General features: G+C 45.0%; 5 protein-coding genes and 1 long non-coding RNA gene across 8 annotated transcripts; 2 read left to right on the forward strand and 4 right to left on the reverse strand.

Annotated features, from left to right (window-relative positions):
• Nucleotides 1-22,366: 22,366 nt before the first annotated feature.
• On the reverse strand, nt 22,367-29,745 carry LOC135557892 (syntaxin-binding protein 6-like). Of its 2 annotated transcripts, none has more exons than XM_064991585.1 (7): nt 29,594-29,745; nt 28,795-28,954; nt 26,557-26,687; nt 25,857-26,181; nt 25,461-25,559; nt 24,651-24,820; nt 22,367-24,140 (listed from the first exon to the last, which is right to left on the reverse strand). In XM_064991585.1, exons 2-7 carry the CDS (start codon nt 28,946-28,948, stop codon nt 24,117-24,119), a joined length of 903 nt encoding a protein of 300 aa, XP_064847657.1. In that variant the 5' UTR covers nt 28,949-28,954; nt 29,594-29,745; the 3' UTR covers nt 22,367-24,116. The 2 variants fall into 2 exon arrangements, with proteins under 2 accessions (XP_064847657.1, XP_064847655.1); XM_064991583.1 differs by having other exon boundaries at nt 24,651-24,823; nt 29,594-29,743.
• A 2,445-nt stretch (nt 29,746-32,190) lies between these two features.
• Nucleotides 32,191-44,619, reverse strand: LOC135557889 (phospholipase DDHD1-like). 2 transcript variants are annotated; one of them, XM_064991580.1, is made up of 13 exons: nt 43,438-44,619; nt 43,063-43,245; nt 42,199-42,327; nt 41,496-41,643; nt 40,784-40,893; nt 39,687-39,793; nt 39,304-39,563; nt 39,063-39,141; nt 38,803-38,952; nt 38,474-38,538; nt 38,109-38,290; nt 36,011-36,259; nt 32,191-34,097 (listed from the first exon to the last, which is right to left on the reverse strand). In XM_064991580.1, exons 1-13 carry the CDS (start codon nt 44,228-44,230, stop codon nt 33,913-33,915), a joined length of 2,640 nt encoding a protein of 879 aa, XP_064847652.1. In that variant the 5' UTR covers nt 44,231-44,619; the 3' UTR covers nt 32,191-33,912. The 2 variants fall into 2 exon arrangements, with proteins under 2 accessions (XP_064847652.1, XP_064847651.1); XM_064991579.1 differs by having other exon boundaries at nt 43,042-43,245.
• Nucleotides 44,598-48,620, forward strand: LOC135557891 (cell growth regulator with RING finger domain protein 1-like). The gene is made up of 6 exons (XM_064991582.1): nt 44,598-44,824; nt 45,511-45,650; nt 46,641-46,821; nt 47,137-47,284; nt 47,525-47,632; nt 47,924-48,620. Exons 1-6 carry the CDS (start codon nt 44,601-44,603, stop codon nt 48,254-48,256), a joined length of 1,134 nt encoding a protein of 377 aa, XP_064847654.1. The 5' UTR covers nt 44,598-44,600; the 3' UTR covers nt 48,257-48,620.
• Nucleotides 48,621-48,713: 93 nt separating this feature from the next.
• On the reverse strand, nt 48,714-52,836 carry LOC135557890 (26S proteasome regulatory subunit 10B-like). Its single transcript, XM_064991581.1, has 14 exons — nt 52,702-52,836; nt 52,174-52,253; nt 52,025-52,064; nt 51,862-51,914; nt 51,677-51,744; nt 51,402-51,516; nt 51,205-51,292; nt 50,847-50,908; nt 50,624-50,747; nt 50,335-50,396; nt 49,896-50,016; nt 49,494-49,574; nt 49,320-49,391; nt 48,714-49,205 (listed from the first exon to the last, which is right to left on the reverse strand). The coding sequence occupies exons 1-14, from the start codon at nt 52,784-52,786 to the stop codon at nt 49,087-49,089; spliced, it is 1,170 nt and encodes a 389-aa protein (XP_064847653.1). The 5' UTR covers nt 52,787-52,836; the 3' UTR covers nt 48,714-49,086.
• An 11,423-nt stretch (nt 52,837-64,259) lies between these two features.
• LOC135557893 (prostaglandin E2 receptor EP2 subtype-like) lies at nt 64,260-67,085 on the reverse strand. The gene is made up of 2 exons (XM_064991586.1): nt 66,114-67,085; nt 64,260-65,863 (listed from the first exon to the last, which is right to left on the reverse strand). Exons 1-2 carry the CDS (start codon nt 66,900-66,902, stop codon nt 65,570-65,572), a joined length of 1,083 nt encoding a protein of 360 aa, XP_064847658.1. The 5' UTR covers nt 66,903-67,085; the 3' UTR covers nt 64,260-65,569.
• LOC135557894 (uncharacterized) lies at nt 67,001-69,777 on the forward strand. Its single transcript, XR_010458279.1, has 2 exons — nt 67,001-67,199; nt 67,493-69,777. It is a non-coding gene; the product is annotated as an uncharacterized LOC135557894 (long non-coding RNA).
• The last annotated feature ends 1,029 nt before the right edge of the window (nt 69,778-70,806 follow it).

Genomic DNA, 70,806 nt, shown 5'->3' on the forward strand with positions numbered 1-70,806 from the left:
GAAAGAGGGAAGGGGAGGGAAAGAGGGAGGGGAGGGAAAGAGGGAGGGAAGGGGAGGGAAAGAGGGAGGGAAGGGGAGAGGGAAAGAGGGAGGGAAGGGGAGGGAAAGAGGGAGGGTATGTTTAATGCCCCAGCCAGCCGGTGATCCATCACTGCCAATGAGTCTCGGTAGAGGCAGGGCATGGCCGGCCCAGCGACCCACTCAGCCCGTCACCGGTCCCCTGTCCCTGCTCTGACGGATGGCCGCTGGGGCATCAGCGTATCAAGGGCCCTAGATCGTCACAGGGCAGCTGGTATATCTTTCGGCCCCCTCTCTATCAGAGACCACTAGGGTCCTTAGAGGGAGGATGCTTTCCCGTGTCTCTGAGATCTGTTCATACTGTTCTGGCCTGAGTCAGGAGTTAGAATGAACGTCACAAGCTCACAATGTGACAGACTACTGGTTTGAAACCTGGGTCTCCTGCATGCTGTAATACTGTGTTAGCCCAAGGAGCTAAAGCCTAGGCATTAGCTTTGGGAGCTAACACAGGTTTTCAGGCCTCAGGCAAGGTTACACATCATCACATGAGTGTGGATCAGAACCACCTCCATTACACTAAGGCAAAATGTTTTACAAAGAGAAACAACACGCAACATACATAAATATGCTGTGTCAGCGCTAGCAACGCGCCACCATAGTGATAAGATTCGCTGACGGCTCTTAATGGTTTCCTGTCACAGATAGGATCTATTTTGACAAGGTTTCACAAGATTTAACTTAAAGTTGGACAAACAACAAAAGCACAAAACCCAAAACATTTTTCATAAGACAAAGTGCTGTTTATTATCGTCTGTTTTGCTCTGGGAAAACTTTGCTGGGCCAGCACTGTCCTCCTCGTCTTGGCACTGGACATATCACACGGTGTGACATGTTCCCCGGTTGTCATGCTGACACAGGAGTTTGGAGGTCAGTCGAGGCGGCCATTGCGTCACACCATGACAATATCTGCTGTGACAACCCACGGTGCATTCTGCTGACACCTGGAAGTGCACACCGTTGTTACCCAGGATGCACAGGGGGAGGAGAAGGGCTGTTGTCAAAAAGGAGATGGCTTAGAGGGGGGTACTTTGGGTAGTGGGAGTACTGTACGCTTGAGGTGCAGTGCATTATGGTTATCGTGCAGCGGTTGTGTCTCAGATTTTGTAGCATAGTCATTTAGTTTTGTGAATTGCACTGAGGTTGTGATTCATAATAAAGTGGTTTCCTTCTGCAGCAATGGAGGAGGAAAACCCATCCTCTCATCTGTCATTACTGTGGATAGTAGACACTAATTTAGCCCGCCTCCCCTTCCCTCACTCTTCCTTCCCCATCTATCTCCTCTCCTCTACCCCATCTATCTCCTCTACCCTCACTCTTCCTTCTGCATCTATCTCCTCTCCTCTACCCTCACTCTTCCTACCCCATCTATCTCCTCTCCCCTTCCCTCACTCTTCCTTCCCCATCTCTCTCCTCTCCCCTTTCCCATCTATCTCCTCTCCTCCACCCCATCTATCTCCTCTCCCCTTCCCTACCCCATCTATCTCTTCTCCTCTACCCCATCTGTCTCCTCTCCTCCTCCCTACCCCATCTATCTCCTCTCCCCTACCCCATCTCTCCTCTCCTCTTCCCTACGGCATCTATCTCCTCTTCCCTACCCCATCTATCTCCCCTCCTCTTCCTTACCCCATCTATCTCCTCTCCTCTACCCCATCTATCTCCTGTCCTCTACCCCACCCCATCTATCTCCTCTTCCCAACCCCATCTATCTCCTCTCCTCTCCTCTACCCCATCTACCTCCTCTCCCCTTCCCCCAATCTCCTCTCCCCTTCCCTAACCCATCTATCTATCTCCTCTCCTCTTCCCTACCCCATCTAGCTCCTCTCCCCTACCCCATCCATCCATCTCCTCTCCTCCATCTATCCATCTCCTCTCCCCTTCCCTATCCCATCTATCTCCTCTCCCCCTCCCTATCCCATCTATCTACTCTCCCCTTCCCTATCCCATCTATCTACTCTCCCCCTCCCTATCTCATCTATCTACTCTCCCCCTCCCTATCCCATCTATCTCCTCTCCCCTTCCCTATCCCATCTATCTACTCTCCCCTTCCCTATCCCATCTATCTCCTCTCCCCTTCCCTATCCCATCTATCTACTCTCCCCTTCCCTATCCCATCTATCTACTCTCCCCCTCCCTATCTCATCTATCTACTCTCCCCCTCCCTATCCCATCTATCTACTCTCCCCTTCCCTATCCCATCTATCTCCTCTCCCCTTCCCTATCTCATCTATCTACTCTCCCCTTCCCTATCCCATCTATCTACTCTCCCCTTCCCTATCCCATCTATCTACTCTCCCCTCCCTATCTCATCTATCTACTCTCCCCCTCCCTATCCCATCTATCTACTCTCCCCTTCCCTATCCCATCTATCTCCTCTCCCCTTCCCTATCTCATCTATCTACTCTCCCCTTCCCTATCCCATCTATCTACTCTCCCCTTCCCTATCCCATCTATCTACTCTCCCCTTCCCTATCCCATCTATCTACTCTCCCCTCCCTATCCCATCTATCTACTCTCCCCTTCCCTATCCCATCTATCTCCTCTCCCCTTCCCTATCCCATCTATCTCCTCTCCCCTTCCCTATCTCATCTATCTACTCTCCCCTTCCCTATCCCATCTATCTACTCTCCCCTTCCCTATCCCATCTATCTACTCTCCCCCTCCCTATCCCATCTATCTACTCTCCCCTTCCCTATCCCATCTATCTCCTCTCCCCTTCCCTATCCCATCTATCTCCTCTCCCCTTCCCTATCTCATCTATCTACTCTCCCCTTCCCTATCCCATCTATCTACTCTCCCCCTCCCTATCCCATCTATCTACTCTCCCCTTCCCTATCCCATCTATCTACTCTCCCCTTCCCTATCCCATCTATCTACTCTCCCCCTCCCTATCCCATCTATCTACTCTCCCCTTCCCTATCCCATCTATCTACTCTCCCCTTCCCTATCCCATCTATCTACTCTCCCCTTCCCTATCCCATCTATCTACTCTCCCCTCCCTATCCCATCTATCTACTCTCCCCTTCCCTATCCCATCTATCTACTCTCCCCCTCCCTATCCCATCTATCTACTCTCCCTTCCCTATCCCATCTATCTACTCTCCCTTCCCATCCATCTATCTACTCTCCCCCTCCCTATCCCATCTATCTACTCTCCCCTTCCCTATCCCATCTATCTACTCTCCCCTTCCCTATCCCATCTATCTCCTCTCCCCTTCCCTATCTCATCTATCTACTCTCCCCTTCCCTATACCATCTATCTCTCTCCCCTTCCCTATCCCATCTATCTACTCTCCCCTTCCCTATCCCATCTATCTCCTCTCCCCTTCCCTATCTCATCTATCTACTCTCCCCTTCCCTATCCCATCTATCTACTCTCCCCTTCCCTATCTCATCTATCTACTCTCCCCCTCCCTATCCCATCTATCTACTCTCCCCTCCCTATCCCATCTATCTACTCTCCCCCTCCCTATCCCATCTATCTACTCTCCCCTTCCCTATCCCATCTATCTACTCTCCCCTTCCCTATCTCATCTATCTACTCTCCCCTTCCCTATCCCATCTATCTACTCTCCCCTTCCCTATCTCATCTATCTACTCTCCCCCTCCATATCCCATCTATCTACTCTCCCCTTCCCTATCCCATCTATCTCCTCTCCCCATCCCTATCCCATCTATCTACTCTCCCCCTCCATATCCCATCTATCTACTCTCCCCTTCCCTATCCCATCTATCTCCTCTCCCCCTCCATATCCCATCTATCTCCTCTCCCCTTCCCTATCTCATCTATCTACTCTCCCCTTCCCTATCCCATCTATCTACTCTCCCCTTCCCTATCCCATCTATCTACTCTCCCCTTCCCTATCCCATCTATCTACTCTCCCCTTCCCTATCTCATCTATCTACTCTCCCCTTCCCTATCCCATCTATCTACTCTCCCCTTCCCTATCCCATCTATCTCCTCTCCCCTTCCCTATCCCATCTATCTCCTCTCCCCCTCCCTATCCCATCTATCTACTCTCCCACTCCCTATCCCATCTATCTACTCTCCCCTTCCCTATCCCATCTATCTCCTCTCCCTTCCCTATCCCATCTATCTACTCTCCCCTTCCCTATCCCATCTATCTCCTCTCCCCTTCCCTATCCCATCTATCTCCTCTCCCCCTCCCTATCCGATCTATCTACTCTCCCACTCCCTATCCCATCTATCTACTCTCCCCCTCCCTATCCCATCTATCTCCTCTCCCCTTCCCTATCCCATCTATCTCCTCTCCCCTTCCCTATCTCATCTATCTCCTCTCCCCTTCCCTATCCCATCTATCTACTCTCCCCTTCCCTATCCCATCTATCTACTCTCCCCTTCCCTATCCCATCTATCTCCTCTCCCCTTCCCTATCCCATCTATCTACTCTCCCCCTCCCTATCCCATCTATCTCCTCTCCCCTTCCCTATCCCATCTATCTCCTCTCCCCCTCCCTATCCTATCTATCTACTCTCCCCCTCCCTATCTCATCTATCTACTCTCCCCCTCCCTATCCCATCTATCTACTCCCCCCTTCCCCATCCCATCTATCTACTCTCCCATTCCCCATCCCATCTATCTACTCCCCCCTTCCCCATCCCATCTATCTACTCTCCCATTCCCCATCCCATCTATCTACTCTCCCACTCCCTATCCCATCTATCTACTCTCCCCTTCCCTATCCCATCTATCTCCTCTCCCCTTCCCTATCCCATCTATCTACTCTCCCCTTCCCTATCCCATCTATCTCCTCTCCCCTTCCCTATCCCATCTATCTCCTCTCCCCCTCCCTATCCGATCTATCTACTCTCCCACTCCCTATCCCATCTATCTACTCTCCCCCTCCCTATCCCATCTATCTACTCTCCCCTTCCCTATCCCATCTATCTCCTCTCCCCCTCCCTATCCCATCTATCTACTCTCCCCTTCCCTATCCCATCTATCTCCTCTCCCCTCCCTATCCCATCTATCTACTCTCCCCTTCCCTATCCCATCTATCTACTCTCCCCTTCCCTATCCCATCTATCTACTCTCCCCCTCCCTATCCCATCTATCTCCTCTCCCCTTCCCTATCTCATCTATCTCCTCTCCCCTTCCCTATCCCATCTATCTCCTCTCCCCTTCCCTATCCCATCTATCTACTCTCCCCCTCCCATCTATCTACTCTCCCCCTCCCTATCTCATCTAGCTACTCTCCCCCTCCCTATCCCATCTATCTACTCTCCCCCTCCCTATCTCATCTATCTACTCTCCCCTTCCCTATCCCATCTATCTACTCTCCCCCTCCCTATCTCATCTATCTACTCTCCCCTTCCCTATCCCATCTATCTACTCTCCCCTTCCCTATCCCATCTATCTCCTCTCCCCCTCCCTATCCCATCTATCTCCTCTCCCCCTCCCTATCCCATCTATCTCCTCTCCCCTTCCCTATCCCATCTATCTCCTCTCCCCCTCCCTATCCCATCTATCTACTCTCCCCTTCCCTATCCCATCTATCTACTCTCCCCTTCCCTATCTCATCTATCTCCTCTCCCCTTCCCTATCCCATCTATCTACTCTCCCCTTCCCTATCCCATCTATCTACTCTCCCCTTCCCTATCCCATCTATCTCCTCTCCCCTTCCCTATCCCATCTATCTCCTCTCCCCTTCCCTATCCCATCTATCTACTCTCCCCTTCCCTATCCCATCTATCTACTCTCCCCTTCCCTATCCCATCTATCTACTCTCCCCTTCCCTATCTCATCTATCTACTCTCCCCTTCCCTATCCCATCTATCTCCTCTCCCCTTCCCTATCTCATCTATCTCCTCTCCCCTTCCCTATCCCATCTATCTACTCTCCCCTTCCCTATCTCATCTATCTACTCTCCCCTTCCCTATCCCATCTATCTCCTCTCCCCTTCCCTATCCCATCTATCTACTCTCCCCTTCCCTATCCCATCTATCTCCTTTCCCCCTCCCTATCCCATCTATCTACTCTCCCCTTCCCTATCCCATCTATCTACTCTCCCCTTCCCTATCTCATCTATCTACTCTCCCCTTCCCTATCCCATCTAACTCCTCTCCCCCTCCCTATCCCATCTATCTCCTCTCCCCCTCCATATCCCATCTATCTACTCTCCCCTTCCCTATCCCATCTATCTACTCTCCCATCTATCTTCTCTCCCCTTCCCCATCTCTCCTCTCCCTCTTAACTCCTCTCTTTTCACTTTTCCTCTCCCTCCATCTACAACCCCTTCTGTTTCCCTTTCCCCCTGGGATGAAGAAGACATGGAGGGGACAGCATGGTGATTCTCCCAGTACCAGCTGCTATGGAGGGGACAGCATGGTGATTCTCCCTGTACCAGCTGCTATGGAGGGAACAGCATGGTGAATCTCCCAGTACCAGCTGCTATGGAGGGGACAACATGGTGATTCTCCCAGTACCAGCTGCTATGGAGGGGACAGCATGGTGATTCTCCCTGTACCAGCTGCTATGGAGGGAACAGCATGGTGATTCTCCCAGTACCAGCTGCTATGGAGGGAACAGCATGGTGAATCTCCCAGTACCAGCTGCTATGGAGGGAACAGCATGGTGAATCTCACAGTACCAGCTGCTATGGAGGGAACAGCATGGTGAATCTCACAGTACCAGCTGCTATGGAGGGGACAGCATGGTGAATCTCCCAGTACCAGCTGCTATGGAGGGAACAGCATGGTGAATCTCCCAGTACCAGCTGCTATGGAGGGGACAGCATGGTGATTCTCCCAGTACCAGCTGCTATGGAGGGAACAGCATGGTGAATCTCACAGTACCAGCTGCTATGGAGGGGACAGCATGGTGAATCTCCCAGTACCAGAAGAAGACATGGAGGGGACAGCATGGTGAATCTCCCAGTACCAGCTGCTATGGAGGGGACAACATGGTGAATCTCCCAGTACCAGCTGCTATGGAGGGGACAGCATGGTGAATCTCCCAGTACCAGAAGAAGACATGGAGGGGACAGCATGGTGAATCTCCCAGTACCAGCTGCTATGGAGGGGACAGCATGGTGAATTTCCCAGTACCAGCTGCTATGGAGGGGACAGCATGGTGAATCTCCCAGTACCAGCTGCTATGGAGGGGACAGAATGGTGAATCTCCCAGTACCAGCTTCTATGGAGGGGACAGCATGGTGAATCTCCCAGTACCAGCTGCTATCAAATCAAATTTTATTTGTCACATACACATGGTTAGCAGATGTTAATGCGAGTGTAGCGAAATGCTTGTGCTTCTAGTTCCGACAATGCAGTAATAACCAACAAGTAATCTAACTAACAATTCCAAAACTACTGTCTTATACACACAAGTGTAAGGGGATAAAGAATATGTACATAAAGATATATGAATGAGTGATGGTACAGAGCAGCATAGGCAAGATACAGTAGATGGTATCGAGTACAGTATATACATATGAGATGAGTATGTAAACAAAGTGGCATAGTTAAAGTGGCTAGTGATACATGTATTACATAAAGATGCAGTAGATGATATAGAGTACAGTATATACGTATACATATGAGATGAATAATGTAGGGTATGTAAACATTATATTAGGTAGCATTGTTTAAAGTGGCTAGTGATATATTTTACATCATTTCCCATCAATTCCCATTATTAAAGTGGCTGGAGTTGAGTCAGTGTGTTGGCAGCAGCCACTCAATGTTAGTGGTTGCTGTTTAACAGTCTGATGGCCTTGAGATAGAAGCTGTTTTTCAGTCTCTCGGTCCCAGCTTTGATGCACCTGTACTGACCTCGCCTTCTGGATGATAGCGGGGTGAACAGGCAGTGGCTCGGGTGGTTGTTGTCCTTGATGATCTTTATGGCCTTCCTGTAACATCGGGTGGTGTAGGTGTCCTGGAGGGCAGGTAGTTTGCCCCCGGTGATGCGTTGTGCAGACCTCACTACCCTCTGGAGAGCCTTACGGTTGTGGGCGGAGCAGTTGCCGTACCAGGCGGCGATACAGCCCGCCAGGATGCTCTCGATTGTGCATCTGTAGAAGTTTGTGAATGCTTTTGGTGACAAGCCGAATTTCTTCAGCCTCCTGAGGATGAAGAGGCGCTGCTGCGCCTTCTTCACAATGCTGTCTGTGTGGGTGGACCAATTCAGTTTGTCTGTGATGTGTATGCCGAGGAACTTAAAACTTACTACCCTCTCCACTACTGTTCCATCGATGTGGATAGGGGGGTGTTCCCTCTGCTGTTTCCTGAAGTCCACAATCATCTCCTTAGTTTTGTTGACGTTGAGTGTGAGGTTATTTTCCTGACACCACACTCCGAGGGCCCTCACCTCCTCCCTGTAGGCCATCTCGGCGTTGTTGGTAATCAAGCCTACCACTGTTGTGTCGTCCGCAAACTTGATGATTGAGTTGGAGGCGTGCGTGGCCACGCAGTCGTGGGTGAACAGGGAGTACAGGAGAGGGCTCAGAACGCACCCTTGTGGAGCCCCAGTGTTGAGGATCAGCGGGGTGGAGATGTTGTTGCCTACCCTCACCACCTGGGGGCGGCCTGTCAGGAAGTCCAGTACCCAGTTGCACAGGGTGGGGTCGAGACCAAGGGTCTCGAGCTTGATGACGAGCTTGGAGGGTACTATGGTGTTAAATGCCGAGCTGTAGTCGATGAACAGCATTCTCACATAGGTATTCCTCTTGTCCAGATGGGTTAGGGCAGTGTGCAGTGTGGTTGAGATTGCATCGTCTGTGGACCTATTTGGGCGGTAAGCCAATTGGAGTGGGTCTAGGGTGTCAGGTAGGGTGGAGGTGAAATGGTACCTGACTAGTCTCTCAATGCACTTCTGGGATGCCGTCTGGGCCTGCAGCCTTGCGAGGGTTAACACGTTTGAATGTTTTACACACCTCAGCTGCAGTGAAGGAGAGTCTGCATGTTTTCGTTGCAGGCTGTGTCAGTGGCACTGTATTGTACTCAAAGCGGGCAAAAAAGTTATTTAGTCTGCCTGTGAGCAAGACATCCTGGTCCGTGACTGGGCTGGTTTTCTTTTTGTAATCCGTGATTGACTGTAGACCCTGCCACATACCTCTTGTGTCTGGGCCGTTGAATTGAGATTCTACTTTTTCTCTATACTATAGCTACAATGAATGCAGCCTCAGGATGTATGGATTCCAGTTTGCAAAGAGTCAAATAAAGTACGTTCAGAGCCATCGATGTGTCTGCTTGGGGGGGGGATGTATACGGCTGTGATTATAATCGAAGAGAATTCTCTTGGTAGATAATGTGGTCGACATTTGATTGTGAGGAATTCTAAATCAGGTGAACAGAAGGATTTCCTGTATGTTTCTGTATGTTTCTGTGATCACACCACGTCTCGTTAGCCATAAGGCTAAGGTTTGTTTCTGTCGGCGCGATGCGTGGAGAAACCCGTTGGCTGCACCGCTTCAGATAGCGTCTCTCCAGTGAGCCATGTTTCCGTGAAGCACAGGACGTTACAGTCTCTGATGTCCCTCTGGAATGCTACCCTTGCTCGGATTTCATCAACCTTGTTGTCAAGAGACTGGACATTGGCGAGAAGAATGCTAGGGAGTGGTGCACGATGTGCCCGTCTCCGGAGTCTGACCAGAAGACCGCCTCGTTTCCCTCTTTTACGAAGTCGTTTTTTTTGGGGTCGCCGGCTGGGATCCATTCCGTTGTCCTGGGTGAAAGGCAGAACACAGGATCCGCTTCGCGAAAGTCATATTCTTGGTCGTACTGATGGTGAATTGACGCTGCTCTTATATTCAGTAGTTCTTCTCGACTGTATGTAATGAAACCTAAGATGACCTGGGGTACTAATGTAAGAAATAACACGTAAAAAAAAAACTGCATAGGTTCCTAGGAACGCGAAGCGAGGCGGCCATCTCTGTCGGCGCCGGAAGTAGAGGGGACAGCATGGTGAATCTCCCAGTACCAGCTGCTATGGAGGGGACAGCATGGTGAATCTCCCAGTACCAGCTGCTATGGAGGGGACAGCAAGGTGATTCTCCCAGTACCAGCTGCTATGGAGGGGACAGCATGGTGAATCTCCCAGTACCAGTTGCTATGGAGGGGACAGCATGGTGAATCTCCCAGTACCAGCTGCTATGGAGGGGACAGCATGGTGAATCTCCCAGTACCAGCTGATACAGAGGGGACAGCATGGTGACTCTCCCAGTACCAGCTGCTATGGAGGGTGGATGTTGGAGCCAAGTGGAGGGGCCTCATTGATGCAGGCAGCAGCACATACCAGCCACTACCCGGACAGTAAATAGAGTCACACTCACCCACTCTGAGCTATGCAGACGGTGCACCAAAGGGCTTCAATAACCCACTCAAATGAGGAATTGAGAGATGATGTCAAGCGGAGTATCTCGGCAGTAAAACACACATACGTGCACACACACACACACACACCTCTACGTGGAATCACAACCACACACTTCCCAAAGGCATCATCACGTTTAGGCTTTTCCTCTTTTGTCATCCGCCACCATTTCCACATCACATGGTCGTTCATAGTTGGGAAATGACAACGGCAGAGAAAAGAACAAAGAAATTGAATAAAAACATTTATACTCTACTACTCTTTCCCCTATTAGAACGCTTTGTCCCCATTTCTTATTTTCCTTCTCCTGTTAGACCATTAGGCGTATTTGGGGTTGATGTTATTCAAAGTAGAGTGCATTATTCCGGCTTCCTGGCCTATTTAATCTTGCCCGGGCTGTGCTGCATGTGTGGATTATAGGATTATTTGCAGCTGCTTATTCCTGCCATTGTTTTGCAGGTGAAGTAGGCCAGAGGTTTGGAACACACAGCTGCAGTAACACAAGCAACAGTAACACTAGCAGCAGTAACACTAGCAGCAGTAACACTAGCAGCAGTAACACTAGCAGCAGTAACACTAGCAGCAGTAACACTAGTGCAGTAACACCTGTGCAGTAACACCTAGCTGCAGTAACACTAGCAGCAGTAACACTAGCAGCAGTAACACTAGCAGCAGTAACACTAGCTGCAGTAACAATGGCTGCAGTGACACTAGCTGCAGTGACACTAGCAGCAGTAACACTAGCAGCAGTAACACTAGCAGCAGTAACAATAGCTGCAGTAACAATAGCTGCAGTAACACTAGCAACAGTAACACTAGCTGCAGTAACACTAGCAACAGTAACACACAGCTGCAGTAACACTAGTGCAGTAACACTAGCTGCAGTAACACTAGGGCAGTAACACAAGCTGCAGTAACACTAGCTGCAGTAACACTAGGGCAGTAACACTAGCTGCAGTAACACTAGCTGCAGTAACACCTAGCTGCAGTGACACTAGCTGCAGTGACACTAGCTGCAGTGACACTAGCAGCAGTAACACTAGCAGCAGTAACACTAGCTGCAGTAAAACTAGCTGCAGTGACACTAGCAGCAGTAACACTAGCTGCAGTAACACTACTGTTTGAGGACAGAGTGACACACTAGCTGCAGTAACACTAGCTGCAGTAACACTAGCTGCAGTAACACTAGCTGCAGTAACACTACTGTTTGAGGACAGAGTGACACACTAGCTGCAGTAACACTAGCTGCAGTAACACTAGCAGCAGTAACACTAGCTGCAGTGACACTAGCTGCAGTAACACTACTGTTTGAGGACAGAGTGACACACTAGCTGCAGTAACACTAGCAGCAGTAACACTAGCAGCAGTAACACTAGCAGCAGTAACACTAGCTGCAGTAACACTAGCTGCAGTAACACTACTGTTTGAGGACAGAGTGACACACTAGCAGCAGTGACACTAGCTGCAGTAACACTAGCTGCAGTAACACTAGTTGCAGTAAAACTAGCTGCAGTAACACTAGCTGCAGTAACACTAGCTGCAGTAACACTAGCTGCAGTAACACTAGCTGTAGTAACACTACTGTTTGAGGACAGAGTGACACACGAGCAGCAGTAACACTAGCTGCAGTAAAATTAGCAGCAGTAACACTAGCTGCAGTAACACTAGCTGCAGTAACACTAGCTGCAGTAACACTAGCTGCAGTAACACTAGCTGCAGTAACACTACTGTTTGAGGACAGAGTGACACACTAGCTGCAGTAACACTAGCAGCAGTAACACTAGCAGCAGTAACACTAGCTGCAGTAACACTAGCTGCAGTAACACTACTGTTTGAGGACAGAGTGACACACTAGCAGCAGTGACACTAGCTGCACTAACACTAGCTGCAGTAACACTAGTTGCAGTAAAACTAGCTGCAGTAACACTACTGTTTGAGGACAGAGTGACACACGAGCAGCAGTAACACTAGCTGCAGTAACACTAGCTGCAGTAAAATTAGCAGCAGTAACACTAGCTGCAGTAACACTAGCTGCAGTAACACTAGCTGCAGTAACACTAGCTGCAGTAACACTAGCTGCAGTAACACTAGCTGCAGTATCACTAGTTGCAGTAACACTACTGTTTGGGGACAGAGTGACACACTAGCTGCAGTAACACTAGCTGCAGTAACACTACTGTTTGAGGACAGAGTGACACACGAGCAGCAGTAAGACTAGCTGCAGTAACACTAGCTGCAGTAACACTAGCAGCAGTAACACTACTGTTTGGGGACAGAGTGACACACTAGCAGCAGTGACACTAGCTGCAGTAACACTAGCTGCAGTAACACTAGCTGCAGTAACACTAGCTGCAGTAACACTACTGTTTGAGGACAGAGGGACACAAGTTACAGCCCATAATATGTCCGTGGATGCTACTTCAGAAAATAGAGAGAGCTTTGAACAGGGGTGTCAAACTCATTCCATGGAGGGCCTAGTGTCTGCTGGTTTTCCTTTCAATCAATACCTAGACAACCAGCTCTCCCGTCTCTCCCCTGACCTCTCTCCCGTCTCTCCCCTGACCTCTCTCCCATCTCTCCCCTGACCTCTCTCCCGATCTGTCTCTCTCTCTCTCCTCTCCCCTTAGCTTTGCCCTCACCTCACCGCTCCCGTCTCTCCCCTGACCTCTCTCCCGTCTCTCCCCTGACCTCTCTCCCGTCTCTCCTCTGACCTCTCTCCCGTCTCTCCCCTGACCTCTCTCCCCTGACCTCTCTCCCGATCTGTCTCTCTCTCTCTCCTCTCCCCTTAGCTTTGCCCTCACCTCACCGCTCCCGTCTCTCCCGTCTCTCCCCTGACCTCTCTCCCGTCTCTCCCGTCTCTCCCCTGACCTCTCTCCCGTCTCTCCCGTCTCTCCCCTGACCTCTCTCCCGTCTCTCCCGTCTCTCCCCTGACCTCTCTCCCGTCTCTCCCCTGACCTCTCTCCCGTCTCTCCCCTGACCTCTCTCCCGTCTCTCCCCTGACCTCTCTCCCGATCTGTCTCTCTCTCTCTCCTCTCCCCTTAGCTTTGCCCTCACCTCACCGCTCCCGTCTCTCTCCCCTCCCGTCTCTCCCCCCCTCGCCGCTCCCCACCCGCAGGGTCAGTAGTACCTCCCCCCATCCGGTGTTAACACAATACCTCTGTGCGACGGCAGAAAAACTACACATCCCAAGTTTGTATTGTCTTACCGCCAAGGCGCAGTATTGCACCCTGGCCCTGGTACCAAACGCGCTTCAGTGAAATGTAAGCTATAGCCTGTGTACTCATTCTTCAGCAGAAACGTTTCTGATTCCACAGACATACTGGTGGTGTGTTGAAGGGAAAGAAAATGTCCCCACCTGTCCGACGTCCACTTTGGTACATTCGGCTGATTCCGGACTTCCTATACAGCTTCCTCATTCTGAACACAATAATGTTGGACATAGACCAAGACAGTCAAAGACCCTCTCAGTGGTATAGTTCTCTTTGGGATTGAAATAGGCCACTCTGATACTAGCTATACACGTGTCAAGAACTGCAATGCTGCTGTGTTTTTTATGCTCAACAGTTTCCTGTGTGTATCAAGAATGGGTGGTGGACCAAAGGACATCCAGCCAACTTCACAAAACTCTGGGAAGCATTTGAGTCAACATGGTCCAGCATCTCTGTGGAACGCTTTCAACACCTTGTAGAGTCCATGACCCTACGAATTGAGGCTGTTCTGAGGGACAAAAGGGTGCCCCTCAATAATAGGAATGTGTTATTCATGTTTGATACACTCAGTGTATATGACTACTGAATACATTCACACTGTATACCAAGACAATGAGCTATATACAGTGGAACGCATAAGATACACACTATACATTCTCTAAAGAAAGATACGATTATATGTGCACCCACTTAAACAAGCTCTCTCACCCGCACACCAATATACTCGGAGGACATGTAAGGACAAAGCCATTGTGCAATGAACAGAAAGGTTTAGTCTGGAGTGTTTTTGGTTCTTAGGCCAGGTATTCTTTGGATGGAACCAATTTGTAAGTCGCTCTGGATAAGAGCGTCTGCTAAATGACTTAAATGTAAATGTAATGTAAATGTCTGACAGAGGTATTTCACCTCACAGCATCTGTCAGATTTATCCTCTGTAATCTGAACACCTCACAGCTGGTCCCTCCCCAGATTCTGTGTTAAATACTCTACATCAAAGCTTTCTTAGTGTCCAACAAGCTTTCTCCACCCTTAAACTTATTCTGAATACCTCAAAAACAAAGGTCATGTTTTTTGGTAAGAAGAATGTCCCTCTTCCCACAGGTGTGATTACTACCTCTGAGGGTTTAGAGCTTGAGGTAGTCACCTCATACAAGTACTTGGGAGTATGGCTAGACGGTACACAGTCCTTCTCTCAGCACATATGAAAGGGGTGGTAGCCTAGTGGTTAGAGCGTTGGACTAGTAACCGGACTAGTAACCGGAAGGTTGCGAGTTCAAACCCCCGAGCTGACAAGGTACAAATCTGTCGTTCTGCCCCTGAACAGGCAGTTAACCCACTGTTCCCAGGCCGTCATTGAAAATAAGAATTTGTTCTTAACTAACTTGCCTGGTTAAATAAAGGTTAAAAAAAATTATAAAAGCTGCAGGCTAAAGTTAAATCAAGACTTTCCTCTCTCACCTCGGAAGTCCCTGTATATAGTCTCACTATTGTTATTTTACTGCTGCTCTTTAACTACTTGTTACTTGTATTTCTTACTGTTATTTGTATTTTTTAAACTGCATTGTTGGTTAGGGGCTTGTAAGCATTTCACTGTATTCGGCACATGCCTCACTCCCCCCTATCTGAGACATCTACTGCAGCCCTCATCCTCCACATACAACACCCGTTCTGCCAGTGACATTCTGCTAAAGGTCCCCAAAGCACACCCATCCCTGGGTCGCTCCTCTTTTCAGTTCGCTCTAGCTAGCGACTGGAACGAGTTGCAACAAACACTCAAACTGGACAGTTTTTCTTAATCTCTTCATTCAAAGACTCAATCATGGACACTCTTACTGACAGTTGTGGCTGCTTCACATAATGTATTGTTGTCTCTACCTTCGTGCCCTTTGTGCTGTTGTCTGTGCCCAATAATGTTTGTACCATGTTTTGTGCTGCTACCATGTTGTGTTGCTACCATGCTGTGTTGTCATGTGTTGCTGCCTTGGTATGTTGTTGTCTTAGGTCTCTCTTTATGTAGTGTTGTCTCTCTTGTCGTGACTTTTGTCCTAAATTTATAATATATATATAATATATTTTTTAAATAATCCCACACCCCGTCCACACAAGAGGCCTTTTCCCATTTTGGTAGGGAGTCATTGTAAATAAAAAAATGTTCTTAACCTTTATTTAACTAGGCAAGTCAGTTAAATAAATAAAAGTAATCCAATCACAGGGCACATAACCAGGAAATGACTCAAATAACCAATAACGCTGAACAATAGGAAAGACAGATGGATCGCAGAGAGAGACAGAGCATGGTCCCACTCTGATGGATACAGTACTGCATTTTATGTTTATACATGCACAGTGCATGTATCAAAATCTAAGAACCTGTATTGGCATGTTAAAGGTACACAGTACTGTCCAATGTGTGGATTAATCATGAATCAGCCAATCAGATTACAGTTTAAAGCCCACACAGCGGCTACAGTCCAGGCAGGCCAGTCAGAGCAGGGAGGGTTGAGTGTGGTGAGTTCGGATGGTGTCTGCATGGACCATGAAGCCCCCTTTATTCTGCCCATGGTTGGGAGGGGGGGTCACACACAGGGGCGGTGGGGGCAGGGCAGAGAGGCCATGTAGTGGTGATAGATACGAGGCAAAGGGGTGTTGAGGGGTTTGTCATTTCAGAGCGTGATATACGACATCAATGAGCGTGCGATGAGCCTTGATGCTGGCACTTTCAAGCTCTCCACCCCCATCCTTTCCCTCTATCTTTAATCATATTGCCCCCCCCCCCCTTCTCTCTCTCTCAAATAAAAACGCAGCTCTGTTTGGAGCCAGTGCAGAGGCTCAGGGGATTTTTTTGGTTCAGCAATGGAGCGGGGAAAAGACGAGCATGAAAACACCAGCTTAATTCTGTGATGTTACCAAACATCTGCTCAAAGCGGAGCGCCAAGCCGTACTCCTGGCCAAGCCGTACTCCTGGCCAAGCCTCACTCCTGGCCAAGCCTCACTCCTGGCCAAGCCTCACTCCTGGCCAAGCCTCACTCCTGGCCAAGCCTCACTCCTGGCCAAGCCGTACTCCTGGCCAAGCCTCACTCCTGGCCAAGCCTCACTCCTGGCCAAGCCTCACTCCTGGCCACCCAGCATTAGGGGAGATGAGAGTTGGATCGTGTTCATTGCGGCACACTGTAGAATTTTCCCCCCCCATGGAAAGTGAAAACTATCGTTTCCTATTGGACCAGTTTAGGTAGTCCCTCCTGGTTTCAGTCCGTTTTCCCCCAATTTGGTGCCTAATGAATATGACTCCGCTTGGAAGAACCAGGCTGTTTTTGGTTTGTAGTTTCCCTGTCATTCCCTTCTCTTACAGAGCCAGGAACAGAGGTGCCATGGTTACAGTTATTATTATTTATTTATTTTGGGGGGGGGGGGGTTCTCTGTAGTACTACTTCTACTAGCCACCTAGGAATATTATGAAGTCGGTTTTAGCTGGCCCAGATTGGGAACCTATCTCCCAAACTCATAACTAGCTACCAAATCTACCATTGAGGGTCTTTCATTCAATCGAAAGGCATTTGAGTGTTTTGGGAGTTATTACAAAAGTCCATATTGTCACAGTGACCATGTTTCATGGCCAGACATCACATCACAACACCACAAAGTACTACCGGTGTAGATTCATTAGGAAATACTTGGCAATATTAACATGTAAAATGTGTTGTCACGAACACAACAAATGAGGGACATTCCTGACTACCTTGGCATTCCTGGTTACCTTGGCAGAGACAGTGGATGACCTCAAGACCATGTCTGAGCCTGTCAATTCCTGTACCGTGTCCTGCCCATGACCCTTACGTGCACACACAGAGGGATAGATATGTGCATTGACACATGCAACCACAAACAAGCACACAGACAAGGTCGTGCACAAGAGCGCACTTCACAAATCAAGGTCTGGTAGATTAAGGATGTTCTCTTTAAAGCGGCTTAACACTGGATGTTATTCACCTGAACTGTCCTGGTGCCTAACAGCTGGATATGGAGGACAGAAGCTGGGATGTTTTCACCTAGAGAGAGGAAGAAGGCCAGATTTACTAGAACAAACTGTGAGAGAGAGCAAGAAACAGATGTAGAGAAAGATTGAGGAACAAAGTTTGAGAGCGATATCAGGAGACCAGGAAGATGAGATGAGTAACCCAGACAGTTACCTGCAGGCTGCCAGAGGGAGGAGGTGTGTGACATCTGTCTGCCTGGCTGGGTTGGTGGCTGCCTGGGAAATGGAGAAGGCCCTACAGACCCACTATTTTATTTTACCTTTATATAACTAGGTTGGGGTCAGTTAAGTCAGTTAAGAACAAATTCTTATGTTCAACGACAGACTAGGAACAGTGGGTTAACTGCCTGTTCATGGGCAGAATGACAGATTTGTACCTTGTCAGCTCGTGGGTTTGAACTTGCAACCTTCTGGTTAATAGTCCAACGCTCTAACCACTAGGCTACCGTGCCACCCCGTTTATGAGAGGACAGTAGCAGCCAGGGCTACTTCTGCCATAAGAGAAAACACAAACGCTGTACTGCATTCTTTAACAGCCACACTGCCAATACAGGAGGTGGGCCAGCTGTAAGGTTTTATCTTACTGTACTCTGACTGACTCACCACGAGTCCTCTGTGACGGTCATCTTACTGTACTCTGACTGACTCACCACGAGTCCTCTGCGACGGTCATCTTACTGGACTCTGACTGACTCACCACGAGTCCTCTGCGACGGTCATCTTACTGGACTCTGACTGACTCAACACGAGTCCTCTGCGACGGTCATCTTACTGGACTCTGACTCACCACGAGTCCTCTGCGACGGTCATCTTACTGTACTCTGACTCACCACGAGTCCTCTGCGACGGTCATCTTACTGGACTCTGACTGACTCAACACGAGTCCTCTGCGACGGTCATCTTACTGGAATCTGACTGACTCAACACGAGTCCTCTGTGACGGTCATCTTACTGGACTCTGACTGACTCAACACGAGTCCTCTGCGACGGTCATCTTACTGTACTCTGACTCACCACGAGTCCTCTGCGACGGTCATCTTACTGTACTCTGACTCACCACGAGTCCTCTGCGACGGTCATCTTACTGTACTCTGACTCACCACGAGTCCTCTGCGACGGTCATCTTACTGTACTCTGACTCACCACGAGTCCTCTGCGACGGTCATCTTACTGTACTCTGACTCACCACGAGTCCTCTGTGACGGTCATCTTACTGTACTCTGACTCACCACGAGTCCTCTGTGACGGTCATCTTACTGTACTCTGACTCACCACGAGTCCTCTGTGACGGTCATCTTACTGTACTCTGACTCACCACGAGTCCTCTGTGACGGTCATCTTACTGTACTCTGACTGACTCACCACGAGTCCTCTGTGACGGTCATCTTACTGTACTCTGACTGACTCACCACGAGTCCTCTGTGACGGTCATCTTACTGTACTCTGACTCACCACGAGTCCTCTGTGACGGTCATCTTACTGTACTCTGACTCACCACGAGTCCTCTGTGACGGTCATCTTACTGTACTCTGACTCACCACGAGTCCTCTGTGACGGTCATCTTACTGTACTCTGACTGACTCACCACGAGTCCTCTGTGACGGTCATCTTACTGTACTCTGACTGACTCACCACGAGTCCTCTGTGACGGTCATCTTACTGTACTCTGACTCACCACGAGTCCTCTGTGACGGTCATCTTACTGTACTCTGACTCACCACGAGTCCTCTGTGACGGTCATCTTACTGTACTCTGACTCACCACGAGTCCTCTGTGACGGTTATCTTACTGTACTCTGACTGACTCACCACGAGTCCTCTTTGACGGTCATCTTACTGTACTCTGACTGACTCACCACGAGTCCTCTGTGACGGTTATCTTACTGTACTCTGACTCACCACGAGTCCTCTGACGGTCATCTTACTGTACTCTGACTCACCACGAGTCCTTTGTGACGGTCATCTTACTGTACTCTAACTCACCACGAGTCCTCTGTGACGGTTATCTTACTGTACTCTGACTGACTCACCACGAGTCCTCTTTGACGGTCATCTTACTGTACTCTGACTGACTCACCACGAGTCCTCTGTGACGGTTATCTTACTGTACTCTGACTCACCACGAGTCCTCTGACGGTCATCTTACTGTACTCTGACTCACCACGAGTCCTTTGTGACGGTCATCTTACTGTACTCTGACTGACTCACCACGAGTCCTCTGTGACGGTTATCTTACTGTACTCTGACTCACCACGAGTCCTCTGTGACGGTTATCTTACTGACTCATTACGAGTCCTCGATACCGTTGTAAGATGTGGACAGGGGAACTGTACTGCCGAGACAGGTTAGAGAACCCTAGACACAGATAGATAAAACACACACACACACACACACATACATAAAATCTCTCTCGCTCAAACAAATTCCTCTCTTTTTTGTTCCCCTCTTCAAAGTTAATCTGGAGCGTGTAAGAGGGGCCTCATAACTGTCTGCTCCTCTAATAGCTCTTTCTAGATTAAGTTTCTCTGTTCTGATGTCACAGAGGATAAGAAATGTTTGGAGTAAATAAAATAAAACTATTAAACTATTGGATTTTTTGACACAGAGATTGAATGTGTATTTGAGCAATCTGTCTCACCATTTTCACCTGTATACCATCACTGGAAAAGACTGCTTGGAGCTCTGTGTTTTGGATTGAGGGCATTGATGTGTGTGAGATGTCCTATTTCAACCAGAACATCAGAGAGAGCGCTAGTCCTTTAGTCTGTAGCCAGATGGCCTTCAAAGAAAGCAGGAAGATAATAAGAAGTCTCAAATAAGGAAAATGTCTGTCTTTTCATTTCTGCTGATTCAAAAGCATTGCTCTGCTACTAAAATTGTTGAAGGAGCATTCTGGCTCCCGAGTGGAGCAGCAGTCTAAAGAACTGTGCCTCAGTGCTAGAGGTGTCACTACAGACACCCCGGTTCGAATCCAGGCTGTATCACAACCACCATGATTGGGAGTCCATAGGGCGGCGCTCAATTGGCCCTGTGTCGTCCAGGTTTGAAAAAATAAATAAATAAATAGGGCTTCAAGAGACAATTCTGTTTACATTCCATGTTTGGAGGGGGGCAAGTCTAGGGCCAGTCTCACCCTATTACCATCCCTTAACTGCACAGCTGCGCCCCACAGTGGTACACTGGAGAACTACAGACACTTTTTCTGAAATCGTGATTCATATAATACAGTACATTTACAATTGTCATTTAGTAGGCACTCTTATCCAGAGAAATTAGGGTTAAGTGCCTTGCTCATGGGCACATAGATTTTTCACCTCGTATCACTGTAGCAGTCAGTGATGACAATATCACCAAAAGCTTAAATGCTCTCCCTGGTCGTTCATTAGGCACCAAAATAAAAAAAAATGGAGTTAAACAGGGAAGAACCGCTTATTTTTGTTTTCTGTTGAAAAACAATTTGCCACATTGTGTCCAAATGAATACAACCCCTGTGTCCCTGGCCACTAGTCATGACTCGTGACGCAGCGGTCTGAGTCAGAGTTAAGCCAGACTTAAACCAAGGGTCCTTGAGATGTTAACATCCAAGGAGGAATAGGCATGGTCCATATATGATCCATGCAAAGTCACTGTGTCTCCATGGCCACCAAGTCACGACCGGCCCTTCTTGCTGATTCGTCTACTTTAGGCCTCAGGAAATCTCCTTCGTCGATACGACAATACTGACACTTCCTGGTGTGACCATGAAGGTTAAACACACATTGATGAGCCACAATGTGATACTGATGAGTAAATCATCAATTACATTATGGTACTAAAGGAGCAGTTATGTAGTTTATTTACATTTTGTAAATACAAGAAGTCAGGAGCCTTGGTTTATACGAGCCAGAAGCACTCTTGGGTCCGAAGGCAATCTGTTTGGTAGCGTGGCAGCTTGATGTACAAGTACACCCCCTGGACAGGACACTAGTCTATCTATTCAATATTTTCCAATTGATTACGGAATAGTTTCACATTTCAGTCACTTAGCAGACACTCTTATCCAGAGCAACTTACAGGAGCAATTAGGGTTAAATGCCTTGCTCAAGTGCACCTCGACAGATTTTTCACCTAGTCTGCTCATGGATTCAAACCAGCGACCTCTCAAATACTGCCCCAAATGCTCATAACCGCCAGGCTACCTGCCTGTTAATGGTTTGGACAGTGGTTTGACACAGAATTATGACGGGATTGAGCAAATGGGCAGTAACGATCAGGATCTCAAAATATTCCAAGCAAACATTTCCTTTTATTCAACAGTCATTGGTGAACATTCACAACAAACCATTCTGACCACAAGCAATCTACATGATCTATAAGAACACACAGGTGTTGTATTATATGCACCATAACGACATATTTAAAGAATACCCCATCATCACAAATGACCTTAAGTATTAATGTCACTTGTGATGGCCAATGTATCAGATTTAACTGCTGCTTGAGCACCCTCTAGTGTTCAGAAATAAGGCAAACAAAAATAAGGTACGGTACGTCTCTCTATCCAGGCTACTCAATCCAACCCCTGTTGTATCTAACCTGATTCCACTTATCAACCATGTAATTATTAGAATGGGGTGTGCTAGATTAGATTGAGTGAAAACCTACAGGATGGTAGCTCTCCAGAAAGTGTTAGAAAGCCCTGCAGTAGGCCCTGACAAAATGAAAACACAGCACGTCAGACAGGTCCCATTTAATTTATTGGGTCAAAAAGGAGGAGTGTTAAGGTCATTGAAGTTCTCATTAAAAACAGTACAAATCTCATGTTAACATTGACACTAAACAGAGCTTCAAGAACTGTTCCAAGACTATGTTAAATAGTCAGCATTTCTACGAATAACATCAGTTCATGGTTTCAACTCCATGATCAGAATTTTTTAAAAAGAAGTAGTTTAGGCACTTTTCAACTCATCTAGATTCTAGCCAATCGTTCATCAGATCACCAACAGTAATATAGCAACAGAAAGCATGCAGTGCCATTTTAGGATTTGCCTCCTTAGTTAACTGCCACAATTAAGTCTCATTCAGATACGAGTAGTTGAAAGACAGATTAGGCTTCCCTCTCATTCCATGACAGGTTAAGCATGAAGTGGGACATGTTGTCCCAGCTGATAAAGCATATCAATGTATTTATTAGTGTTGTGTACAATAAAAACACTATTAGGTATCGAAAGAAATTCAACAACCACAGGCCTACGCAAGAGCGCGCAACCTTACAACAAGCCTTTGTGACCCTCATCACTCACCAACTCAGAAGTCTCTTCTCGACAGTGGCCTTCTGAACCGACACCACATGAACCTCGTCCCCAGGCTCAATTGCTACCACATAGAGAGCCGGCTGTGTGGACGAGATTATGATCACACACGCAATCCTTCACAGTCAACATTCCACATCTTGCTTACAACCTCACCTAGAAGAGCCCTGGTCTACATACACGAACCCACCATTATACCGGCTGCACTCAAGTCTCTGACACGGAACCAGCAATTAAAGATGAAAAGGTCATGAGACATGGAATTACGATACACATGGTGCAACAGACAAAAACACACGACACATAAGTGACAAGACCGGGGATCAATGACTCACATGATTAGACAAAGACAATAGACAAGGATCAGAATGATTATCAACTTGAATTTGGAAGAGTGATTAGTGACTAATCAATGGATGATGCAAGCAGGGAGAGGGTAGTGGAGGAATTTAGCAGTGAAAAATAGTGGAAGCAAATTAAAGCAAATTATAGTGCAATATGGGAATCCATACAATAGTCATATTTAGAAAGTGCCAAGAAATCAAGACTATACTTACTAAAGCATCACCATGTAAAGAAAATAACAAAGCATTTCACCAGGTGTTCCTCATACCCCTGCACCATTGAAATATACTTCCATAGCGGAGAAGACACGTGAATACTGAAAAGCTTTTTACTGAGAATTCAGATATGCCAATATTAAAATATCTAAAAACATGTGAAACCCCCAAAATCTAAAGTTCTCATCATCAGAGCACAGGCTACTGAAGCAGGGAAGACAAGTACACTCAAGCAGTGGGAGCATTGTGACAACGTTGCCATCCAGTAAACCAGCTAGCTATGCCATGAAATGACACCGTCATGTGATCCACAGGTCCCATTCTGGAGGTTAAAGGTCATTCTTAAACTCTGAGGTCCATAACTGGGCCGTCCTCCCCACTGCCCGTCTGTAAAGGTTTCCATGTCCCTTTGACATAGTCAATGTCCTAAGAGCAAGTACCGCAACCCTCCACTCCTCTCAGAACATAGGATTCTTCACAGAGGAATTGCAGCATCCACTGGGTTTCAACTAAACTATGCCTCAGCACAACATTAGTATAGAAGTTACTATCCATAGAATCAACAGGTGAAATAGGGCCACGGACTCCAGGTGCGGACCCACAGGAAGAGATGCCTCTAGTTTGAATACTTCAGAGCCAGCTAGAGGAGAAAGAAAGTCTCGTCATTTTCACATTCTAGCTCATCTGAAATAAAAAAGGTATTTTCTCTTTGATGGGCCACTTTAAAGCATTCTAGGGCCTAATAGTTTTAGATGACAAATGTCATCCAATTACATAAACATTTAATGAGTTAATTACCTGTGTATGTTCTCATCAATGAGAGTGTTACGCTGGTATACTTATAATGCCTCCTCTCCAAATTAAGAGTTTATTATGAGGATTGATTGGCTCACAGTTACTGTAAAACCTAATGGTATGGGGGTGTTGGTAGCCCTCTGGATCTCTCATTGGGTAGGTGTTCTAGACAATGTCAACTACACAGCAGTGTGGAATGACACACACTTCATAATACATGTTAAGTTGCTCATACGTCAAGAGCATGGCTGGACCAAACGCAGAGGCTGAACTCAAACTTTCGCCCAACTGTGTGTGGTGTGTTAGCGTGTGTCTGTGGTGTGTCGAGTTGATATTTAACTGTGCAACGTCTCACCTTGTGGGCAGTGTCTGCAAACTGCTGGGCTTTGTGCATCAGGTCTACTGTCTTGTCCTCGGCCCGGCCCAGTCTCTCCCCACGCTCCTGCAGGGCCTGGCTTGCCCTCTTGACTACACTACCCATACTGCCCCCTGGGGGGCGCTGCCCACTGGGACTTGCTCTGTGACCTGCTGCACAACACATAGAGAAACAGAGAGAGAGAGACAGAGACAAAAACTGGTCATGACCAGACACACCAAAGATAGGATACCTAGATGGGATACCAAACAGGTATAACATTATGTTACAACATCCAAGAGCCAGAATCAAAATGTCGATCTAGCCATCTTTGCTTTCTTTTATTCTAAACTAATGTTTGTCGAGAGAGAGGTAACAATCTGTAGGGGGGGCTAGATCATGCCACCTGGACTGGTCAACTTAGGAGAGAGACTGCCCTACATTTTCTGTTGGTCTGCATCTCTATGCCCTGCTACTGCCTGGCACCTCTCCCTGTGCCACACACACCACACACACGTCAGTTGGTTCCATGAGGAGCCGCGTTTCTTCTCACTGTCTCCCTACCCCGCAGACTCAAGGCTAGCCTTTGTTATTTTAGCAGGAGGTTTGGACACAAAGTCGCCAGTCAGCTAGCCGCAACCTCATAGAAGAGCCATTCTCTACTGTAGCGGAGAGAGGTGTTACAGAGGACAATTGACAAATCCAGCCATCGCCTGAGAGAGGATTCTAAAGGAGAATATAAAGGATAGAGCCATAGGCCTACCACTAAGGTTTGTCCTTATATTATTGAAGGTTGTTTTGTCCCCTTACCTCCAGCCTGAGGACTGCTTTGTTTTGAAACCATCACCTTCTTCACGCGGTTGAAGAAGACCTTGCAACGGTAGATGACCAGATTCACAGTGCAGGCATCTGTTAGAAGGACACCCAATGAGACTGATAAAAGCTGTATCATAACCATGATCAATAGGGCAAATAGACAGTACAGAATCAAAACAGGAAATTGGAGTCCATGCCATATCATGAGGATAAACCACTCCTACAGTCTCAGAATAATGCAAACTGAAAGCTGGTCAATATTGCACCCTAACACATCCCCTAGGTCAATGCACAGTGATCTGCAAACATGGAAGGGTTAGGACCAAGGGGAAGGGAGTGAATTGGGACTGACTGTTGACAGACTACTCTTCTCCTTTCACACCCCTTTACCTCCTGTGAGTTTGGACTGACAGTTGACAAATTCAGTCTGGCGGGGCCTGGGACCCACTGTGCTCTTCCGTCTAGCCTGGGCCACTGGACCTCCTCTTTGGCCCCCTTGGGATCCTGGGCTAACCTGGGCCCCTGGACTAGCTCTCTGGTCCTTCTGCTGGTCTCCAGCTGGGCTACCCAGGCCACCAGGGACCCGCTCCTTGCCCTCCCAGTAAGTCTGACAGGCATGGTACATGATCTGGATGAAGATGCACTTCTCTGCCGCTGAGCTGGCCACCCATTGGTCAAAGGCGTTGTCGAATACCAGGTCAAACTCTGGGCAGTCCTGTGGGAGATTACAGAAGGGTATACAGATGAGGGATACGATAGAGAGGTCACAAGACAGTAGAGGAGAATAGTGGTGGACCAAACCAATCGCCCAGAAACACATGGGTCTGAATCCTGGTGCTCCAATCCCAATTCAACCCTTTATCCATCAAGACCTGATTGGCTCTACTAGTCTAATTAGCCCCCAAACCGCACTGATTCTCATCCATTCTGCTTTGGGAAACTGAACATGGCAGAGGGGGCTAAGGAGAGAGGAATGAAATGGATGGGTTTGGGATACAGTGCTTCCAGAGAGGCAGTACAGGCTAAGATACAAAGAAGAAAGAAAAAAAACACTACACAGAATATCACATCTATACTATGATGACATCACCTTGTTGGGGTCGATGCCATCGACCTGGCGGAGCTGCTCCACGCTCCACTGTGACCTCCTGGTGAAGGGGGCAGAGCCTCCAAACTGCTTGACCTTGGTGATGAGGAGCTGGGCTGGTCTCTTATTGGTCACTGGGGGATTAGGAGGGGTCATCGGTTAGAAATCTTAAACCAAAGCACACGTCATATAATGTAAAAATACCAAAGTAAATCTACACAGGACTACAATGAATACAGGATATAAAGAAGAGCTTTAGGATTCACTTTCCACTACTAAACGTGTGATTGATTTTTTACAAACATTGGACACACACAGGACCAGTCACCATCACAGATCAACAAACAGACCGCCAATGCCCATTCTTCTTCAGTGGATTCTCTTGTTCAAACGATATGAGGGGTTGTAATGGGGGAGACTGGCAGTGCCAGCTGAGGACACTAGTCACTCTTCCGTCAGTGGTGTAATTGGGACGGGGTGAAGAGTCCCTCGAGGGACACTGGGGCAGTGAATGCCCATGACTCTGGGTGACTTCATCACAGTAACAATAGCTACTATGGATGGAGAGTGAGTGACACTGAACATCTAAATAATATGCAAGTGATCCTTCCTGCTCAATTCTAGGATCCATGTCCTCTGACAACGTCAGACTCAGTGGTATTAGATAGCCAGCATCACAATGTCCTGACTGCATCACAATGTCCTGACTGCATCACAATGTCCTGACTGCATCACAATGTCCTGACTGCAACACAATGGATACCTGTGCATCCTTCCAGTCAGATAATTCCACCACGGTTAAACAACGTAGCCTTTTAATCCTGAACAAGAGAGTTGTATATATACACAGCAGATCAACAAGTCCTGGATTTAAAATTCCAGTCACAATGGTCCCAGCTGAGAGAAATATGTTACAGGAGCCTACCTGACAGACAGATGTATGTCATAGAGAAATATGTTACAGGAGCCTACCTGACAGACAGATGTATGTCATGGAGAAATATGTTACAGGAGCCTACCTGACAGACAGATGTATGTCATGGAGAAATATGTTACAGGAGCCTACCTGACAGACAGATGTATGTCATAGAGAAATATGTTACAGGAGCCTACCTGACAGACAGATGTATGTCATAGAGAAATATGTTACAGGAGCCTACCTGACAGACAGATGTATGGCATAGAGAAATATGTTACAGGAGCCTACCTGACAGACAGATGTATGTCATAGAGAAATATGTTACAGGAGCCTACCTGACAGACAGATGTATGTCATAGAGAAATATGTTACAGGAGCCTACCTGACAGACAGATGTATGTCATGGAGAAATATGTTACAGGAGCCTACCTGACAGACAGATGTATGTCATAGAGAAATATGTTACAGGAGCCTACCTGACAGACAGATGTATGTCATAGAGAAATATGTTACAGGAGCCTACCTGACAGACAGATGTATGTCATAGAGAAATATGTTACAGGAGCCTACCTGACAGACAGATGTATGGCATAGAGAAATATGTTACAGGAGCCTACCTGACAGACAGATGTATGTCATAGAGAAATATGTTACAGGAGCCTACCTGACAGACAGATGTATGTCATAGAGAAATATGTTACAGGAGCCTACCTGACAGACAGATGTATGTCATGGAGAAATATGTTACAGGAGCCTACCTGACAGACAGATGTATGTCATAGAGAAATATGTTACAGGAGCCTACCTGACAGACAGATGTATGGCATAGAGAAATATGTTACAGGAGCCTACCTGACAGACAGATGTATGTCATGGAGAAATATGTTACAGGAGCCTACCTGACAGACAGATGTATGTCATAGAGAAATATGTTACAGGAGCCTACCTGACAGACAGATGTATGTCATGGAGAAATATGTTACAGGAGCCTACCTGACAGACAGATGTATGACATAGAGAAATATGTTACAGGAGCCTACCTGACAGACAGATGTATGTCATAGAGAAATATGTTACAGGAGCCTACCTGACAGACAGATGTATGTCATAGAGAAATATGTTACAGGAGCCTACCTGACAGACAGATGTATGTCATAGAGAAATATGTTACAGGAGCCTACCTGACAGACAGATGTATGTCATAGAGAAATATGTTACAGGAGCCTACCTGACAGACAGATGTATGTCATAGAGAAATATGTTACAGGAGCCTACCTGACAGACAGATGTATGTCATGGAGAAATATGTTACAGGAGCCTACCTGACAGACAGATGTATGTCATATATTCTCCCTTGCCTCCAGTGGGCAGAAAGGGAACCTTTTTCCTTTTTCTCCTCTTAACCTCCACAGCCACCAGCATCCTCTCATCCCGGGGGGCAAACACTTCCCTGTTGATAACTGACTGGATATTCATAGTGATCTGGGAGTAAGATAGCCAATAGACAAAAACAGATTGATGAAGGAAAATATTGAGTATTTTACTCGTGAGTCACATGCTTAGTGTATTCTCTTCCAAATGAATAACATCGTATGTGAAAGGTTAGCTACAGATTGTTACACCAGATAATGTGATTTAACCAAAGATTTATTTGTATTCAATTACTGGGAGTTACAGGGTAGGTAGTGTTTAGTGTAGCGCAGAGATTTCTTCATGGAGCAAAACAAGAATTGATTAAAATACCAACATTTTCTACATTCAAAACCGACACCTGCAATGGGCCACTTACGAGACCCGTGTTTCCATAAATCAAGGACAAAGACAGTGTCGCCAAAGTGCTACCAAACAGTACCGATCCTGTATCTCCCAGTGATGGATACCAAAACTCTTCGGTTAACATTATCTGGTGAAACAATCTGTATTGCAGCTAGTGAAAGGTAAACTGCACACCTGTTAGAGTGGGAGACGCACTGATTAAAATTAATGTTTCATGGGTCCTCTTTATTCGTTTAAATTTGATTACATTTATCATCATCAAAATCCCCAAATGCTTTATCGATTATTCTTTAGTAACCGTCGACATACATCTAAGAGAGAAGAAAGTTGTATGGTATACAATACCTTTTTTGTTGTTTTACTCCACCAAGATGCAGAAACAGCTAGGCTGATTACCAAACGACTCGACTGGCTTGTATAACTGTCAGGCTGCCGCCTCTAATCAACCGCCACAAGGTTTACAATCCGAGTTAATTTCTACTCTAGAGCATTGCGGAGAAGGTGACTCTGTCTGGAGACCATCCCATTTGAACAAGTTAGAAGTCACGTGGGGAAAATGATTTATTGGGTTGAATCTCGTACAATAATTCATTGAAATCTTGGTTTACCATCATTCTTCATAGGCTTACTCTTTGCAGGTTGCTCTCTCAGGAATACATTAAACAGGAAATCAGCAGCAAAAACAATAGCAACGGCACCCTCACTCCTGGTTTGGTAAAAATATGAGGGATTGTGCTGGATAAATGTATTCACTCTCCAATCCATAGACAGCTATGCATGTAAGGATGCATCAAAAGTGTTGTTTTAACCATGTTTTGAGGCTATATAGTGTTTGTTTCCATTTTTTGTTTCCAAACATTGGAGTAACACAAGTTTATATTTTAGTGTAACAGTTGAATTAAGCTCATGAGACATAAGTTATATTCTTCAAGAATCCGTGGGTACATATCATTAATTTAAAAGTCTAAAAAAGGATGTAGTAACCACTGATTGCCTCTTTAAAAAGTTGAATTTTCCACGACACTATTTCCAAAGATCACTGATATGGCTCGTCTTCATTTATTCAAACGTAGGCCTAATGTTGAATGCACGGAGACCACAGACAGACAGCTGTGGAGATATAGTTTAATGTAAAACAAATGGTTTACCAAGGTTAAGCACCACGTCATTCATTTGAAGAGGGAACGGGAAAAAATGGTTTCCACTAGTTACCACAGCCCAAAAGTCAAAATTGTCTATCGTAAAAATGTATGAAAACAAAAATGTGCTTAATTTAAGGTTAGGTTTGGGCATAAGTTTAGCAGGGTGGTTAAGGTTCGGTTTAGGTTTTGAATCACCTTTTAAGAAGATACATTTTTAGAAAAATGCGTTTTTTAAACTTTGTGGCTGTGGTAACAAGTGGCGACCGTTAAAAAGAGTGAGCATGAGTGGATCAGACAGTGAGTGGAGAGGAGACATGACAGAAAAATAGTGTCCCCTGGTGGAAGGCAAAAGGGAATATGGCTGAAGGGTGGACGACCCACAACACAATCACAATTACATTTCCTTAGCACAGGCGGTTGGTGGCACCTTAATTGGGGAGGACGGGCTCGTGGTAATGGGTGAAGGGGGACGGGCTCGTGGTAATGGGTGAAGGGGGACGGGCTCGTGGTAATGGGTGAAGGGGGACGGGCCCGTGGTAATGGGTGAAGGGGGACGGGCCCGTGGTAATGGGTGAAGGGGGACGGGCCCGTGGTGAAGGGGGACGGGCTCGTGGTAATGGGTGAAGGGGGACGGGCTCGTGGTAATGGGTGAAGGGGGACGGGCCCGTGGTAATAGGTGAAGGGGGACGGGCTCGTGGTAATGGATGAAGGGGGACGGGCCCGTGGTAATGGGTGAAGGGCTCGTGGTAATGGATGAAGGGGGACGGGCCTGTGGTAATGGGTGAAGGGGGACGGGCTCGTGGTAATGGATGAAGGGGGACGGGCCTGTGGTAATGGGTGAAGGGGGACGGGCTCGTGGTAATGGATGAAGGGGGACGGTCCCGTGGTAATGGGTGAAGGGGGACGGGCGCGTGGTAATGGGTGAAGGGGGACGGGCTCGTGGTAATGGATGAAGGGGGACGGGTCTGTGGTAATGGGTGAAGGGGGACGGGCTCGTGGTAATGGGTGTAGCAGAATTGGTGGAATGGTATCAAATGGTTTCCATGTGTTTAAGCCATTCCATTTGCTCCGTTCCATCCGTTGTAAGCCGTCCCCTCCGCAGCCGCCACTGTTCCCTAGGGTACAGTACTTCATTTTGTCTTCAATTACAACTCTATGCGAAATTAAGAGAAGACATCGATGTCTCTTACACGTTATGGCACATGAATGGGTCAATTGTATCCTAAGGACGATGAACCTATCATCTCTATGAGTGTAACGGTGACAACATCCCACTGGGCACACACTGGTTGAATCAATGTTGTTTCCACTGCATTTCAATTAAATTACGTTGAACCAACGTGGAATAGACGTTGAATTGACGTCGGTGCCCAGTGGGACGACATGTAAACAAGGATATGCCGAACCAAGGAGAGAACCATGGGTAAGACTCACTAAGAGGTTTCTCAATATCCTTTCATACTACAGAACCAAACTGTGTTGTACTGGTCTGGTTATGCATCCGCCATAGCTGTTAGAACCATGCTAGAAAGGACAATGTGAAAATAAAATATCTGTGCCAGCACAGTTTGATTTGGATCGGCCCTATAGTGGGAACCAGGTGTTAGAGCAAAGGCATGGGGATGACAGAGTAGAATACCAAGGAATCTGACAGTCTGATCTAACAAGGGAGGCTTTCAAACACATCTGAGGAGAAATGAAATAGCTAACATTCACAAGACAGTAAAAAAATCATCCTAACAGACACTGTGTTTAAAAAAACAAACTCTGCTGTGTTTACACAAATCATATGAAAAAAACTCCTGATGGCAAGCTTTATTCTGGCAGAGATCTGATGTAAGTGATGTCATTCGATGTTAGTGTAATTACTTTGCTAAAGGCTTTTAACAAATGAGCCTGCATGCTGTAATCCCTCACTAACAGCAAGATTTTTTTTTTACCTTTATTTAACTAGGCAAGTCAGTTAATTAAGAACAAATTCTTATTTACAATGTCGGCCAAACCCGGACAAAGCTGGGCCAATTGTGCGGCACCTTATGGGACTCCCAATCACGGCCGGATGTGATTCAGCCTGGATTCAAACCAGGGACTGTAGTGTCAGGTCTTGCACTTGAGATGCAGTGCCTTAGACCGCTGCTCCACTCTGGAGCCCAAGCAAAGCATATTCCTCCCTGTCTATGTACATACCACATGCCATGTTTTCATTTTGACCCACATCATTATTGATTCTAATAAAGTATATTGTATTAGTACAGTTTATTATCCTGTTCTCTCCAATGAAACTCTTTAGTTACTTGGATGTAAACAAAACATGTTGCATGGGTCCTTCATGCCTGTGTTCCTCTTGTTTTACTGATATGTTGTCTGTTTGTTGCCTGACTAGAAAGTTACTGCGTTATGTGCAACATGTCAGCGTTAGTAGTACAAACGGATATAGTAGTGCTCTGTTGGATCAAGACAATTCACAGTAGAACTAAAACAATTCTGTGGTCTTCCGATGGATGGATCAGCCAAGAGACCGAACCTGCCATTAGGTTATGAGACATAAGCAAATAACTGTATTTGGCAACTTTGCTCAAGTTGTCTACTCAACATTCGCATCTTTCCATCATCCCTTATAGAAATGTTCAGTTAGTTAGTTAGTGTAAACATGGTACCTCAACATATCATCATCGTAGCAGTACAGGTAGTCTATAGAGCTACATTCTATTTACTCTACCACATGCTCAGGTCCAATGACCTCATCCAAGCAGCATTAACCCTAGCCTGGTCAAACCAGACTGAATGGAAAAAACTATGTTTAATCAGGCTACTTCAAACCTTCTGCAACAATCCACTTTGATCCACCTAACGGGTTGAAATCAAATGATGAAACTAAATGGGTTTCAATGTTCTGAGGGATGGATTTGGATGTAACACTCTCAACAGGCTAAACATCTAAATGAGTGTTGATGCTGGGAGTTGTGAGAGGAGAGGTTGGGCTAGAGGCATGGCTACAGTTTCAGGAGTCACACAAACCCACTCAAAGCTGTGTCCGACACCAACACAGTCAATGCCAAGTCCAAGATAATGAACACTGACAGATGCTTGGTCCTAGAGGCATCATTTAGTCACAGGAAAGAGGAACAGTCTTCGTTGAGGTTGGTGTGTGCCTGGGGGGTAAAGTCTTCAATAAACCCACAGGGTGGGTATATGAGGAACAGTCACTATTAGGACCATAGGGTAAAGGGTACAGTCTTTGACGGGATGGCCACAGGCTGTGAAGTGGTCTCTGATACACAGTTATGTCTAATCGGTCTGGTCGCAAATCTTTGTGTGTACACTGGGATACTATTATATGTGTTGAGGGAAAGGGAAAAATAGTGTGTGTGTCTCCCTCTGTGTGTGTGCGTGTCTCTCTGTGTGTGTGTGTGTGTGTGTGTGTCTCTGTGTGTGTGTGTGTGTGTGTCTCTGTGTGTGTGTGTGTGTCTCTCTGTGTGTGTGTGTGTCTCTCTGTGTGTGTGTGTATGTTTGGGCTGTGGGTTAGGATAACTCTGGGTTATCCTCAGAGAGCTGAGTGGGATACCCCTGTCTATACATAAAGGTGAGAAGAAACAGTGCCACGTCGTGTGAACACCAATAGGCTGTGTGCGAGGTCACCGCCGACCAATAGCGGCTCTCCACCATGCCTTCTCGCAGCTCAAAGTCAATGCGCCTCTCCAACTCCACTGTAACACAAAGAAAGACAGCGTTAAAACAAACACTTGTAATACTAGCCATAGATACTGTAAAAGAGAATAGGAAAAGGACATAGTTCATAGTAAAGTTCACTGCTGGTTTCCCATAACAATATGACGGAGCCTGGGTATACCTGGGTTTTTCAAACACTTTATATACTAACACTTGATTTAGCTTGAGTTTGTACTTTTGGTTATGTTACAGGGCAGAGTTTCTACATTTCCTCATTATGGTACAGGTTTGGTTATGTTACAGGGCAGAGTTTCTACATTTCCTCATTATGGTACAGGTTTGGTTATGTTACAGGGCAGAGTTTCTACATTTCCTCATTATGGTACAGGTTTGGTTATGTTACAGGGCAGAGTTTCTACATTTCCTCATTATGGTACAGGTTTGGTTATGTTACAGGGCAGAGTTTCTACATTTCCTCATTATGGTACAGGTTTGGTTATGTTACAGGGCAGAGTTTCTACATTTCCTCATTATGGTACAGGTTTGGTTATGTTACAGGGCAGAGTTTCTACATTTCCTCATTATGGTACAGGTTTGGTTATGTTACAGGGCAGAGTTTCTACATTTCCTCATTATGGTACAGGTTTGGTTATGTTACAGGGCAGAGTTTCTACATTTCCTCATTATGGTACAGGTTTGGTTATGTTACAGGGCAGAGTTTCTACATTTCCTCATTATGGTACAGGTTTGGTTATGTTACAGGGCAGAGTTTCTACATTTCCTCATTATGGTACAGGTTTGGTTATGTTACAGGGCAGAGTTTCTACATTTCCTCATTATGGTACAGGTTTGGTTATGTTACAGGGCAGAGTTTCTACATTTCCTCATTATGGTACAGGTTTGGTTATGTTACAGGGCAGAGTTTCTACATTTCCTCATTATGGTACAGGTTTGGTTATGTTACAGGGCAGAGTTTCTACATTTCCTCATTATGGTACAGGTTTGGTTATGTTACAGGGCAGAGTTTCTACATTTCCTCATTATGGTACAGGTTTGGTTATGTTACAGGGCAGAGTTTCTACATTTCCTCATTATGGTACAGGTTTGGTTATGTTACAGGGCAGAGTTTCTACATTTCCTCATTATGGTACAGGTTTGGTTATGTTACAGGGCAGAGTTTCTACATTTCCTCATTATGGTACAGGTTTGGTTATGTTACAGGGCAGAGTTTCTACATTTCCTCATTATGGTACAGGTTTGGTTATGTTACAGGGCAGAGTTTCTACATTTCCTCATTATGGTACAGGTTTGGTTATGTTACAGGGCAGAGTTTCTACATTTCCTCATTATGGTACAGGTTTGGTTATGTTACAGGGCAGAGTTTCTACATTTCCTCATTATGGTACAGGTTTGGTTATGTTACAGGGCAGAGTTTCTACATTTCCTCATTATGGTACAGGTTTGGTTATGTTACAGGGCAGAGTTTCTACATTTCCTCATTATGGTACAGGTTTGGTTATGTTACAGGGCAGAGTTTCTAGATGTCTTCATTCCAAGGAGGTTTTCCGGGCCACTGTGCTCTGGCTTCTTGGTTGTATTGCTGGGTTACTGTTAAAGCACTTTGTGGCTAATTGAGGTAAGACAGTAATTCTGCTCATAGGTGATGCATGTACAGTATGCATGTACAGTACACATTGACACATCCAGCCCAAAGCAGGACGTTTAAAAAATACTTAGTAGTTGCCAAAGTATGTCTTTCAGGACTTTGGGCACTGACCAGCCAGGCTAATAAGACTGCAATTTTTACCAGCCCAGGTCCAAAATCTGTGCCATGCGATAATTGAAAAGACAACATTTCACTAACCGTTGGGCTGGTTGGACACATTTTCTACTAGCCTGGTCTGAAAAGTACTAGCCACGGGCTCGCTTGATTTACATCCCTGATACGTACATGTGGTGTTGTCCAGGATAGCTGAGGTGGACCGAGATATGGAGGACTCTATTTCCCTTGTCTCCTCTACTACAGGTAACTTCTCTAACTCCGTAGCCACACCCTCCTCTCCTGATATGGCATTATCCACCTCCAAGACCCCGCCCTCTGAATCCGAAGGCTCCTCCTCCACGTTGCCCACCTGACCACTTGAGCGTGAGAAGCGGGAGAAGAAGATCCCGCCAATGCCTTTCCCGAGACTGGCCGCACCTGCCGACATGGAGAACACAGCGAAACTCAAAGACAGACAGACACACACACATACAAACACACGAACACGCACACACAATCACATTGAGCAGCACAGCACAGGACAACACATATCAATCAACTAATGTGTCCTCACAGATATAGGCAGGAAAACACAATAACATTTAAATTGTACATAGCACACCCACGCAGTTACAAATAATTACCTTAGATTTGGTCCTACACTGCAAAGTGTTCTTTAAAAAAATATGATCTAATCCTGAGTAAAGAAAATATAGGAATCAGAGGTCCTCTAGTGTCAATCCCTGTGATAAGACTTAATTGCTCTCCCTTGATTTGTTGAGGCTGTGTTTTCTGGACAGTGATTCAGCTATGCAAGCTACTTCTGTTTCAGCGAGATCAAATTACATCTTTCCACAAAATGACATATATACAAAAGTATGTGGACACCTGCTCGTCGAACATCTCATTCTGAATTTCTGGGCATTAATATGGAGTCGGTCCCCCCCTTGACTGCTATAAAAGCCTTGACTCTTCTGGGGAGGCTTTTCACTAGATGTTGGAACATTTCTGTGGGGACTTGCTTCCATTCAGCCACAAGAGCATTAGTGAGGTCGGGCACTGATGTTGGGCGAATAGGCCTGGTTTGCAGTCGGCGTTCCAATTCATCCCAAAGGTGTTCAATGGGGTTGAGGTGAGGGCTCTGTGCAGGCCAGTCAAGTTGTTCCACACCGATCGACAAACCATTTCTGTAAGGACCTCGCTTTGTGCACAGGGGCTTTGTCATGCTGAAAAGGAAAAGGCCTTACCCAAACTGTTGCCACAAAGTTGGAAGCACAGAAATGGTCTGGCATCCGCCAAACCTAGATTAGTCCGTCGGACTGCCAGATGGTAAAGCGTGATTCATCACTCCAGAGAAGGCATTTCCACTGCTCCAGAGGTCAATGGTGGCAGGCTATGCACCTGAGGACAGACAATTTTTACGCACAACGCTCTTCAACACTCAGTGGGCCCGAGGCAGAGCCTTTGTTGCTCCTAGACATTTACACTTCACAATGAAAGCATTTACAGTTGACTGGGGCAGCTCTAGCAGGGCAGAAATTTGACGAACTGACTTGTGGGAAAGGTGGCATCCTATGACGGTGCCACGTTGAAAGTCACTGAGCTCTTCAGTAAGGCCATTCTACTGCCAATGTTTGTCTATGGAGATTGCATGGATGTGTGCTCGATATAATACACCTGTCAGCAACGGGTGTGGCTGAAATAGCCGAATCCATTCATTTGAAGGTGTGTTCACATACTTTTGTGTATGTGGGTGGGTCTATCCTTGACTGAACCCAAACAGCCACTCTCTCCACTATGACCTAACAGCCCACTCTCTCCACTACGACCTAACAGCCCACTCTCTCCACTACGACCTAACAGCCCACTCTCTCCACTATGACCTAACATCCCACTCTCTCCACTATGACCTAACAGCCCACTCTCTCCACTATGACCTAACAGCCCACTCTCCACTACGACCTAACAGCCCACTCTCTCCACTACGACCTAACAGCCCACTCTCTCCACTACGACCTAACAGCCCACTCTCTCCACTACGACCTAACAGCCCACTCTCTCCACTACGACCTAACAGCCCACTCTCTCCACTACGACCTAACAGCCCACTCTCTGCACTACGACCTAACAAAAGAAGGCGATTTCAGGAGTCCAAAATAAAAAACAACAACGAGGTAAACAAACTGTAAAGTCGAAATAGCAAGGAGATAAAAATAAAGAACCTGTCACAGAAAGTCCCTACGTCTCTCCCTTACCTCCCCCCTCTCTCTCCCGCCCCCTCTCTCACCCATAATGCTGGCTTTCCCCAGATTTGTGATGGACTCTCCGTAGTGTCTTCGGGTCTGAGGAGGGGAGGTACAGGGGCTGGGGAGGCTCTCCGTGTCCGAGATGGATGCTCTCTCCTTCAGTGCAGGGTTGAGCAGCGTGGGACGGATCTGGTCGTACGGTGTCGGACTACATGTGTTATACCTGTAGAACCCGGTCACAATATATACGTCATTCACAAACATGAAATTCCTGATTCATACAACACTGCTCCAGGGGTGCTGCTCTGCCGCCGATTATTTGCTGTTCCCAATCTGTGTGTGTGTGTGTGTGTGTGCTGACTGTGAACTAGTATATTCAAAATAACATATTAAATCCACTACTCACCAGTGTATTTGGACAGGTGAAATGTTACTGTAGTTCTTTAAGATCAGCGGCTCCAATCGGTAAGCCTGAAAATACAGCCATAGGCATCATTAAGCACATCCATCATGCCATCAGCAATCTCGATACTGGAACCCAGAACCAAATCTTGCTGCGCTAGCTAGCTAGCCGCTTGATGTGATTCTGGAGGCGGAAATGGCAGCTGAGCCTCTACCAAAGCTCTTCCCCTTTCATCTTCCAATCCTTTATAGGTACAGTATGCTACAGTACACCATCAGTGACTGACTGCATGACTGAATGACTCTACTGTCTGGTTCAGTTGGTTGGCTCACCACAGGGTCGGTAGGATGAAAGACGTTGAAGAGACGTTGGCAGATGGATTTGGGTAAGATGTGATCCTGGGTCACGTTGTTCCCCGGTCGGATCCCTCGTAACGCCAAGAACACAGCAAGGGGAGAACCCATGCAGAAAAAGTTCTCCACCTAGAAGCAAATAAACGGCGCAGAGAACATCAGAGAATGACAAAGGGTTCATTCCCAGCTCAGTAGGTCTGTCACAACAATGAGAAGGAATGGAATAAAGAATATGTCACCTTAAATTTCAAGGCTGAAGAAGAGCCTTCAGATGACGGGGATTGCAACCCAGCAAACTGATTTTCCAAATCTCGTAACCTTTTAGACATGAATGCAACACAACATTATCACACAACTATCAATTAACGTAAACATTTAACACTGGGGACAAATTACAGTGGGCGACTGGGTGACCACGGTGTCGTGTTCATCCGTTTGGTGCCTAATGAATATGACCCTGGCTAGTGAGTGTCTACCGACCTGAGTCGTGTGAGTCTCATCTCCTCTTGTAGTTGACGCCCCTGGCAGCTTGGCCAGCGCTCTTGCATCTCCTCGGGGTCGGCCCATAGTTCTTCATGACGGAAGCGTACCGGATCCCAACCTGTCATGATGTCGAAGGTTATGACACAACCCAGGGAGTGGGACACGATGGACACCTTGCCACTCTCCCCAAACTCAGGGTTCCGCATGCAGAAGAGGCTGTAGAGACGATTCAGCTCCTGAGTTAAACCCTTAGTGATCTACAGAGACAAACAGTGGGACCAATTAGATTTTGTGTGTGGCTGAGAGTGCTTTCTGTGAGGGACTGTTCAATGCAACACATGATAAGTGTGTGTGTTTATATGTGTGTGTGAGGATCTCACCTCATCTCTGTACAGAGGGCTGGTGTAGTACATGATGTCCATGGCACTGCTGTTGAGCATATCCCTGAGTCCACGAACCTTGTCTGGAGTGATGGAGTCCACCGTGTCTACAACCATCACACACACACACACACACACACACACACACACACACACACACACACACACACACCCAAAGTCATCAACAAAGAACACATTTCAACCCGTCTGGTGAAAAGCCCAGTCCAATACAGCATGTACAGTAAACAACTGTTGTATTGTTGTCATGCGTTACAGCTAAAGCACAAACAGACCAGTGGGTTCACAGGTTAAGTTGTTTGTCTTCATTACACAACAACAGCTGTTACTGCATTTACCTCTTAGAACAAATTGAAAGTGAGGTCTAAAGTAGATGTGGAAAAATATTACACAAGCACATACAATGTTACTCACATGATAAAAAACAGACACCACACCCTGCAATCTATGCTACCACAGACAACGTTTCCACCACTTAGGTGTTCAATCTATGCTACCACAGACAACGTTTCCACCACTTAGGTGGGTGTTCAATCTATGCTACCACAGACAACGTTTCCACCACTTAGGTGGGTGTTCAATCTATGCTACCACAGACAACGTTTCCACCACTTAGGTGTTCAATCTATGCTACCACAGACAACGTTTCCACCACTTAGGTGTTCAATCTATGCTACCACAGACAACGTTTCCACCACTTAGGTGTTCAATCTATGCTACCACAGACAACGTTTCCACCACTTAGGTGTTCAATCTATGCTACCACAGACAACGTTTCCACCACTTAGGTGTTCATTTTTTTTTTCATTTCACCTTTATTTAACCAGGTAGGCTAGTTGAGAACAAGTTCTCATTTGCAACTGCGACCTGGCCAAGATAAAGCATAGCAGTGTGAACAGACAACACAGAGTTACACATGGAGTAAACAATTAACAAGTCAATAACACAGTAGAAAAAAAAAAAAAATCTATGCTACCAGACAACGTTTCCACCACTTAGGTGTTCAATCTATGCTACCACAGACAACGTTTTGACCACATAGGAGTTCAATAGGTCACAAAGTGGGTGTGGCCACACACCTCCATCCAGGCACAGTTTGGACCTCCACTCCACAGGAAGGAACTCCACGTGTCCTGTGGAACGATCTGAGAAATGCTTCTCCTCCATCTTTCTAGCAGCCTCCCTCATCCTATAGACGAGTAATGGCACAGACACAGATCCACATTAAGAAAAAATACATCACCAATAATATTTGGTAAATTTCCTATGAATACCCACTTTGTGAAGCATTATACATGCATTATTAATGCATCAAAATGCTAAACATCCAGTTTGTGGCTACCACATGAAGCAGGTTGACAGAATGCCAAGAGTGTGCAAAGCTGTCATCAAGGAAAAGGATGGCTACTTTGAAGAAGTATAAAATATATTTTGATTTGTTGAACACTTTTTCGGTTACTACATGATTCCATATGTGTCATTTCATAGTTTTGATGTCTTCACTATTATTCTACAATGTAGAAAATAGTCAAAATAAAGAAAAGCCTTGAATGAGTAGGTGTTCGAAAACTTTTGACGGGTGCTGTAGGTGATAATAATTGCTCATTAACAATGGTTCCGTGAGAACCTTAGATTTAATCCTCCAATGTGTGGTATACTTTCTCATACTCTGCTCACTTTCCCCATAATATGACTATATTATAAACATACTAGATTGTATAAAACCCGTTGACAGGGTCTGAGAGAGTTTTATACCATATCGTCACTGAGTTCCTTGTTCCTGTAACTCACATGCTTGTGTTCCTGATGATGCGGCCTTGGTCCATCTTCTGGCCAATCCCGTGCACCACAAAGACGATGTGTGTTGTTTCGGGCGGGGTGTCCTCGGGCGCTGCCTCTTCCACATAGCCCCGATGGAGACGCGTCCCACTACTGCCAGCTGAGGAGGAATGAAACCAGCTCTTTTACCATATACAAGAGTACAGGGAAACAGGGAAGGGTAGGAAGACCCGCTGGAGAAAACCAACTGACAACATTATACCAGAGTTGACAACTGAATGGTACAAAAGATCACCCATTCTCTGCTCAATAATGAGTCACTCAATAAATTGCTGGATGTTTTCACATTTTTTGGTTGTTGTCATCCTATCTATTTCATATGTTGTATGCGCATGGATGTCACTTGGTATTGAACGCCATATTAGTATAAATAAAAACTTGAACTTGATTAGCCTACTGTAACTGTACAGTTATGTAGAGTACCAAAACAAAGTATTTGAGAAAATCCCACAAAAGACTGCTAGTTCTTAGTCGGGATCGTTATGAGATGATGAGACATTACAAGGGGTTCATACATGCTTATGAAAAGTCTTACAATACATTATGACCATAATAGGATGCATCGTACCTGCAGCTTTTCAGTAAGGTGTTACACACCATATTGTAGGCAGTGAAACACAGAGGATTCCTAATTCATGTCAGTGGGGATACAAACCCTTGGAGAAGCCCAGTCTCTGGGTGACAGTGCGTGCGATCTTGGAGGTGGTGGCATCACTGTAGAGATACACCTCGTCCACACTGTGCCAGTCCACATGGCTCCGGCTCAGTTTCAAACTGTGGATTGCTGGAGGAAGACGAGGAGCAGTAATTAACACAGACCTATTGACTTCATTCTGTTCATGTGAATTATGTCTCCAGTGACGTTTGGAGACGTCCCACTTGCACGCGCACTTAAACAGTAGTCGTGTTCAGTAGTTACTAAATGGAAGAAAATGGTCCCAAACAGATATGAACTTGTCCAATAAGAATTGCTTGATTTTCTTTTCTGCTTTAAAAAAAATTGTCCTAAGGCGTATCCTAATGAACATGACACAGCTGTCATGTATGTCGTCAATCTGCCATTTTTCCTTCCATTTTGACTATGACAGTTTGTATTCACGTTCATGTGAACCTCTTGAATGTCCACCTGGTTTCGACGGAGCTCGACTAAAACGAGGTCAGCTGACCAAAGCTTTCTTTGTGACGCTGGCCTAAATGGTTTGACAGTAAAGAAAGACAGCCTACACACAGTATAGTGACTCACTTGCTGTAGTGCTGAACAGTAGCCAGTGTTGTCTGTCGTTAGGTACAGGGACAATGAAAGCACTTAGGAGCAGAATATATTTTGCGTAGCCATGTGCAATGTTCTAGCTATGTTTTGTTCTTTCTTTATTCAAAGTGTTTGTTTTTGGGTGCAGAACCAGTGGGGTGTGTGTTCATTCATATCCTTCACATACACCCTTCATCGACACGGTCACAACCGACGCCCCACACGGCGGCATGCCCATGTCCCACTTGCCATTGAGTCCATCCACTTTACCATCCTTGTTGTCCACTGTGGTGGTCACCACTTCAATTGTGGCCTCGTAGGTCTCCCTCGTGTGGTGCCCCCTGAAACGGGCCAGGTGCTCCAGCTCGATGAGGTCACTCTCGTCTTCCTCAAGGGGAAACCACGTGCCGTCGACGAACCACTGACCCCTCATCACAGCAATACGGTCCTGCTCTGTGGACACACAGAGGGATTACACTGTGCTTATGGTGATGTCGGTGCAACTCTATTGAATGGGCAGTATCAGTTGCTCAATCTGTGCTCTGACAGGTTTGGGACTGTTATGGCAGCCTTGTGATATAATCAGGATTAACATGACAAACAGTGAGGGAGAGAAGAATCGTCTATAGTGATAAGAATACTCACGGTTCCAGTAGACCGGGTAACATTCTTTGTCTTTGACGTCCACTTCGTAGAGACCACCTCTGACGCAAACAGCCTCAACGTTTACACTTATGGAATCCAGGTCGAGTTCATCTTTCTCCCATTCTCTGTCCCCTCCAACCTCTGCGTCCCCTGTCGCCGTCTCTGCTTGAACAGCTCCCCCGTGTGCCACATCTTCCAGTTGGGGCTCGGAACCCCTGGCCGACTCACTGGCTTCCTCTTGTTCGGTGGTGGGACTCCGACATTTGACCTTGCAGGGATTTAGTTCACATAATTTGCGGTAAATTACTTCAATTTTCAAAGAGTCGTGTCCAACAAATGGCTTCCATGTTCTCTTGTCCTCTTTGTAGAACCATCGCACTTCCTCTGGTCCCAGCTCGGTGACGACCTCCCCGCGGTGCCTGGAACTGGTGGAGCGGTTACGTTTCTTTGTAGTCACATTCCCATCACTTTCGGTGTAGTTCAGGTCGTTTGTGATATCCAAATAGTCTGTCCCCGAGTCGGGGAGAGGATGATAGCCCGAGTAAGCTTCCTCCACTAGGCCCAATAGCATGCTGTCCTGAGATAAACGGTGATCGCCTAGCAGCAGCGGAGGCAGGTGTATTTCCAATCCGGACTGGACCGAGTCCATCTCCCCGTGAATATTCTCTCCCATCGGGTCCTCGTAGCAGGTCACAAACACATCATTGGCCATATCCCAGTCATTGCTGCTCACTGAATTATTATCCGAGCTCAGTTGACAGGAGGTCGTCTTTATGTCCTTAAAATTGCTCATGACTTGACAAAAAAACAGCCTATTGTCCAAATAAACAATATAGTCTAGCCTATGTCCTCAACCTTATTTCTGTGCCTTTTGCTTACCTAATGGTTTGTCATAGATAGGTCCAGGACTAACGGTTTCAAAACCTTCTCCTTGCTTATTACCACAAATGCCAACATCTGTGCGCCGGTTCATCCACTCTCCCAGAAATGGGCTACCGAAATTGAGACTTTTTGAAATGATTGAAAGATAGATCTACTGGCAAGAACAAAGTGGGATTCTGGGGAGGCTATCTGTTCACCTATTGTATTCGCCCTCCTATCTGCGGTTTGCTTACTACAGATGGTCGGCTAAGTGCTCCTCCCAAATGCGCGAAAAAATGCGCATGAGGGTATGTGCACAGGACACCGTAGTGACGGAAGTGCCTGCTATGGAGGATACGAATGTATTTTTTATCCACGGGTTTGATCATAAATCGGTTTATTTATCGTTAGCCAGATTAAAAATGGCAGCCGTGTTTCTAGTTATGTTGTATGAATATTCTCCTTTATTTTACATTAGTGTCATATCCTTATGTTTCGTTGTTACCGCCGCCATGGTCCTCGGCTGGTAGGTTTATCAAATTGCCTTGACAACAACATTAGGATATGGTTATTAAATGAAGGGCTTATTTTAGCCTACATATAACGTTGCTAGCTATCTGTCGTATCTGTGCCGACATTTAGAAGTCAGTCATGTTTATATTCTGTTCAGTAAAGTCAAATTCATCCTCTCTTTCGCTGTTATAAAGATGGCAAAAGGCGTTGATCGTTTGACAGCACACCATTATTGCTCCATTGACACCTCACGTGACAAAAATACAGTGACGCAATGTTCGGCACGCGAGAAAATGAAACATTGTGGCGTTGGATAAACATGGGACTCCGGAAACTGGAACATGGTGACATTGCCTCTGAAGTGAACTGTGATGTTCACTTTTCTGCACTGTTGTCTACTTTATTTATTATAGCATTAAAGTGGTTGGCAGAAAATTTCAATTAATTTTATAATATTCTACACAAATTGTCATACTTTTCACGAGGTTGGCTATTAGAGAGCGTTTTTTTATTATTATATATCATCCCCAGAAATGAGATGATATAAACTTTTATTTAAAAAAATGGTGTGCGTGCAATATCAATTTGTCAAGTTGTTATGTAGGCGACTTCGAAAATCTCGCCTGATCTCTTATACACACAACATAATGGAATATCTCCATTCAAATCTTCTGTGCTGTTCCACCTCGTCCCCCATAGGTTTGGTTTCGATGTCCCAGTGATTCTTCGTAGCTCTGATGAGACTGGGTCAGTCTTGCCTGTCCCAGAGAAGAGGATGGTTCAGGTGACCAACCCCTTTGCCCTGGAGATGGGGACCTCTGGGGTGGCCTCTGTGACTGGTAAGAGAGCATACAAGGACAGTTATAATGCAACACACAACACATTGGGCCAGATTCCTGGACCCAGATTAACCCTCCAGGTCCAAAAAGCTATTTCAATGTACATTCGGGGGGAACGGGCCCATATAGTATAGTGTTATATTAGGTCTATGCCCCATACTATGTTATAGGTGTGCCGCCATCAATTATATATAAATGTAGATTTTATTGCATATTTTAAACTGGGTAGTTTGGGTCCTGGATGCTGATTGGATGAAACAAAAATACTTGTGTACTGTACTATTTCTGGTTGTAACAAGTTTATAATAGCAATAAGACACCTCAGGGTTTTGTGATATATGGTCAATATACCACGGCTAAGGGCTGTTCTTAGGCACAACGCAACGGGGAGTGCTAGGACACTGCCCTTAGCCATGGCATATTGGCCATATATCACAAAACCCTGAGGAACCTTACTGCTATTATAAACTTGTTACCAACGTAATTAGAGCAGTAAAAATAAATGTTTTGTTATACCCATGGTATACGGTCTGATATACCACGGCTGTCAGCCAATCAGCATTCAGGACTCGAACCACCTCATTTATAATGGCATTGCATCGTACTTAAGAACATCCCTTAGCCGTGGTATATTGGCCATATATCATACCCCCTCGGGCCTTATTCTTCAATTATAAACTGGGTGGTTTGAACCCTGAATGCTGATTGGCTGATAGCTGTGGTATAACAGACCGTATATCACAGATATGACAAAACATATACTTTTACTGATCTAATTTTGTTGGTAACCAGTTTATAATAGCAATGAGGCACCTCGGGGGTTTGTGGTATATGACCAATATACCATGGCTAAGGGCTGTATCCAGACACTCCGTGTTGTGTCAGTCTTAAGAACATCCCTTAGCCGTGGTATATTGGCCATATACCACACCCCATCGGGACTTAATCATTCAATCAACAATGAATCATTCATTATTTTCCTCCTTTCAGAGGGTGTGTCCCTGCGTCCATGCTGCCTGGAGCCCTGTGTGCTGAGCTGTTACTGGGGTTGTGGTGTCCATGCCCTCCAGGGGGCGCTACAGACCCACCAACATGGCCCCAGCAGGCTCAGCACACCACAACAGTTCCAGGAAGCCCTGCACTTCCAGTACCATCACTGCCAAAGTTTCCAGTATCCTTCCCAGGGGCTATAATCTGATAATCTGTGTCATTGTTGCTTCCTTAGTTTAGTATTATTAGTACGTTTTCTACATGTGATGGTCCGATTTGATATTCAGGTTCTAGAAGATATTATTTTCTCATGTTATGTTTATCCTTTATGATATATCGCAAGTTTCATTGATGTATTATGATATATCATGATATTTAATCATTGTGATATTTAGATGTTACACTAAGATTGAGGATGGATGGAATACATGCAAGGCAAATTCATGTCTTTCAGTTCAGTTTCATCATGTATTTCACCCCTTAACCAAAGCCTCAGTATCAGTGGAGAGAACAGAGAGGAGCACTACAGCGAGATGCCAGCTGAACTGAGGATCACTGATTTTGGTCATTTGCCACGGGAACGTTATCCCCTGGTGGCTCTCCTCACACTGGCTGAGCCTGAAGCCAGGGACACATACAACATTGTGAGTATGACTGTCATGGTAACACTTGAACATGGGTAAGCTGGAAGTAGAAGCCTAAATGTTGTTGTCCATTAGTTTACTCCAATTAGGCGAGGGGTGGTAGGGTTAGGGGAACATAATGAAGGAAAATAAATGAAAACAAACACCCTGGTAGAAGGTGTGCTCAGTAAGTTTAACGGTACCTTCTCTGCGTGGGTGTTGTCCTAGATGTGACACTCACTATCCCTCTCTCTGGTTCAGGCCGCCAGTGTCACCGTAGTCCATGTTCCAGATGACAAATACAGCCTGTCGGCACGGATCCTGTTTCAATACCTCCTCACGGCACAAGGGAACATGTATGAGTTAAAGGTAGAGCTTTGTTTCTTTATTCATCCAGTCCCATTGAAACAGGAATATATGTTTCTATGAAGTGGGCAAGGGCTCAGTGAGATTACAGTAGCCTGTCATTACCTTCTTATATTTCATTGTGTTCCATTATCCATACTTGCTTTCCACTTAGCAATATATTGGCCTACATTCTTTCTTGGTGGTATGCTATTGTATATATTGAAATCAATTGTTGGCTGTTAAGAGCAAGTCTGATGCTGGCAGTTGACATTCTCATAAATGCAATGGTAACTGTTCTGTTTCCTCCTCCAGTCACTCTTTATGTCAGCTGAGAGCATGGGGTTGTCAGGGGCGACTGACCCCGCCCCTAGCACAGAGATACCACCAGAACGACAGGAAAGAGAACATGGAAAGGCAGAAGAGAAGACACCAGGAATGGAAGATGAGGAGTGGTCACAGGAGGGAAAAGCCAAAGACTGTGTTGTGTGTCAGAATGCACCTGTTAACCGTGTTCTGCTACCCTGCAGGCACGCCTGTGTGTGTGACGGCTGTGTCCATCACTTCCAACACTGCCCCATATGCAGAGCTTTCGTATTGGAGTCGTTTGCCCTGTTCCACAATTCCCCTATGGGGGAGGAAGAATGAACTGTGGTGTAGCAGGTCAATGTCATTAGAGTAGCTGTATGGTGGCCAGGATGTGCATGAGCATTATCACTATAGGTACTGGTCCAATACAGATAAAATAGTACCGTTTCATGGGAATCAGTGTCTATCATAGAATGGATGTGATATGGCTTTACGCCAAAGTCATCTATTGGACATTTCAAACTGTTGTAGGGCTGTGAGCATATACATTTTATCACGTTGGTAGTTGTGTTGTAAACTATTCCTTGATCAGTTTGTAAACAATGTATGTAGATATGGAAAACCAACTATTTGTTTTTATGTGTAATGTATAGATGTATTTTATTTATTATCAATATACCATACATTGTTGTTTTTCTTCTTCTCCTGAGCATTGATCGGACATTTTTTGGAAATTGGCAAAGAAGCCAAACCCGACATCACAGCTTTATCGAGGTAAAAACCAGCATAACAGTGATCAGTATGATAAAGTTTTTAATATGGCATACTCCTTTTGTATGCTTTTACAGATACAGCCGCTTCAATGGCAACAGTATTTATTGTCTCGTTAATATAATCCTAAATACTGGGCAGAAATGTAACACTACGAGAGGGTAGAGACAATGTATGCTGGTCCCATATCTGTAGCTGTTCTGAGGTCACTTCTTGGCAACTCTATAGAAATGGTTATCTGATAACAACAGATCCCTAATCCACTTTTCCCCTCAAGAAACTTTTCTGCATCATACAACTTGGCAAAACAAATGGTACGGAAAAAAGGGTTTTACTGGTGAGAACAGCCCAACAGCAAACCTCCCCACGTTCACATATAGAAATAAAGATATAGGAATTTATATGGGCTTGTAGTCCAGCTTGGATTCAAGCTTCTTCGAATCGGCCACCTTGCGAACCGCCTTCATGAAATCCTCTTGAGTGACGTACTCGTGATCGGTACGGATCGCAAACATACCTGGTAGACCGAAAGAGACCCGACTTAGGCAGATCAAAATGCGGTTGGATTCAAGAAAAATCACTGTTTTTGTCAAGCTAAACTGATAATGTACGAGTTAGTCATGACAGCTACCTGCTTCAGTGCAGACATTTCTCAAATCGGCTCCGTTGAAGCCATCCGAAAGCTTCACGATCGCTTCGTAATCTGAGAAGAAAAAAAGCCAACATTTGTTAAAAGGAAACCGTACCAGAAGTCTAAAACATGACTTAAACCTAATATGTCCCTGCTTTGTTCAAAACAACACACCTATCTCTCCGTGTTTGGTGATGGGGCCAGAGTGGATCTTCAGGATGTCCAAACGGGCCTGTTCATTGGGCAGCTCAACATCTGTTGGAACAGTAGAAATAACCACGTCACTCTTTTCATACCATAGAGATTTACATGTGTTCTTGCCTGGGTGTAAAAAGAAGGAAGTGGAGGGAGATCATTGTGACCCTATGTCCCAAAGGGGATAAGGTACTGTATGGCTCAGTTGGTTCAGCATGGCCCATGCAACGTCAGGATTGTGGGTTCGCGTCCCGGCGGCACCCATGTGAAAAATGTATGAAGCATGACGAAGTCTACTTAACGGCATATATTATAACATGAAGAGTAAGTATGAAGCACACTGGGTAATGATGATGGACAGAGAGATGAGGAAGAACCTACGGATCTTTCGGTCCAGTCTGCCGGGACGCAGCAGCGCGGGGTCCAGGGTGTCAGGCCGGTTGGTGGCCATGATCATCTTGACTCTGTGCAGGGTATCAAAGCCGTCCATTTGGTTCAGCAGCTGGGTGCACACAGAGATAAGACGGTGAAAAAATCCAATTCAGCAAGGATTATCTGCCATGGATCCTAATAATGTTAAACACCTTACAGTAATACCCTTCGCTTATTGAAATGCCAGTCAAGCTTACTGCAAGCTACACATCATTGAGTTGTCTTATCTTCAACATCCCCACAATATATACTGTACGGACCAAGCCACAGAACCAGGTCTTTCCCCAAATAAATGTTTTATTGAACCATCATTCTCATAGAAGGCAACGTTTGTTGAACAATATCAATTCTATGTAACATATCTAAGTGTTATGGTCGCTCATTTTACCTCCATCAGAGTCCTCTGGATCTCTCTGTCAGCTGACGTGCCCTCTGAGAACCTTCGGCCACCTTGGAGAGAAAAATAAGTATTTAACTTATAACACATTCCCAGTTCCCAGACACTGCACACAATGCTGAGCAAAGGGAGAAGGAATAGATATGGCATCAGGGTTCAGAATGCTTAGCCTGGTCCCAGAACTGTTTGTGCTGTATAGTCAACTGGTTGACAATGACCATAGCAGTTGGCTATACAGTGCAAACTGATCTGGGGCCAGGCTACAGCTCAGGATGCTCACCGATGGCGTCTATCTCATCCATAAAGATGATGCAGGGCTGGTGGTCCCTGGCATAGTTGAACATCTCCCTGATGAGCCTGGCACTCTCTCCAATGTACTTATCCACAATGGAGCTGGACACAACCTGCCACAGGGGGACACAGTGTCAGCCAAGTTTTTCAAAGAATGGTGAAGAGAGTCAGAAAGGCCAGTGGAGTTAAACAAAGTGTAGCCTACAAGTCACCTTGAGGAAGTTACAGTCCATCTGACTGGCCACCGCTCTGGCCAGAAGAGTCTTTCCGGTGCCTAATCAAAAGTGCATAACGAAAATCTATGAATAAACCCTCAGGACCTCAGTGACGTAACTTATTTGCATTATTCAGGGTGAATCTCAAAAGTCTTTCCGTGATTCACCGCACCCTTTATTCCTTGACCTCCTTCTCAAAACACATTGGAGGAGAAGGTGCGAGGGGCAGGACCTTAGATCTTCTCATCCAATGTGTTTTGAGAGGTAGGTGAAGGAATCAAAGACATGAGAAATCAAGGAAACACTTAAGATTCAGCCTCGGTCTAGAGTGAAATCCTGCTAAATAGTGACTTACCTGGAGGTCCGTAGAGCAGGCAGCCCTTTGGAGGGATAATCCCCACCCTCAGGAATAGCTCAGGGTTGGTCAGGGGCAGCTCAATCACCTGGAACACAGGGGGAAGGTCATATAGAAAACCTGACTGGCTCAGGAAAAACACATACCCCCATTTTCTAAGAATATCATAAGTATACTGTAGAATGTAGTAGAAGTACCTCTCTCAGTTCACGGATCTGCTCGGCCAAGCCCCCAATCTCTGAGTAAGAGATGCTGCCTGGGTCTTCATGGGACATGTTGTACACCAAGGGGTCCACCTCTCTGGGAAGATATCTGAGGTGGGGAAGGGACATGTTAACTGCCATCACCAGCAACATTAAAGGCTGACATACCTTTTACTTGGAACATTTTGTTTCAGTAGACTGAATTGACAGTTGCTCACACACTGTGTGTGTGTTGTGATTTTGAGCATGCGTGCATGTACAGTGCCTACCTCATAATGGTGAGGGTGGTCATGTCCAGGGCCACTCTTGTGCCTGGTTTGAGCTGCGATTTATCCAGCTGTGTGAAAATGACAGATAGATGAGCTCCATTACAATCATGGAGAGGTGATACTGACACTCGCTGAAAGTAAATAAATGCTGATGATACAAGGGTACGTCATGGCTCAAGACTTACTTGTCTGCGGCAGCCAACAACATAGCGAGGGCCATTGGTTGCCTTGACAATGACTGAAGACAGGAAGAGGATGAACATGACATAATATGTAATGCCGAAGGGTCAGACGTTAATGACCTAGGTATATAATGAGACGTAGGACGATTGCAATGTTACAACTTACATTTCTCCTCTGTCAGCTGTTTGAGCACTTCACCGACAATCTGCATAAGTATTACAAGAAGTTGCAGTTAAAATCCGTTATGATACGGAGACAATTTTAGTACACTATTGCCGATCAATAAATCATGGTGTGTGAATTCACAATTTTACCTGACCAACACTTTGTAAGGCCTTCAGGTCATTTTCAGATTTTTCATATTGTTTTGTCTGTTCCTTGAGCTGTTCCCTCACTGAAAACACAGGATACAAGTATGAAATCAAGCTATGTAACGTTAGCAAACTAGTTCACTTTAGCTAGAAGGTAGGGCTGTGATAGGGCTGTGCTAACTAGTTAGTTAACGTTAGCTGATCCTTTGTTATTGTTTTAATGTTCAAGATAAATTCTAACTACTATTGTTTTCTAGCGGTCTTGGCAAATAGCTGGTTAAATAGCTTGCGAAGCACAGCGAATACACTTCAATATACGGTTAACTGTAGCTGTTTTGGTAGCTAGCATTTTGCTAACGCGTTAGCCGGTTGTCAAGACCATTCATTTCTATGACCGACTCTACTGCATGACAATGCGAGTTAGCCAACAACCGATTAGCTAACTGGTCATGTTGGTTATTTTAGTTCGATAACCCCTTTTATGTGTATTACTCTGAAATATTGACAAAGACAAGCAAATATATCACTTACACTCTTTTAAACGTCCATCAATCTCTTTATGTTCAAGTAATCTTTTTCTGTAATCTTGAAGTCCCTTTTCTCTGGTGTCAGCCATTTTGCCTCTATGAATTATGGGAATTGTAAACTACTTCTTCTTCTTCTACTTCTTCTACTTCTACTTCTTCTTCTACTTCTGTGGATTTTATATGGCGGTTGGCAACCAACTTTATGGTGCATTACCGCCTCCAACTGGACTGGAGTGTGAACCAGAGACGGGCCTTCTGTGTCCCAGTCTCAGCCTTGTAATGACACTTTCCTGGCTTTCTCTCTCAGCCTGAGGACCTCCCTGCGCCCACCTTTTCCTGGATCTTATACAGTTGTCTTCCCTTACTCTCCCTGTTCCACAACTCTTGCCACTTATTTTTAACCACTGTTCTTATTAATTCCTTGGCTTCTGTTTTACTGATGAACAATTCCATCTCAACATTAGGATGTTTAAGAGCCTGCTTGGCAATAATATCCACTTCCTCATTCCCCTCTACTCCCACATGAGCTGGTACCCAGAGGAACATCACAAATATCCCCATCTGTTTCACCCTATACAAGCACTGCAAAACCTCATACAATAGATCCTGTCTGCTCTGTGACACAAACAAATGTAAGCTGTACAAATGAATCAGTGCAGCACATAAGTCAGAGCAGATGACTACCCTGTCTGGCCTCACCTCCTCCACACACACTGCAGCCAATAGTATGGCCAACAACTCCATTGTGTAAACAGATCAATGATCCGTTGCTCTTTTTGTCACTGCCACCTAAACTCAGGAACACTAAAAGCTGCTCATGTCCTCTCTATTTTGGGGTCCTTTTCATTATTATTTTTATTTATTTATTTCACATTTATTTAACCAGCTAGGCACATACAACAACACAGAGTTACACATGGAATAAACAAACATACAATCAATAATACAGTAGAAAAGTATATTCACAGCATGTGCAAATGAGGTAGGATAAGGGAGGTAAAGGCAATAAATAGGCCATGATGGTGAAGTAATTACAATATAGCAATTAGACACTGGAATGGTAGAGTGTGCAGAAGATGAATGTGCAAGTAGAGATACTGGGGTGCAAAGGAGCAAGATAAATAAATAAATAAATACAGTATGGGGATGAGGTAGATTGGATGGGCTATTTACCGATGGGCTATGTACAGGTGCAGTGATCTGTGAGCTATTCTGACAGCTGGTGCAAGTGAGGGAGGTAAGAGTCTCCAGCTTTAGTGATTTTTGCAGAACGTTCCAGTCATCGGCAGCAGAGAACTGGAAGGAAAGGCGGCCAAAGGAAGAATTGGCTTTGGGGGTGACCAGTGAGATATACCTGCTGGAGCGCGTGCTATGGGTGGGTGCTGCTATGGTGACCAGTGAGCTGTGATAAGGCGGGGCTTTACCTAGCAGAGACTTGTAGATGACCTGGAGCCAGTGGGTTTGACGTCGAATATGAAGCGAGGGCCAGCCAACAACAGCATACAGGTCGCAGTGGTGTGTAGTATATGGGGATTTGGTGACAAAACGGATGGCACTGTGATAGACTGCATCCAATTTGTTGAGTAGAGTGTTGGAGACTATTTTGTAAATGACATCGTCGAAATCGAGGATCAGTAGGATTGTCAGTTTTACGAGGGTATGTTTGGCAGCATGAGTGAAGGATGCTTTGTTGTGAAATAGGAAGCAGATTCTGGATTTAATTTTGGATTGGAGATGTTTAATGTGAGTCTGGACGGAGAGTTTACTGTCTAACCAGACACCTAGGTATTTGTAGTTGTCCAGAATCTGTAGTAAGTCAGAACCGTTCAGAGTTGTGATGCTGGATGGAAGGGTAGGTGCGGGCAGCGATCGGTTGAAGAGCATGCATTTAGTTTTACTTGCATTTCAAGAGCAGTTGGAGGCCATGGATTGAGAGTTGTATGACATTGAAGCTCGTCTAGAGGTTAGTTAACACAGTGTCCAAAGAAGGGCCAGAGGTATACAGAATGGTGTCGTCTGCGTAGAGGTGGATCAAAGAATCACCAGCAACAAGAGCGACATCATTGATGTATACAGAGTAGAGAGTCGGCCCGAGAATTGAACCCTGTGGCACTCCCATAGAGGCTGCCAGAGGTCCGGATAACAGGGCCTCCTTTTTGACACACTGAACTCTATCAGAGAAGTAGTTGGTGAACCAGGTGAGGCAATCATTTGAGAAACCAAGGCTTTTGAGTCTGCCAATAAGAATGTTGTGATTGACAGAGTCGAAAGCCTTAGCCAGGTCGATGAATACAGCTGCACAGTAATGTCTCTTATCGATGGCGGTTATGATATTGTTAAGTATCTTGAGCGTGGCTGAGGTGCACCCATGACCAGCTCTAAAACCAGATTGCATAGCAGAGAAGGTACGGTGGGATTTGAAATGGTCGGTAATTTGTTAACTTGGCTTTCGAAGAATTTAGAAAGGCAGGGTAGAATAGATATAGGTCTACAGCAGTTTGGGCCTAGAGTGTCTCCCCCTTTGAAGAGGGGGATGACTGCGGCAGCTTTCCAATCTTTGGGAATCTCATGCGATACGAAAGAGAGGTTGAACAGGCTAGTAATAGAAGTTACAACAATTTCGGCAGATAATTTAGAAAGAGAGGGTCCAGATTGTCTAACCCGGCTGATTTGTAGTGGTCCAGATTTTGCAGCTCTTTCAGAACATCAGCTATCTGGATTTGGGGAGGCTTGGGTGAGTTGCTGTGGGGGGTGGAGGGCTGTTGATCAGGGTAGGGGTAGCCAGGTGGAAAGCATGGCCAGACGTCGATTTATCGGTGGTGACAGTGTTTCCTAGCCTCAGTGGAGTGGGAAGCTGGGAGGAGGTGCTCTTCTTCTCCATGGACTTTACAGTGTCCCAGAACATTTTTGAGTTTGTGCTACAGGATGCAAAGTTCTGCTTGAAAAAGCTAGCCTTAGCTTTCCTAACTGCCTAAGTATATTGGTTTCTAACTTCCCTGAAAAGTTGCATATCACAGGGGCTGTTCGATGCTAATGCAGAATGCCAGAGGATGTTTTTGTGTTGTTCAAGGACAGTGTGGTCTGGAGAGAACCAAGGGCAATATCTGATCCTGGTTCTACATTTTTTTGAACGAGGCATGCTTATTTAAGATGGTGAGGAAGGCACTTTTAAAGAATAACCAGGCATCGTCTACTGACGGGATGAGGTCACTATCCTTCCAGGATACCTGGGCCAGGTCGATTAGAAAGGCCTGCTTGCTGAAGTGCTTTAGGGAGCATTTGACAGTGATGAGGGGTGGTCGTTTGACTGCAGACCCATTACGGATGCAGGCAATGAGGCAGTGACCGCTGAGATCTTGGTTGAAAACAGCGGAGGTGTATTTGGAGGGCAAGTTGGTTAGGATGATATCTATGAGGGTGTCCGTGTTTACGGATTTGGGGTTGTACCTGGTGGGTTCATTGATAATTTGTGTGAGATTGAGGGTATCAAGCTTAGATTGTAGGATGGCCGTGGTGTTAAGCATGTCACAGTTTAGGTTACCTAGCAGCACGAGCTCTGAAGATAGATGGGGGGCAATCAATTCACATATGGTGTCCAGGGCACAGCTGGGGGCAGTCTATAGCAAGCGGCAACAGTGACAGACTTGTTTCTGGAAAGGTTGATTTTTAAAAGTAGAAGCTCTAATTGTTTGGGCACAGACCTGGATAATAAGACAGAACTCTGCAGGCTATCTCTGCAGTAGATTGCAACACCGCCCCCTTTGGCAGTTCTATCTTGTCGGAAAATGTTTTAGTTATGGATGGAAATTTCAGGGTTTTTGGTGGTCTTCCTAAGCCAGGATTTGCTGTCCGTTATTTTCCCTGGTTGGGGGACTTATCGGTTTATTGGTCATTTTGCCTGGTTGTTGGCTGAACCCAGCTGAATAAAGTGTATTCATTGGAAGCCCTGCTCTCTGCGCCTGACTCCACACCCACCACGCCTAGCGATCCTTGACAGCCCCATCTACCCATAGTAATCACCTGTTTTGAGGCCCCTACTATTGCTCCTCTTATTCCGTCATTGACTGGTGCAATATCTGAATTACAAATAAAAAAAAATCAAAAATCAAAATCAAATTTTATTTGTCACGTACACATGGTTAGCAGATGCTAATGCGAGTGTAGCGAAATGCTTGTGCTTCCAGTTCCGACAATGCAGTAATAACCAACAAGTAATCTAACTAACAATTCCTAAACTACTGTCTTATACACAGTGTAAGGGGATAAAGAATATGTACATAAGGATATATGAATGAGTGATGGTACAGAGCAGCATAGGCAAGATACAGTAGATGGTATCGAGTACAGTATATACATATGAGATGAGTATGTAAACAAAGTGGCATAGTTAAAGTGGCTAGTGATATGTATTACATGAGGATGCAGTCGATGATATAGAGTACAGTATATACGTATGCATATGAGATGAATAATGTAGGGTAAGTAACATTATATAAGGTAGCATTGTTTAAAGTGGCTAGTGATATATTTACATCATTTCCCATCAATTCCCATTATTAAAGTGGCTGGAGTTGAGTCAGTGTCAGTGTGTTGGCAGCAGCCACTCAATGTTAGTGGTGGCTGTTTAACAGTCTGATGGCCTTGAGATAGAAGCTGTTTTTCAGTCTCTCGGTCCCAGCTTTGATGCACCTGTACTGACCTCGCCTTCTGGATGATAGCGGGGTGAACAGGCAGTGGCTCGGGTGGTTGATGTCCTTGATGATCTTTATGGCCTTCCTGTAACATCGGGTGGTGTAGGTGTCCTGGAGGGCAGGTAGTTTGCCCCCGGTGATGCGTTGTGCAGACCTCACTACCCTCTGGAGAGCCTTACGGTTGAGGGCGGAGCAGTTGCCGTACCAGGCGGTGATACAGCCCGCCAGGATGCTCTCGATTGTGCATCTGTAGAAGTTTGTGAGTGCTTTTGGTGACAAGCCAAATTTCTTCAGCCTCCTGAGGTCGAAGAGGCGCTGCTGCGCCTTCTTCACGATGCTGTCTGTGTGAGTGGACCAATTCAGTTTGTCTGTGATGTGTATGCCGAGGAACTTAAAACTTGCTACTCTCTCCACTACTGTTCCATCGATGTGTATAGGGGGGTGTTCCCTCTGCTGTTTCCTGAAGTCCACAATCATCTCCTTAGTTTTGTTGACGTTGAGTGTGAGGTTATTTTCCTGACACCACACTCCGAGGGCCCTCACCTCCTCCCTGTAGGCCGTCTCGTCGTTGTTGGTAATCAAGCCTACCACTGTTGTGTCGTCCGCAAACTTGATGATTGAGTTGGAGGCGTGCGTTGTCACGCAGTCGTGAGTGAACAGGGAGTACAGGAGAGGGCTCAGAACGCACCCTTGTGGGGCCCCAGTGTTGAGGATCAGCGGGGAGGAGATGTTGTTACCTACCCTCACCACCTGGGGGCGGCCCGTCAGGAAGTCCAGTACCCAGTTGCACAGGGCGGGGTCGAGACCCAGGGTCTCGAGCTTGATGACGAGCTTGGAGGGTACTATGGTGTTGAATGCCGAGCTGTAGTCGATGAACAGCATTCTCACATAGGTATTCCTCTTGTCCAGATGGGTTAGGGCAGTGTGCAGTGTGGTTGAGATTGCATCGTCTGTGGACCTATTTGAGCGGTAAGCAAATTGGAGTGGGTCTAGGGTGTCAGGTAGGGTGGAGGTGATATGGTCCTTGACTAGTCTCTCAAAGCACTTCATGATGACGGAAGTGAGTGCTACGGGCGGTAGTCGTTTAGCTCAGTTACCTTAGCTTTCTTGGGAACAGGAACAAGGGTGAATTAAGATCTACCTGAGACAGCTCCTGTTCACCCAACTCTTGAAACTGAAACCACTCCACTTTTCCAAATATCAATTTCTTACTGATTCTTCCTCCCTCATGATAGGATGATAGTGATCACTACCTACTGTACAGTACAGTCGTGGCCACAAGTTTTGAGAATGACACAAATATAAATTTTCACAAAGTTTGCTGCTTCAGTGTCTCAATATTTTTGCTTACTGTGGAATACTGAAGTATAATTACAAGCATTTCATAAGTGTCAAAGGCTTTCATTGACAATTACATGAAGTTGATGCAAAGAGTCAATATTTGCAGTGTTCACCCTTCTTTTTCTAGACCTTTGCAATCCGCCCTGGCATGCTGTCAATTCTGGGCCACACTGATGACAGCCCATACTTGCATAATCAATGCTTGGAGTTTGGCAGAATTTGTGGGTTTTTGTTCTTCCTGTAGATTCCTCCAAAACCTCCCAACTACATCTGCCTTACATTGAATTTGAGATCCAGAGCAGATTCATTTCCAGTTACTGGGTCAATCCTGGTTCCCCTGCCGTCATTAAGACTCACAAGCCCTTTCTCAGGAATTGTAAACTTCAGAGAGGATGTGTTTAGTTTCTGTGCCATTGTGCAATTTGTCAACTTTGCCACATGGTGCTGTGTCTCCTCATTCTTCTCATTATTATGAGGACCAAAGGATGCTCGAAAGCAGTGTTTACTAACCAGGGGTACTTGGCCTATCCACAGGGGGTACATGAGAAGACTCATGAGACAATAGACTTATTGGTGAAGTGCACATGAGGGGTACATCAGGGGGACTCTGGGCAGAGCGAAATTCAGTTGGTGGTACAGTAACCCAAAAGGTTGCGAACCACTGCTCCAAAGGATGCCGCTCGAACCCAAAATAAGTTTCATTAGGAAATATAATATTTTGCCCTTCTTTCAAATCACAAAAACACATTATACTAACTCAGTATGAATCTGGTCATGTTTGGCTTTTGTGACTTTCCCATGAAGAGTCACCGATGAATAATACAAATATTTTACAACACTCTTCTCGACTGGATATAATCTTACCATATTTGACAGAGCACATCATTTTGTTATGAGCAAAGCAGAGGTTTTTCATAGCATGATGAATCCCTGAACTTCCTGAAAACAGAATGGGTGTGGGTGCAGGCTGATTGGGAGTTGGTGGTTTAGACTACCAGTTTGATTGAAGCACTTCTCATGTGTTCTTTGTGAGCGTAGTAGGCAGTGGAGGCTGAGTAAACAAAGCTATAGAACAGCTGTGTGTATCTTATATAACCTTACCGCCAACACTTGCGCCCACAAACACAGGAAAAGTTCAAACAATGACAAAAGACGGTCATAAAATATATCTTTTGTCTATTCATTCAGCCTTTTAATATTTTTTTCACCCTCACTTTGTTTCACTTCCATAGCATCTCTTTGTTGTTGTCCATGTGTGTAATACGGAACCAAAAGCAGGCCTGTTTGAATCATTCTAACATGTAAACACTTAACTTAATGGATTATTTCAGAAGGACGCCTTACGCAAGACCACTCAGGCCCTGCTATCATCATGCACTTTGTCTTATTCCTGTCACTAACGAGCCTGAGAATAAGAAGACACCCAGTGTTGTCATCCTGACAAGACAGGACACAGCTGGAAGTCCATCTGCATTTCCTGTATTCACAGAAATGACTGGATGTTTGTTGAAGGGTATAAGAAAAGTCACAGTGTGACGTCAGTGGGACAGCAGAGTTGTGTAGGATGTTCTTGGGGTGGCAGGTAGCCTAGTGGTTAGAGCGTTGGGTCAGTAACTGGAAGGTTGCTGGGTTGAATCCCCAAGCTGACATGGTAAAAATCTGTTGCTCTCCCCCTGAACAAGGCACTGTTCCCTGGTAGGCCATCATTGTAAATAAGAATTTGTTCTTAACTATAAAAAAAAAATATTGAACTTAGTGGAGGGTACCTACCTACTTACCAGGTAGGTAGTATGGTATGAGATTGAGTTGTAGAAGCTGTGTAGGGGAGATTGTGGGGACAAAACACCATTTTTGATTGGTGGAACATTTTCTATGATATCAAATGTAAATGTCAAAAAAATTGTCATTGTAATAGGAGTTTACAGTTCAATAAAAAGGAAAGCAGTCATAAGTCAATCAAAAAAAAAAAATCAATCCGGTGTATTACAAGTTGCTAAAGGGAGACCATCCAGCACAGAAGCAGAGAACATGTCAAACCGGCCTTCTCTGAGCAGTTGTGAACTGATTAGATTATCAAACAGTGTCCACACAATGTCAGCAATACAGTGCAACAGTGAATAATCAGTGTGTCCTCAGTCCCTGTACCTGGACCTTCAGTAATCCCTCTCTTCCATAACATTCAGCATCAGGTCTCGTGAAACTCTAGACATTGTGTTGATCACTCTAAACTAAATATGAGCTTACATTTCCTTATTACGGGTCATGAGAAAAAAGAAGAAACACGCACACTGCTATTGACAGCATCACTGCTCTTTAATAAGCTTTACGTATCGACCTCAAGGCCTTCATCAGAGCTTTATCTTATTATATTGTATCTTATTCAACTATTAAGGGCTTGTAAGTAAGCATTTCACATTTGTTGTATTCGGCGCATGTGACAAATAAAGTTTGATTTGATTTGTTACCATGCACCTACAATCTCAAAACAACAGATATGATTTAATGATAGTGATTCTACAGTGATTCTGTCTAGCTCAACCATGAGGGCTACTTCTGGTCTCAGCCGGGACCACTGCATTTACCAGGTTACACAAGGGGCTGATTTGCCCCCCAAGACATTTTACAAGATAAACATATTGGAAGTATAGACAAAGAGTTATTAAAAACAGTGTTTTTTTCTTTGCTTGTTTTTCCCTTTTCAATGTAGGAATACAGAGATTTATAGGGTACAGAGTGCTCAGTGTGATCCGATATAGGTGATACTTTCTGCTGTCGAATAGATCAGAACTCTAGGATGTGGTATAGGCCTACTGATAAACGGGACCTTTTACTATGATGAGATCCTGTTGTTTTGGCCGAGCAAACAACCTCTGGGCTGTCACACTGCATTAGTGCTCTGCAGGGGAGGTTTCAATGGAAAATGCAGCAAGCAGCAGTTTATGGGAATTTCTTTGTTTTAAAAGCTTGCAGATTATACTGAGTAATCAGAGGCGTCATGCCCATAGGGGGCACAGGGACACATGCCCTCTCAGATTTGTCCTGTTAAAATCTTTATGAAAAAAAATAAACAAAATTCTATGTAATACTACTAGCCACTTAGCAATTTTATGAAGTTGTCTTCAGCTGGCCCAGATAGGTTCCCAATCTCCTAACCTCATATCTAGCTACCAATAAGCCCTTTCAGGCTATCAATCAAGTTAGATCAGCTTGCTAGTCTAACCATTTTAACCCACATGTCTGCTGGAAAGTTTGGTATACTTTTAGAAAAGCAAGCAATAACTAAATGTACTGAATAAGACACATTCCTTTCAATCTTTTACACAGATTTTAGCAGAGATGCAGAGAAGCATATTTAGTATCTTAAAAGAAACACCTGTCAAGAGGATACAGATAAATAAAGAGGAATGCTGAGATATGCAGAATAATGTGCATCTTTTTTTATACGTAGGATTAAGCATAATGATTATGGTTTCAGATTGCAGGAAAACGCTGTTTCAGGTGTTTGAAAAGGCAAAATTCTCAAACTTAACCCCCTCCGCCCCTACACCCCCACCCTCACTTTGTGCCCCCTCAGATTTTGGGGATGCATGATGCCCCTGTAAGTAATGGTACCCCATAGTCATCTGGTCTCCAAATGTAGAGAATGAGCGGCATCCATCTGGCAGCACCCTTTCATTAAATTTTAGCCAGCAGCATACCACCCTGTATTCCACTGCTGGCTTCCCTCTGAAGCTAAACAGGGTTGGTCCTGGTCGGTCCCTGAATGGGAGACCAGATGCTGCTGGATGTGGTGTTGGAGGCACTTTTTCTTCTGGTCAAAATAACTATCCCAGTGCCCCGGGGCAGTGATTGGGGATATTGCCCAGTGTAAGGTGTTGTCTTTCAGATGGGATGTTAAATGGGTGCCCTGACTCTCTGTGGTCATTGAAGATCCCATGGCACTTATTGTAAGAGTAGGGGTGTTAACCCCGGTGTCCTGGCTAAATTCCCAATCACACCATCATGGCCACCTCATCATCCCCATCAGCTTCCAATTGGCTCATTCATCCCCCCTCCTCTCTCTGTAAATATTCCCCAGGTTGTTGCTGTAAATGAGAATATGTTCTCAGTCTACTTACCTGGTAAAATAAGGGTTACATTTTAAAAAGAATGCAATTTGAATGAGGACAGACAGTGAAGCAAGCACCACAGCAGCTTCAGCTTCAGCAACCCTCCTGCAAATCAAACATGTGTTGTTAATTCTCCACAGATATTTGGTCTCTGGATGCTGTTAACATTCTCAACTAGGAAGCATAAAAAACTTTCCTGTGGGAAATATCTCATGGGGCCATGGACATGGCACTTGATCAACTTAAAAATACACATGTCAACTTAAAAACACACTCCTACAGTATATTAGCCCTAGGTCAAATCTTTAGGCTAAATCTCAGGGACCGTATTTATAGTCTCCCAGTCAAAGAGCTGTATTATCCATATTATCTTCATTTTACCACTGTTACTCTTTGTGAATAAGGGCCCTTAACTGTGATCCGACGTACAATATCATGTAGTGTGTTGTATTTTGCATGTACAGTAATGTTTTGGGCTGTTGTTGTTTGTTCATACTATTGGTTGTCTGTTCCTTGTTATCTTCATAAGATGTGTGACATTTTGTGAGCTGTCCAATCTAACTGATTTGAACATAAAATGAAACCTCAGATCCCGTCGAAAATAAATATCTGAGTTCCTGTTTGTGTTTCGAAATCCTATGTCCTTGTTGTCACTTTGAAATGAAGTTTTTGTATACATGCGGTCTGTGTTTGGTAGTGTAAGTGCGATCTGTGTCCAATTCTATGTTTATCTATGTTGTATCAGTCCAACCAGAAACCATCTGGTTGTGAGAGGACCGTGCATCCTTCCCTGTATGTGTACTGTTAGTATATAGTACAATATGCTGTTGCACTTGGAGACATTATTTACTTTTTTCTTCATTCTGTAGTTCAATAAAGGACCATTTGGAGAGATTCAGTGCAATACTTATGGAGCATTGGAGCTAGGCCACAGTATATTAGCTCAATTTCTCCCTCACTTCAATTGTTGACTGAAATTCACAATAACAAATTGAAACGGTAAACTCACACACAGTGGCACATAAATAAGAACAGTTTAAAAATGTCCACTTTTACAAAGAGCAGCTTTATCATTTACTGACCGAGCAAAGATGTGCCAAAGTGTCAGCTCAATGCAAGAGTCATACTATCCAAGGTAAGAGTTTCCTTCCTTCGTAAGGGACTGAAAGTCCAGCAGTAAACACACTTTTCTGCGAGTGGAGATCTTATCTGAAGGACATGGGGACATACCATCAATGATGGGAACGGAGCATAAAGTAAATACAGAAGCAGTGCTTTATGGGAAACACATAGAGTGCATCTGATCAAACTAATCTGAATACAGTGAGCGTGTCCCAAATGGCATCTAATTAACTACTATTTCCCTATGGGCCCGGGTCAAAAGTAGTGCACTATAAAGGGATTAGGATGCACACACCATCTCCCTCTGACTTCCTGCCTTAAGGGCAATGACACTTGCGTTTAATAAACAACACAGCTATTTCAGTCTTAAACAGTCACTCAACCAGATCATTGCCAATGGAAGCCCTGCTGGCCTTTTTACTTAATTAACGATCAACGTAGATGCAGGGCTTCAGACAGACTGAAAATGAATAGAACCACGGAAGGAAAGGCAAAAATAACATGAATCGTTTAAAAAAAAGCCATGTCAGGAAATGAAAAGAGAAATACAGGAACACTTGAGTGGCCGTATAGTCGCAGCAGTACTTAGGATGACATACTGTACACAGCACAAAGATGAGGACACAAGTCAAAACCAGTCTGTTCTGTGTGCATTATGAATAAGACAAGCCAACGCCTTTGTTTGGAATGGAAAGTTACTGGTATGAGTAAGAACTTCAAGCTGAAACACATCTTATCGTCACACATCACAACTAAATCAAGGATTGAGTATCTGTTGAGGAGTGGCTTAATGCAAAGGGACAGATTAAAAATTCTAATCAATGTTAAGAACGGCACAGTGGTCACCAAATGTCTAAACATGTTGTACCGTGCTGAACAGGCAGCTATGTTACCTTCTCAGGATTGGGACTGTGTAGCTTTCAGTCTTAACAGTTGGTCTGTCGGCTTTTTTCGAGTCCCATGTAGGTGACCTGGCCGTCTTGTCTATGTAATCTTATTCATTATGATCTAATTCCTCCTTTGCTGTGAGACATCATATGAATACGGGCTCCGACGACAGCTGGGTTTGGGTTCTGATACTGAAACATTTAATGTAAACATTCAATATATTACAAGGACATTATATTTGTTTTTTTAAGATTAGATCATGTTTATTGACTTTTATTAATATAGTAAATACTGGACCCATTCGTCCAAGAGAAGTTCGGTCAAATTAACATTTCAGTCCTATACATTTCTGATCATAAAGTTTGTATATAAATATATTGAAGCAATGAAATAAGTAGACGCATCAAAATGCTAAGTCCGGTTCCAAATCCCAAATCCATATTGTGTGGGTATAACATGTCAGCACCACAGCCTTCCACATGTCTGATATATTCCTCAATCTATTCCAACCTCCTGTCATGAGGTCAATAAGTGAAAATGCTGCACCTCACTAAATGTTTATTTGCAAGTACACACTGTGTAAGGGGGTCCCTTCAACCAGTGGATGTCTAGTCTGTTAATCACTTCCTGTGTCCACTTCGGCTCCTGCTGATATCAAATGGTCCCATTACTGTAATCCTTTTAGAGTTGGTCATTGGCCCCTGATTCCATATGCATGAAATTATGTCTTGTCCACTCTCTGCACTTCCTCGTTCTGGAGCTCCATGGGTGGGTTTGGCAGTGAGAGTTTTGGCCCAACGGGGAAAGCCTTTTCCCGTGGGAATGTGGGGGCCTCAGGGGGCCTCTGGGGCTTACACAGTGTCAGCTTCCTCCAGAGGAAGCGCAGCACCGAGGGGCTGAGGATGATGAAGAGCCAGGGGTCGATGATGGAGTTGAAGGACAGCAGGCGGAGAGCAGCGAGATCAGTGCCATAGCTCTCATTTGACCTGCCCATGAAGTTGATGAACACACGGAGCTATGGGACACACACACAGACAGACACACAAACACAAAGAGAAAAATTGGGTTGTTGTTGTTTATGACGATGTAACAGGACATGGCTTGGGACATGGTTATGTTAAAGAGCACCATTTTGAACTGTAACATGTGTGAAGAAGAAATGCTTGGGTTGAGAGAAGGGAGGACACACACACACACTGCACATATCGACAGTGTCTCAATATTTTCAACACTTTGACCTGCAACATCGAAACGGATGCTCTTACCACTAAAGGAAACGAACAGATGACAAAGGTCACCGTTATGAACACCAAAAGCAGAAGATGCTCCACTTCCTCCGTCATAGAGAGGGATCTTTGGTAGAACCGTATCCGTCGCGTTAAAACACGCGCTTTGCACCTCCTATACATCATAATTAAGTGGTAAACGACAGATAAGTTACAGACCACTGTGGTAGAAATCATGATGAGAGTCAATGACGCATACACACCGACGTATACTTTTGGTTTGGTTTCTAATGGGACCATGTCAAAGAAGCACCAAGTCCCCGGGCAATATTGAACGTATTTTCCAAAGCCCACGAAAGGTGCTAGGCAGAAAAGGATGCAGATCAGGTAGATGAGTGTAATGGTGATGTATCCGCAGCGTTTTCTCAAGTGCCGTTCGTAAAAATACGGGTGTCCAAAGGAGAGGTAGCGCTCCAAAGCCATGGCGCACAGAATGGCCAAGGTGGCGAGGCTGAAAAAAGTCATGCTGAACCCAAAATAGTTGCATACTGCTCCGTTTTCACCCATACCCATCAAGGTCCTGTTTTGTGTATAGGAGGCTAGTACGAGAGGACTGACGGAGAAGGTACCCAGTAGGTCCGTAATCACCAGCGCGGTCACCAGCACCTGGAAAAGGGATGGACTTTGCCTCCGGCGCCGCATCTCCAAAAGGACCAAGGCGATTAAATTTCCGAGAACTCCCGCCGAGAACATTGCCGCAGACATATAGAGATTTCCGGACGAGACATTGTCTCTGTCACCGCAGGTTAATTTAGCTTTGTAATCCATAAAAATAGTAGTAACCTACTCCACTAAGCGGTAAGCGCATGGCCTGATCAATGTGACTTTTATGTTATACTGTTACACAGATCAGTTCACACAAAAGAACAACGTTCGCATCCAACTGACATAAGAAAAGCGGCTCATCTCGTGTCAACAAAAACGCGGATTTCTTTTCAGTCCCACCCACCACCCACACACGCAACCATGTGGTTCACTGTGCTGAGAGTGTAGTGTGAGCACACACTGTGCGTTCCTCTGCCCAGGCGTTGCTGACGCATTTCAGATCTTACAACGCATGGACAGGTAGGCCTATTTTAAGTATAAACTAATGCCGCGTTCAAAACAACTGGGAGCTCGGAACTCAGAATTCGCAATTCTTCGACTTCCGACTTCGGAGTTCCCAGTTGTTTTGACCGCGGCATATGACTACTGTCAGCCTGCTCAGGTGGAGAAGTGCGCACCACCCACTATTCATTTATTTTTTAAGATTGTATTACTTACCCTCGGATTTAATTTGTTTTCAGTTTTTGTTTAGGCCGACTGTTATATGTCTGCCTGATAAATGCCACTTTAATGTGTAGCCTTCTTTTGTACAGGCCTACAGGTCGAGAGTGGTGGCTGATGGGAGGGGCTAATAGAAACACATGGAAAGAATGAATGGAACTGTATCCAACATCAAACAAATCATTTCCATGTGTTTCATACCATTGCACGGATCCCATTCTAGCCATTACTATGAGCCGACATCCCCTAACCAGTCTCCTCTTCTTTCAGGGATGTGCTTGTCGTGACTTCTGATGAATAAAGATATTGTACAAAGATATTGTGGAAAATAGGGAAGAAAATCATGTATTTTATTTTTTATTTATTTACACAAAGCCACACTGGGACACTTTGGACTCCTTGAGATCCACAACTAGTGACTTCTCAGGCCCTCAAAGGCTTACCTTTAATGAATTGGACCTGGAGTTCCCATCAGCTCAAAATGATTGGTTTTCATATCGTATAAAGCCGTTCTTTCTTTTTAAACAGTCTTTATGAAGAGCTGTCATTTTATTGTGAGGAACTGTAGTTTTATCAGATATTTATTCTGTTTTGTGAGTGATATTTCTTGTTGAAGATAAGGTAGAAAATATTGTAGAATATAAGGTAGAAGATATTGTAGGAGATAAGGTAGAATATATTGTAAAAGATAAGGTAGAATATATTATAGGAGCTAAGGTAGAATATATTGTAGAAGATAAGGTAGAATATATTATAGGAGCTAAGGTAGAATATATTGTAGAAGGTAGAGTATATTGTAGGAGAAAAGGTAGAATATAAGTTAGAAGATATTGTAGGAGATAAGGTAGAATATATTGTAGAAGATAAGGTAGAAGTTATTGTAGGAGATAAGGTAGAAGATAAGATAGAATATAAGGTAGAATATATTGTAGAAGATATTGTAGGAGATAAGGTAGAAGATAAGGTAGAAGATATTGTAGAAGATACTGTAGGAGATTAAGGTAGAAGATAAGGGAGAAGATATTGTAGGAGATAAGGTAGAAGATAAGGTAGAAGATATTGTAGAAGATATTGTAGAAGATACTGTAGGAGATTAAGGTAGAAGATAAGGGAGAAGATATTGTAGGAGATAAGGTAGAAGATATTGTAGGAGATATGGTAGGAGATAAGGTAGAAGATATTGTAGGAGATAAGGTAGGAGATAAGGTAGAAGATATTGTAGGAGATAAGGTAGGAGATAAGGTAGAAGATATTGTAGGAGATATGGTAGGGGAAAGGTAGTAAATAAGGTAGAAGATATGGTAGGATATAAGGTAGGAGATAAGGTAGAAGATATTGTAGGAGATATGGTAGGAGATAAGGTAGAATATATGGTAGGAGATAAGGTAGGAGATAAGGTAGAAGTTATTGTAGGAGATATGATAGGAGATAAGGTAGGAGATAAGGTAGAAGATATTGTAGGAGATAAGGTATGCACATGTTACTGTAAGTCTCTTTGGATAAAAGTGTCAAGTAAATAACATATATTATTATGATTATTAAAATAATAATGAAATATCAGACAGAGGAGTACCTGCCTAGATAAATGTCTCACCTGTATGGAATGAATCGCAGTTATCCCATCTTACTGTGTACCCCAGGTAAGACTGTCAACCACAGACCATATCAGTTCTATATCTATGCTGTCAACGGTCAACCAATCCACATAAGTGAATTGATCTGGGGCCGTATGTATCAAGTGCTAATCTAAGATCAGTTCTAAGACACTTTATGAATACAGGTCCCGATAGTTAAAATATATCTGAGGCCTGTTTTTAGGGACTAAATCTATGATGTATGAATCATTTATCCTAAGGGCAGAATTCAGCTCAGCAGTTGACTGTTTTTCTAGACTCTCTCCACTAGATGGCGGTCTTAGTAGGGGCTACTGTTTACTTCGAGAAACGCTAATGGCTGTTCATCTTGAGTTTACACAAGACAACAAACAGTAAAAACATAAAAATACCTTGGATAACTGAGACAAGAAAGGTTATACTTCATTGGATATTGATATAGCCTCCCAAATGGACTTGCAGTGCTACATGGTTATATTAAATGTGTTTTGTGTGTGAGGGTATCACTATGGATCAGGGATTGAACCCTCTTTGACCTTCGTCATGGTCATTGGATATCTTTATTTGTATTTATTCTTTATTTATTTAGGCAGGGAGTTCCATTGAGACTAAGGCCTCTGTTGGAAGATGATGTAAAACATTACAGTATATTCATACCTCTTCCCTCAGTTGGCGTGATGAACCAATGGGACATGTTGACTACCTGACTGAGACTATGAGGCATACAATAAACATGGTAGCATTTAATAACTACCTTTCATTCAGATCTCTCTCTAAGTGCTTTCTCACTCGCCCAGAAACAGAAGACACATAATTCCAAGAAATTAAAGAACCACAGTGGGAGAGGAGGGAGGGAGAGAGAGAGGGGAAGGAGTCTCTCTCTCTCTCTCTCTCTCTCTCTCTCTCTCTCTCTCTTGAAAGAGAGGTGTAAATGGGTATGACACATGCATGACACACACACACACACACACACACACACACACACACACACACACACACACACACACACACACACACACACACACACACACACACACACACACACACACACACACACACACGTAATACTACTAGCCACTTAACTGGCAGGGTTGGTGGACTTTAGAAAAGCAAGCGATAACTACGTTTTTTTACATTCACTTTGGCGGTAATTTCAGAACCTTGTGGTCATTTTCAAAACGAGACACAAAACTCAAAGCGATCATCACTTGTAACTGTCACGCCCTGGCCATAGAGAGGCTTTTTATTCTCTATTTTGGTTAGGCCATGGTGTGACTAGGGTGGGCATTCTATGTCCTTTTTTTCTATGATTTTCTATGAGTTTGTCCAGGTGTGGTTCTCAATCAGAGGCAGCTGTCTATCGTTGTCTCTGATTGAGAACCATACTTAGGTACCTTTTTCCCCCACCTGTTTTGTGGGAAGTTAACTTTGTTCAGGGCACATAGCCCAAAGCTTCACGGTTTGGTTTTGTTCTTTGTTTTGTCTGCGTCATTTTTAATAAAAAGAAATTGTATGCTTACATTGCTGCACCTTGGTCCAGTCCTTCAGCCAGCCGTGACATGTAACACAGGCCGTTCAAAACATTGCATTGTGCATTCATATCTTTAAAGAAACCTTGCACTTGCAGAATCATTGGTTCAAATAACTAATTTATCATGAAATACCATGGGAACATTAATTTAGGTCACCCACACACAACATACCGATAGTTTCCCTGTGTAGTTTTTCGTACAATCATTAAATATTGTAGTTCAAAATATGTGATACATGTTTCATTATGGTACTACACGTAA

The sequence above is a fragment of the Oncorhynchus masou genome, chromosome 16 (genome assembly GCF_036934945.1).
Source record: "Oncorhynchus masou masou isolate Uvic2021 chromosome 16, UVic_Omas_1.1, whole genome shotgun sequence".
Taxonomy (NCBI): domain Eukaryota; kingdom Metazoa; phylum Chordata; class Actinopteri; order Salmoniformes; family Salmonidae; genus Oncorhynchus; species Oncorhynchus masou.

Coding starts and splice junctions, on each gene's coding strand:
- LOC135557892 (XM_064991583.1), bottom strand. CDS start 28,948: ATGAATATCCAGTCAGTTATCAACAGGGAAGTGTTTGCCCCCCGGGAT. Junction 25,560..25,856: donor TCAGTCCAAACTCACAGGAG/GTAAAGGGGTGT, acceptor TCCTTCTAACAG/ATGCCTGCACTGTGAATCTG. Junction 24,824..25,460: donor AAGCAGTCCTCAGGCTGGAG/GTAAGGGGACAA, acceptor TGTGTTGTGCAG/CAGGTCACAGAGCAAGTCCC.
- LOC135557889 (XM_064991579.1), bottom strand. CDS start 44,230: ATGAGCAATTTTAAGGACATAAAGACGACCTCCTGTCAACTGAGCTCG. Junction 38,539..38,802: donor TTCATCCTACCGACCCTGTG/GTGAGCCAACCA, acceptor CTGTATTTTCAG/GCTTACCGATTGGAGCCGCT. Junction 38,291..38,473: donor TCACCTGTCCAAATACACTG/GTGAGTAGTGGA, acceptor CGGGTTCTACAG/GTATAACACATGTAGTCCGA.
- LOC135557891 (XM_064991582.1), top strand. CDS start 44,601: ATGAGGGTATGTGCACAGGACACCGTAGTGACGGAAGTGCCTGCTATG. Junction 45,651..46,640: donor TGGGGTGGCCTCTGTGACTG/GTAAGAGAGCAT, acceptor TCCTCCTTTCAG/AGGGTGTGTCCCTGCGTCCA. Junction 47,285..47,524: donor CCAGGGACACATACAACATT/GTGAGTATGACT, acceptor TCTCTGGTTCAG/GCCGCCAGTGTCACCGTAGT.
- LOC135557890 (XM_064991581.1), bottom strand. CDS start 52,786: ATGGCTGACACCAGAGAAAAGGGACTTCAAGATTACAGAAAAAGATTA. Junction 52,254..52,701: donor TGATGGACGTTTAAAAGAGT/GTAAGTGATATA, acceptor CTGTGTTTTCAG/TGAGGGAACAGCTCAAGGAA. Junction 50,017..50,334: donor TCCAGAGGACTCTGATGGAG/GTAAAATGAGCG, acceptor GTGTGCACCCAG/CTGCTGAACCAAATGGACGG.
- LOC135557893 (XM_064991586.1), bottom strand. CDS start 66,902: ATGGATTACAAAGCTAAATTAACCTGCGGTGACAGAGACAATGTCTCG. Junction 65,864..66,113: donor TCTGTTCGTTTCCTTTAGTG/GTAAGAGCATCC, acceptor TGTGTCCCATAG/CTCCGTGTGTTCATCAACTT.